At 39.2% G+C, this 72,089-nt stretch overlaps 1 protein-coding gene and 4 pseudogenes across 1 annotated transcript; 3 read left to right on the forward strand and 2 right to left on the reverse strand.

Moving 5' to 3' along the window:
* The first annotated feature begins 3,568 nt into the window (after nt 1-3,568).
* LOC136175035 (olfactory receptor 4C46-like) lies at nt 3,569-4,498 on the forward strand (annotated as a pseudogene).
* Nucleotides 4,499-8,921: 4,423 nt separating this feature from the next.
* Nucleotides 8,922-10,291, reverse strand: LOC136175516 (olfactory receptor 4C12-like; annotated as a pseudogene).
* Nucleotides 10,292-31,026: 20,735 nt separating this feature from the next.
* LOC136174081 (olfactory receptor 4C46-like) lies at nt 31,027-31,914 on the forward strand. Its single transcript, XM_065943897.1, has one exon. It carries the CDS (start codon nt 31,027-31,029, stop codon nt 31,912-31,914), a length of 888 nt encoding a protein of 295 aa, XP_065799969.1.
* Nucleotides 31,915-37,988: 6,074 nt separating this feature from the next.
* LOC136175517 (olfactory receptor 4C12-like) lies at nt 37,989-38,917 on the reverse strand (annotated as a pseudogene).
* A 31,274-nt stretch (nt 38,918-70,191) lies between these two features.
* On the forward strand, nt 70,192-71,077 carry LOC136174063 (olfactory receptor 4C3-like; annotated as a pseudogene).
* The last annotated feature ends 1,012 nt before the right edge of the window (nt 71,078-72,089 follow it).

The raw sequence follows: 72,089 nt of genomic DNA on the forward strand, positions 1-72,089 counted from the left end.
GTTTAGTCTTATAAGATCACTTCCTTTTTTAGCAATTTTATTGATGTATACCTGACATACAAAAAAAAAAAAAATTGAACACGTTCAATGTATACAGTTGTTCATTTAATAGTGAATTACCTGAATAAGATCTCCCTATATATGACATCTCAGATGTTACAGATATTTTATACTGAGAATTACTTATTACAAGAAGCAGTCAGTCTGGAAATAAGATTGTTTCTAAACACCCCAAAACGTCATTAAGACCATCTCAGAAACTAAGGTAAGTTTTTAAACAGTGCTGCTGCTTATTAAAGATTCTTACTTACCATGTATTGTACTCATTATTTCTCAGCACTTTTCAGATACAGTAATAAAGTATTTCATCCTTATCCCAATTATTGAAGAGATGGTTTATAGTTATCCTTTTTTTTTTTTTTTTTAAATTTTATTTTATTAGTTGGAGGCCAATTACTTCACAACATTTCAGTGGGTTTTGTCATACATTGACACGAATCAGCCATTGAGTTACACGTATTCCCCATCCCGATCCCCCCTCCCACCTCCCTCTCCACCCGACACCTCTGGGTCCTCCCAGTGCACCAGGCCCGAGCACTTGTCTCATGCATCCCACCTGGGCTAGTGATCTGATTCACCCTAGATAATATACATGCTGTTCTTTTGAAACATCCCACCCTCACCTTCTCCCACAGAGTTCAAAAGTCTGTTCTGTACTTCTGTGTTTCTTTTTCTGTTTTGCATATAGGGCCATCGTTACCATCTTTCTAAATTCCATATATATGTGTTAGTATGCTGTAATGTTCTTTATCTTTCTGGCTTACTTCACTCTGTATAATGGGCTCCAGTTTCGTCCATCTCATTAGAACTGATTCAAATGAATTCTTTTTAACGGCTGAGTAATATTCCATGGTGTATATGTATCACAGCTTCCTTATCCATTCATCTGCTGATGGGCATCTGGGTTGCTTCCATGTCCTGGCTATTATAAACAGTGCTGCGATGAACATTGGGGTGCACGTGTCTCTTTCAGATCTGGTTTCCTCGGTGTGTATGCCCAGAAGTGGTATTGCTGGGTCATATGGCAGTTCTATTTCCAGTTTTTTAAGAAATCTCCACACTGTTTTCCATAGTGGCTGTACTAGTTTGCATTCCCACCAACAGTGTAAGAGGGTTCCGTTTTCTCCACACCCTCTCCAGCATTTATTGCTTGTAGACTTTTGGATAGCAGCCATCCTGACTGGCGTGTAATGGTATCTCATTGTGGTTTTGATTTGCATTTCTCTGATAATGAGTGATGTTGAGCATCTTTTCATGTGTTTGTTAGCCATCTGTATGTCTTCTTTGGAGAAATGTCTGTTTAGTTCTTTGGCCCATTTTTTGATTGGGTCATTTATTTTTCTGGAATTGAGCTTCAGGAGTTGCTTGTATATTTTTGAGATTAATCCTTTGTCTGTTTCTTCATTTGCTATAGTTATCCTTAACCTAACTTGATGGTTGAAAAATTTGAGACTAATAGAAATCAAGCAAATTGTAGGACCCAGCTCCCTAATACTAGGCACCAAACTTTTTGCCTTAGATATCTCCTTTAATAAGGAAGACTGATCATAAATGAGAACAAATTAGACTACATTTTACACACATGGAAGACATTCATGAATATTAAATGACATAAATCATCAGCTGTTAGTTCTAACACAAGCATAGAGAACCTCTCCAGGGATCAACTATTATGAATAATATGAGTTTGGGGGGATTCCTTGAGGGTAAAATTGGTAATGATTCTTCCTGAGATCACTGCATAGTTAAGTCATATTATTACTCAAGCTGTCAATACTTTCTACCTCCTAGTTGTACACACAGCGATAAAATTAATAGAAGAGCTATGTGTATTCCAAACACCATAATGAGGATGCCATATATGTCACCTCAAATAATTCCTATAACAGCCTGTGAGCTGGATCTCATTCTCAGGTCACAGATGAAGAAACAGAATATAATGTGTTAAGGTAATGTACCCAGATTAGGGAAGGGAAGAGAGAAGAACCAGGAACTAATCTGGTTTTTCTAATTCTCAAACAAAATCACTTAACCACTGGGATAATCACTTTAGATATTTTTCAGAAGTGTCTGTGAGTTCATATTTTGTAAGGAGATAAAGGAGGAAATATTTGGGGCTAAGAGAGAGGCCAAGATAAAAGGGCTGTTCAATGAAAGAAGCACCACATTTTTCTTAACATTTGGGGGTCCCAGTATGTTATTATGGTGTGTATGTGTGTGTGTGTGTGTGTGTGTGTGTGTGTGAACTGATTAAACTGCTGCATATAAACCTGCCTCTGAAATATTAGTGTATTAGTAGTACTAATGTGATTATAATCATTACAGTCATCTCAGAAAAAAGATTACTAGTTCAACATTGTTTATTTTAACATAGTGAAACAGAGCATGGGTTAAGAATTTGGAGAGAGAAAAAAATTAACAAGTGTAATCTGATCTAACCTTGGTCCTCCCCTTTATTAACGCTTGATCCTAAGGAGAATCCTTAACTTTTTATGCTTTTATTTCCTAATGTATAAAAATAGGTATAGAATGATAGCAGTAACCACCTTTAAGTTTGCACTAAGGGTTAAAATAGCAAACGTTTGCAAAATCATTTAGCACGCACCAAGTGTTGGATAGGTTTTAGTTAATATTATCCTTGTTATTACAACTACTAACACTAGTTTCTGAGATTGCATCCTCAGCTGCAAAGTGGATGATATTTTACCAAGCACACAGGTTGTTATCACATGAAAAGGGATACGTACAAAACAATGGCTACTATCTTGGGCATACAGAAATCAATTATTTTAAAGTATGCATTATTAGCTGTTGTAAAGTTACTGGACTTAGGAAGCATGCATTACGACTACTTCTAAGTTCCTCTGGTATCCATTCCTTAGATTCCCATCACCAATGTTCTGTTGCTCCTTACGCAATCATTATCAGCAGTCTATTAATACAACTTGGGTTCTTGTGTCTGCCTTCCACCCCCTTACTTAATTACAGGCCATTTCATCCAAGACAAACAAAGATCTTTACTAGAATAACATCCAAGATTCCGCTTCATATTCCTATTCACCAATTCACCCATAGTCTCAGTTTTCATGATTCCCCATTTCCAAAAGACTAAAATGAAAATTTTATAGCTTTTCACTTATAGACTTTACACCAAACTTCTACCTCCTTTTCAGGATTTATTGCTATTATGTATGTGATGTCCTGTGTCAAACTCTTAGTAACCTGGAATGAGAAAGTGTACACAGCAGGTCTCCTGCCTGTATGTTTACAAAATTTATTCATTTCTACAATCTTAATAAGGACTTCACCTGGGAAGCAATGAGATTAATCATGAAGAACTCACAATCTTTTCAATACAAGCACACACACACGAATCAAAAGAATTCAATACTTGATAGAATTTTCTAAAATTATTATATATTAGAATGAGAAGTTTCATAAACCCAAGGGTGCATTAATAAAATATGTTTTCTCTTCAGGTAATGCAATTACCCATCACAGGAAACACATGGAGAACAGGAACAATGTGACAGAGTTTGTTCTACTGGGGCTCACACCGAATCCAAAGATGCAGAAAGTCATATTTGCTGCTTTTTTGGTCATCTATATCATCACTGTGGTAGGAAATATGCTCATCGTGGTCACCATTACTACCAGTTCGTTACTGGAATCCCCCATGTACTTTTTCCTAGCTTATCTCTCCTTTATTGATGCCTCTTATTCTTCCGTCAATACTCCCAAGTTGATCGTAGATTCACTCCATGAAAGTAAAACTATCCTATTCAATGGATGCATGACCCAAATTTTTGGGGAACATTTCTTTGGAGGAGCTGAGGGCATCCTTCTTACTGTGATGGCCTATGATCGTTTCGTGGCCATCTGCAAGCCCTTGCACTATACAGCCATCATGAATCGGTGAGTGTGTGGACTTCCAGTGGGAGTGGTGTGGGTGGGAGGCTTTCTTCACGCAACCATACAGATCCTCTTCATCTTCCGCTTGCCCTTCTGTGGCCCTAACGTCATAGACCACTTTATGTGTGACCTGAACCCTTTGCTCAGTCTTGCCTGCACTGATACCCACACTCTAGGGCTCTTTGTCGCTGCCAACAGTGGCTTCATCTGCCTATTAAACTTCCTCCTTTTGATGGTCTCCTATGTGGTCATCTTGCGTTCCCTAAGGACATATAGCTTACAGGCGAGGCGCAAGGCTCTGTCCACCTGTGTCTCCCACATCACAGTGGTCATCTTATTCTTTGTGCCTTGTGTATTTGTGTACATGAGACCTGCCGCTACTTTAGCCATTGATAAAGCAGTTGCTTTATTCTACACTATCATCACACCAATGTTAAATCCCTTAATCTATACTTTGAGAAATGCCCAGATGAAAAATGCCATTAGGAAATTGTGTAGTAGGAAAGAAATTTTACGTGATAAATAAATCTGCTTGGAACACAACATTGATTCAATAGAGGCAATGGTCAGAAGGACATCATGGATGATCTCAGCAAGGAATACTTATGGGATAAAGAAAAAAAAATAACTGCTACAAATCACAGATTCTGCGTTGAGTAGATCAGAAATGAGTGCAAGAAAAGAGAGAAAAATGACCCATAACTACTCTTTCCATATGCTTGAAATTCTACCAGATTCGGGTTTAGTTTTACTAGCTTCAACCAGTTACATAAATTCACAGGTTTTTCTTCTAATAACAAATTAAAGAAATAATGGAATTTATTGCCATCAAGTAATAATTTCTATAATTCATCACAACCTCAGATATACGGATGATACCACTCTAGTGACAGAAAGCAAAGAGAAGCTAAATAGCCTCTTGATGAGGAAGAGATAAATAGCCCCTTGATGAAGAAAGAGAGTGAAAGAGCCAGCTTAAAACTAAATATTAAAAAAAACTAAGATGATAGCACCCGGCCCCATTACTGCATGGCAAGTATAAGGGGAAAAGGTAGAAATAGTAACAGATTTCCTCTTAGTGGGCTCCAAAATCACTGCAGACGGTTACTGCAGACATGAAATCATGCTTCTTGGCAGGAAGGCAATGATTTGCCAACAAAGCTCCGGATAGTCAAGGCTATGGTCTTCCCAGTGGTCACGTACTGTTCTGACAGCTAGACCATAAAGAAGGCAGAACATCTTCAAATTGTGTGTCCCTTGGACAGCAGGGAGATCAAACTGGACAATCTTAAGGGAAATCAACCCTGAATATTCACTGGAAGGACTGATGCTGAAGCTGAAGTTCCAGACAACTCATTGGAAAAGTCCCTGGTGCTGGGAAAGATTGAGGGCAAAAGGAGAAGAGGGCATCAGAGGATGAGATGGCTGGATGGCATCACTGATGCAATAAACATGAACTTGGGCAAACTCTGGGAGATGACGAGGGACAGGAGGCATGGCGTGCTGCAGTCCATGGCATCACAAATAGTCGGACACAACTGGGTGACTGAACAATAACAAATAATTTCTAAAATAACCCAAGAAGGTATGCATAAAGATATGTTGCATACATGCATGCTCAATCCTGTCCAATTCTTTGTGACCCCATGGACTGTAGGCCCCTCTCTGTGCTTGTGATTCCCAGACAAGAAGAGTGGAGTGGCTTGCCATTCCTACTAAAGGGGAATCTTCCCAACTAGGGGATTGAAATTATGTCTCTTAACTCTCCTGCATTGGCAGGCAGATTCTTTATCACTAGCACCACCTGGGAAGCAGAAAAAGGAAAGTATCAAAAAGTGTCCTAAAGAGAAAAGCATCAAAGCAGATGTATTGGAAAGCCAGTAACCAAGATTGACTAATTTCCCAGGTCAGGCACTGAACTTCAATGAACTTCCAGGCAATGATGACACAATGTTTAGATAATTATGCTGCTAACCATTTACTGAGCCAGAACCTCTGCTTAACAGAGTATGTGTTGGATCATTATCACTAAAAATCTAATAATTTTTCATTAATAACTATGGTTGTTTTTATATATCACAATTTACAGTCACATGGTACATGTAATATTATAGTATGTAACTATTTAACACTATAAACGCACTGGCCCTGTCTCCCTCCAAGGGGTGGATAATGAATGTTACACCATTTCCAAATTCCCTTGCAGCCTTCGGCACCCTTTGGCATTGCTCATATAACCCAGGCTCTGCCGGTCACACATCAGAAAGAGTAAAGACTCAGATAAAAGGACATTCTGATGTCATAAAAGCATTTCTGTCTTTCCCATATACAGTCACACTCTGTAAAGTACTGTAAAGTACATGCCTGCTATATAGCAATAGTTTCTACAAGATACCACAATATCATATGCATGGTAAATATTGAATGTGTGGGTGAACATATAAAGGAGAACAATTAACTTCACTAAAATGAAAGAAGTAGTACTAGAGGCGAGGGAATTCCTTTCTCCTTTAAGTTGATTGAACTTCAAGGAAAAGTCTGGCTTGACCTCAGGGGGGACTACAATTTGCTTTTATTCCTGTTTAAACTGAGGATGAGAAAGAAATTTAAACTACATTTCTCAGCATATGAACTAATAGCTTATCTTAATATTCTCCCTGCTCTCAGCAAGATTTTCTATCTTATTAATATGAGCTCTTTAAGCTATATTCTACAGTTAATCTATTTACTTTTCAGTAACATTTCATTGTTAAAAGCTGTTTTTAAAAATGCATGGCTCTGTCTACATACAAAGCAATTTCAAGATAAATGCACTCCTTTTACTCTTTTTTGTCTTAATTCACTAAAAGCATTTTGAGCACACTATATCAGATGTTCATAATTGCTGGGGTTGCAATGGTAAAAAAAAGAGAGAGAGAGAGAGAGAGAGAGAGAGAGAGACCTGGATTCTGTCTTCAAAAAGCTTAAGATCCATTGAAAAATTCCCAAGAGGAAGTAAAAAATTACAACAAGGTGTTATAAATTATAAAATAGTGGAAGGATAAGGTACCATGAAATGTGTAGGGAATAGAAATTTGTACAGCCACTATGGAAAACTGTACGAGGTTCCTTAAAAAACTAATATGATTCAGTGATCCAACTCCTAGGAACATATCCAGAGCAAAGCACAATTTGAAGGGACGAACGCACCCCAATGTTCATTACAGCACTGTTTACAACAGCCAGGGCATAGAAGCAACCTAGATGCCCATCAACAGAGACTGGATAAAGAATATGTGGTACATATATACAATGGAATATAATCAGCCCTAAGAAATGAAACCGTGCCATTCACGGAGATGTGGACGGACCTAGAGACTCTCACACAGAGTGAAGTAAATCAGAAAGAGAAAAACAAACATTAAATAATATCACTTACATGTGTAATCTAAAAAAACGGTACAGATGAACTTATTTGCAAAGCAAAAATAGAGTCACATATAATAGAGAACAAACACGGTTACCAAGTGGAGAAGGGGGAGTGGAAAGAGCTGGGAGATTGGGACTGACATATACACTCTACTATGCATGAAACAAATAATAAGAACCCGCAGTATAGCACAGAGAACTCTATTCAGTGGTGACCTAAATGGACAGGAAATCCTAACAAGAGGGGACATGCGTATGTGCATGACTGACTCACTTTGCTGTACATCAAGAAACTAACGCAACATTGTAGAGCAACTATACTCTGATTAAAACTAATTTTAATAAAAAACTGTGAGGATCTGTAGAAATGTGTGTGCCCAGTTTAATGTTTAAATATGAATAAAATAAAGTGTTATATAGGTTTCCTCACATATGAAAAAGCTTTTATTTTAAAAATTAGAGGCCAAATTATATGATGTAATTATTATATAATATGCTGTTGGTAACTTAACATAAAGATACCAATGTTTTCAATTATTATTTTCACAAATCAAAACTGTTCATAAAAATTATAAATGTGAGTGTAGTTTGGCATAACCGCAACTGCTGACAGCAGTGATTAGCAACAGAAAAGCACAAAAACATATGGGAATGAGTTGGTGGTGGCAGCAGGCTGGTCTGGGAACACGGGTACATGGATGCAAAAGAAGAGAGAATTAGAACTGATAAAAGAACAGTATTTTAACTGTTTTAATGAGAATTAAAACTGTCTTGTGATATAAGAACCAGAACTTCAAGGGAAAAAAGTAAAAGTAGCATAAGCAATGAAGTGCAATGTGAGTAGAGATCACTGTTACAGCTGATGAACGAATGATCATCTCTGGGACCATCGGATCAGGCTCAATGGGAAACCATGTCAAGTTTTTTTTTAAATAAATATCACCAGTTTCATTACCTCATTTCTGTCCAAACTGCCTGGAAAGACACCCTAGAGTTGCGTTTAATGAGTAAAAAGTATGTGGACAAAGTAATAACTCAGTATGTATCTCAGTTCTACCACTAACTTGAAGTTTGGTCAAACATGCCATCCCTCATCCATGGGCAAAATCTACACTCTCTCCAAAAGATTGAAATCCCGGCCTGGGAAGGAAGTCCACATTCAAAATGAATTCCTTCTTTGGGTGCTCATTTCTCAGTCAAAGGGCTTTTTTTGGAGAGCTCATTACCCTTTTTAGTTAGAACCCTGACATAATTATTGATTGCATGTGAACTTTTTCAGTTAAAATCACTCTGTTCCGTTCCCTGACTGGACCCCACCTAATACAATATGGAAAATACGTAATACAATGCTAGTCTTATAAGCATGTCATAATTAGTATTTCTTTTACTGTACAACCAAGATTTAATAAACAAGAACATTCACACAAAAAATTCTATATTGAGGCCAGAGTCCAAAGTAAAGGAGTATCATTAGGCATGTGTTAATAATCAGTAGTAACCAACCCATCTCCATGCTATGTAATAAGACCAATTCAAAACTCTCAATTTGTACTTTTCACCTTCTGAAGATATTTCCAGATTTCCTGTGAATAGATAAGTATTTATTGATTAAGGTGCATTAAGTTGTGATAAGGAGAGTGAGATGGGAGACAGTAAGTCTGGATTCCAACCCAAGCTTTAGTTCTTGTGCTTAAGTGGCAATCAGCAAGTGTTATTCATTCCTTTGTTAAATTTGATATATCATCAAGAGGCTTGGACTAGAGTACTTCTATTACTTCTATCCGTAACGTTTAATGATTCTGTTTAACTATTACCTGAAGTCACTTTTTTCTTATTTCTTTCTATTTATTTTTATTAGTTGGAGGCTAATTACTTTACAATATTGTAGTGGGTTTTGCCATACATTGACATGAATCAGCCATGGATTTACTGGGAAGACCCAGAGGGGTCGTGTGGAGAGGGAGGTGGGAGAGGGGATAGGGATGGGGAATACATGAAGTCACTTTTTTCTTCCAGAGTTTCTTCATAGCACGTTTAACCTCAGCATTTCTGAGGGTATAGATTAAAGGATTTAACATAGGGGCCACCATAGTGTAAAAGACAGCAACAGCTTTATCAATGGGCAGAGTGGCGACTGGGCGTTGATACACAAACACGCAGGGCACGAAGAATAACACAACCACCGTGATGTGAGAGCCACATGTAGAAAGGGCTCTGCGTCTCCCCTGCAAACTGTGAGCCCTCAGGGAGCGCCAGATGACCACATAGGAGACCAACAGGAGAAGGAGGCTTAACAGGCAGATGAACCCACTGTTGGCAGCAACAAAGAGGCCAAGGATGTGGGTGTCCACGCAGACAAGCTGCAACAAAGGGTACAAGTCACACATGAAGTGGTCTATGACACTGGGGCCACAGAAGGGCAGCCGGGCTGTAAAGAGGGTCTGAACGCTTGCGTGGAGAAACCCTCCGGTCCAGGCCACCCCAGCAGGAGGAGGCACAGCCTGCGGCTCACGATGGCCGTGTAGCGCAGAGGTCTGCAGATGGCCACGTGGCGGTCATAGGCCATCTCCGTCAGCAGGATGATCTCAGCAGCACCAAAAACGTGTTCTGCATAGACCTGAGCCATACACCCATGAAAGGAGATTGTCTTGAGCTCATGAAGGGAGTCCACAATCAACTTAGGAGCCGAAGAAGAAGAGTAAATTGTGTCTATCAAGGAAAGGTGGGTCAGGAAGAAGTACATGGGGGAGTTCAGAGCCTGGCTGGTGGTGATGGTGACCACGACGAGCAGGTTGCCTGAGAGGGTTACCATGTACAAGACCAAAAACACCACAAACACTACCTTTTGCATTTGGGGGTCCTGTGTAAGACCTACTAGAATGAACACAGTCACATTCCTTTCATTCCGCATCTATGTGGTGCGGGTAATGTAAACACTGGCAAGGAACACTTTACTTTTAAGAAAGAAAAAAAGGAAAAGGGAATATAAAAGAATGAATTACTGCAAAATGCTACCTTTTAACAGTACTCGGACAATATCACAAATGATTCCTTCTTTTCCCCAAACTGTCTAGTAACTCATGCACCAAAATTTCTCTTAGTTGACTCTCTTAGATTTTTTTTTACATTTTTTAGTATTTTCCAAAATTATGGAGCTTACATTACTAATTTTAATCAGAAAATACATATAACTTACATGTTTTTTTCTTGGAGGCCTTAGGTTGAAACAATGAATTTTTTTTTTCCTGGAAAGCCTACCTTTTATTTTTTTTTTAATTTTTTTTATTAGTTGGAGGCTAATTACTTCACAACATTGCAGTGGGTTTTGTCATACATTGACATGAATCAGCCATAGAGTTACACGTATTCCCCATCCCGATCCCCCCTCTCACCTCCCTCTCCACCCGACTCCTCTGGGTCCTCCCAGTGCACCACGCCCGAGCCCTTGTCTCATGCATCCCACCTGGGCTGGTGATCTGTTTCACCCTAGATAATATACATGCTGTTCTTTCGAAACATCCCACCCTCACCTTCTCCCACAGAGTTCAAAAGTCTGTTCTGTACTTCTGTGTCTCTTTTTCTGTTTTGCATATAGGGTTATCGTTACCATCTTTCTAAATTCCATATATATGTGTTAGTATGCTGTAATGTTCTTTATCTTTCTGGCTTACTTCACTCTGTATAATGGGCTCCAGTTTCATCCATCTCATTAGAACTGATTCAAATGAATTCTTTGTAATGGCTGAGTAATATTCCATGGTGTATACGTACCACAGCTTCCTTATCCATTCATCTGTTGATGGGCATCTAGGCTGCTTCCATGTCCTGGCTATTATAAACAGTGCTGCGATGAACATTGGGGTGCATGTGTCTCTTTCAGATCTGGATTCCTCGGTGTGTATGCCCAGAAGTGGGATTGCTGGGTCATATGGCAGTTCTATTTCCAGTTTGTTTAAGAAATCTCCACACTGTTTTCCATAGCGGCTGTACTAGTTTGCATTCCCACCAACAGTGTAAGAGGGTTCCCTTTTCTCCACACCCTCTCCAGCATTTATTGCTTGTAGACTTTTGGATAGCAGCCATCCTGACTGGCATGTAATGGTACCGCATTGTGGTTTTGATTTGCATTTCTCTAATAATGAGTGATGTTGAGCATCTTTTCATGTCTTTGTTAGCTATATGAATTTTTTAATTGAATGGTATATGTATGGGAAAAGAAATATAGAAAGTTGTGTACTGGTATATTGTGGGACCCCAAAAATATATGATCTGAATATATTAATATTTGAGGAGATCACTTTAATGTGCTCATAAAGTTACTGCTATCAGTTCACGAAATGAACACAGAATGAGGGCCTCACTGACTCTAACACATTTAGAGGATCAGGGCAGGGGGTGAGTCTGCCCCAGCTGCCCCATGGACCACTTTTAGTCATCCTAGATGCTGTCTTTAGTCTACCATCTAAAAATTATTGATCACCAGTTTTAACATATGCCATTAATGCTAACAAGTAATAAGCCTAGTCTCAGTCATCAACCAGATCACTGTAATGCAAAGTCTATTTACTTTTCCTTGATGAGGAATCCATGTATTAGTCAAGTCAAGTTTAAGGTAATATATATAACTAAGTGGGCTTCCCAGATGGCACTAGTGGTAAAGAACCTGCGTGCCAATGCAGAAGACATAAGAGATGTGTGTTTGATCCCTGGGTTGGGAAGATCCCCTGGAGAAGGGCATAGCAACCCACTCCTGGATGCTTGTCTGGAGAATCCCATGGACATAAGAACCCGTAGGCTACAGTCCATAGGGTCGCAAAGGGTCAGACATAACTGAAATGACTTAGCACGCACACATACAACTAAGTATTGTAATTATTAATCTTTTCATTTTACAGTAACTAAGATTTCATTATTCTCTTTATATTTATGTATTTTTAAAGCAAATAGGCAGTGAAGGGTAAAATGAATGACCTATGTTACAAGTGGGCAAGGTAACTCTTCCAGTGAAGTTGCTCAGTCTTGTTCAACTCTTTGTGGTCCCATGGACTGTAGCCTACCAGGCTCCTCTGTCCATGGAATTTTCCAGGCAAGAGTCCTAGAGTGGGTTGCCATTCCCTTCTCCCTGGGATCTTCCAGACCCAGGGATTGAACCCAGGACTCCTGCATCACAGGCAGATGCCTTACCATCTGAGCCACCAGGGAAGCCCCAGATTCTCTGCACCAGGGAACTCTTCCAGATAATCTCACAAAGCCTTCATTGAGAAGCTATCTTTAGAGTTCCAAGCCCCCATAGTGGGCTCCCTTCTGGATAGCCCAGGGCATCAGAGAATCCTTCCAGGGACAAGAACACTTGAGAAGAAATTTTGTGTGCACTTCTAATTGCCAGCTCTTCTCTGGAGAAGATGGCACCTGGGAGAACCAAGAACCAACTGATATATTTTTATACTTTCCAAATGGTCTGTACCAAAGGTTGGATTTCATGATCAAAATCAGACAGAAAATCCCAAACTTAACCCATTCATCCTCATTATTTCACTTATTACTTCAGTTTCTTGCAAACTTTGAAGCAGTTACTTTTAAAACAGATCTCTTTTACAATTTATATCAGTTCCTTTTATCCCACACAACACAATAACCAACTCACAAATGAAACAGCTCAGGGGACATTTTTGATGTCCTCTCTTCATTGATAGACCCAAACACAGGATAATATTCAGGTTTTTGGTTTTTTTGTCTTAGTCCAAAGACCAATTCTGTTCCTATTTCCACTCATATTCTCTAATACTCATAATTTTGGAAAAATGAGAAATGGCCAAAAGTTATAATATAGCAAACTAATCTTGACCTTCCATAAAATGGCACCCAGACTGCAATTGAGAGGTAAGAACTACAGGAGACACACTACTTCTTAAGCAGGGAAATCTTTGTTACTTGATTACATTCAGTATACTCAAATATTGGGAAATGCACTTTTCCTATAAGTCTGTTTTTCTCAATCTTTATAGAATGCAGAGATTTATTTTTTACACCATGGCATTTCTATAATAACTGTCAATTTTGTTGAGTTTCACAATGTACTAGGCATTATACTAAATACTTTACATGTACGTGGTCTTTCAAATGATCCTTGTGAGGTTGGTGTACTGTTGTCTGTATTGTAAAGAAGAAGAAACTGTGGTTACAAGAAGATGAATGACTTGCCCAAAGTAATGATGATGGAAAACTTAATAGAGAAGACTATATTCAAATCCAGGACGCCTGTCTCTAGCTCTTTACCACTGAGTGCCTCTCCAGGAGGAATCCAGCTTACTTCTGGGAATCAGCAATGTCAAAGTTTAGACATGACCACCGGTGACCACATGAAATCCATGGCCATTCTTTTGCTAACCTATGAAATACAGTGAAAGATGTTAATGGGATCCAGAGTCGATTGGAAAAGACCTAGAATTGTGTACACAAAAAAACTCCCAGTACTTTGCACTTTATAATCTCATCAGTTCAGTTCAGTTCAGTTGCTCAGTCATATCCGACTCTTTGAGAACCACATGGACTACAGCACGCCAGGCCTCCCTGTCCATCACCAAATCTGGAGCTTGCTCAAATTCTTGTCCATCGAGTCAGTGATTCCATCCAACCATCTCATCCTCTGTCATCCCTTTCTCCTCCTGCCCTCAATCTTTCCCAGCATCAAGGTCTTTTCACATGAGTCAGTTCTTTGCATCAGTAGGCCAAAGTATTGGAATTTCAGCTTCAGCATCAATTCTGCCAATGAACATTCAGGACTGATTTCCTTGAGGATTGACTGGTTGGATTGTCTTGCTGTCCAAGGGACTCTCAAGCATCTTCTCTAACACCACAGTTCAAATGCATCAATTCTTCAGCACTCAACTTTCTTTATGTTCCAATTCTAACATCCATACATGATTACTGGAAAAACCATAACTTAGACTAGATGGACCTTTGTTGGCAAAGTAATGTCTCTGCTTTTTAATATGCTGTCTAGTGTCATAGCTTTTCTTCCAAAGAGCAAGCATCTTTTAATTTCATGGCTATAGTCACAATCTGCAGTGATTTTGGAGCTCAAGAAAATAAAATGTGTCACTATTTCCATTGCTTCCCCATCTATTTGCCATGAAGTGATGGGACCAAATGTCCTGATCCTCTTTAAAGATGAGGAAACTGAGATCCAGAAAGAAACACAGCTAACTGATCTGTAGAACACAAGAATCCAAATCTTCTAATGCCCAAAACAGTAATTTTTTTTTCGCAGCAACACATCTTACTCTGTTCAGACACCTTAAAGTGACGGTATACAAGGAAAAAAAATCACCATACAGTGACAAAGAGAATTAGCTTTCATCTCTCGTATTTAGCAATACCTGTTTTGACTCTCTAAGAAAAAGACGAAAGTCTAAGGTCGTGTGTGTGTGTGTGTGTGTGTGTGTGTGTGTGTGTGTGTGTGTTCAGTCATGTCCAAGTCTTTGCGACCCCATGGACTGCAGCCCGCCAGGCTGCTTTGTCCATGGAATTTTCCAGACAAGAACACTGGAGTGGGCTGCCATTTCCTACTCCAGAGGATCTTCCCAACCTAAGGATCAAATCTGCATCTCTTGCATCTCTTTCTTTAGCAAATGGACTCTTTACCACTGAGCCACCAGGGAAGTCCAGTTCAGGGGAACAGAAATTCAGTCATGCTACTGGGACCATGTACACTGAAGCAAAAATAAGATCTAACAAGATCCACCAACGTTTGAATAGGATTAGAATAAAATAGCCTTTGAGCTTGGAGTTTAATAAAGACTCACAATCACAGCAGGCCACCTGAAGCAAACAGCTGACTTATTTGAAAAGACCCTGATGCTGGGAAAGATTGAAGGCAGGAGGAGAAGGGGACGACAGAGGATGAGATGGTTGGATAGCATCACTAACTCAATGGACATGAGTTTAAGTAAACTCTGGGAGTTGGTGATGGACAGGGAGGCCTGAAGAGTCAGACATGCCTGAATGGCTGAACTGACTGATTCACAGCAGAGGGTACATTTTTAATGTCATATTTTAATTCATTTTCTCTTTGGTTTTTGAACTGAGTTTTTCTGCAAAAAAAAGCAAACTCCAAGTGCTGTCCTTCTCTCTCCCATTGATTCTCCATGGGAATCCATAAATCATAAACCTATTTCTTATTAATATAGTTAAACTCATAAACAGTGAGAAAAACAAATATTTCTGGAAAATATCCTAAAACATCTAAAACCATCAATATCAGGAAGGAAAACTTTAATTATTTTAATTCTAAACCCCTTAGAAGAAAATGGAAATGTAAAAACCAGATTAAAAATCAATAGTGCTAGTTAACTTACTATGGTGGCCTCTGTCCTTAAGAAGAATGATCAGTGTACTCAGGAATAAGAAATAATCATTATTTGTAGCTACTCAAGTATCATGTCATGTAATGGATGTTTTTCAAGTCTTCCCACTGACTGGACGATTCTACAGGAAGTAGAGAATGTCAAGACGGCACAGATTTATTCAAACGGATTCAGCAAACATTTTCAAAGCTCCACTGTCTTGGAAATTCACATCAAAGGAAAATAAAATGCTGTGATAAATTTGAAACCCAAACTTCTTAGGTACTAAGGAGAATCTTCTGATCTTCAGCACTTAGATTCATGATTCCACAATGAGAAATAGAAATATTTCAATTCTTAATAAGCTCCTCTTATTCTGCTCTTAGAATAAGAAAACAGCTTCTTCTTGAATCTTAGTGTTTAAAGAGGATACAGACAATGTTAAAAGACTGATTTTTCTATTAATATCTAAGGCTTTGCCCTCCTAGGAATTAATTATTTCTGTGGTTGTTTTTTTTTTTTTTTTTTTTTTTTTTAAGATTTTGCCTTAGAAACAAATATTTTGGAGAATTTGTCTACACATAGTACATCTTCACCTGGTTGGTTCTTCTCCATGAACTTTCAACTAATGCAATAACAGTTTCCATTCCTGGTTGGAAATTTGTGTGAGAAAGCAATCCTCGTGTAAGCCTTAGGGTATCATGAACTGAGACATAGAGGATAGTAAACACTATGTGAACAATTCCATGGGGTTTTATCGAGGTTGCATATCCCTGAGAGCATCTCCTCACTAGCTAAGGTCACCAGACGAGGGTGAGGTTCTGAGTCAAGCTCTCAGCTGTACTATAAACACATCGGGACATACGCTATCTACAGGAACCTTGGGACTTGCTATATTTTCAGTAAGTGTGATATCTAGAGTTGGGGAACAAATGAGTTTAATATTCTAGTACCAACACTTCCGGTGTAGAAATATAGAAACATATAATCATATGCCTTCTCACTGACTATTTTAGACTTTTGGGAATTCCACTGGTCATTCAATAAAAGAAGTCTGCCTAGGCAAAAAGATTTCTTTTCAAATTTTCCTCACATGCATTATCCTCAGGACAGTGCAACACATAGGAGTTAGTAAATACTCTGCAGCCTAGAGGAGAGGGTTTAAGTCACATGTTGTACCACTTGATGCAGCTATTACATTTAAATATTATGGCCAGGCAGAGGATGGAGAACAGGGGAAATAGTAATAATAGTATAACCCTATCAAGAAATTTACTTTTTGGCCATAACACGACAAAACTAGAAATCAACAATAGGGGGGAAAAAACTGAAAAAGCAAGTGGAGGCTAAACAATACAAAACTAAACAACCAATGAATCACTGAAAGAAAGAAGAAATTTTAAAATGGGTGAAGACAAATTAAAACAGAAACAAACAAAAAACCAAAATGACCTAGAATCTACGTGTGCTAGCTGCTTGCTTCAGTTGTGTCCCACTCTGGGTGACTCTGCGGGCTGTAGTCCACTAGGCTTCTCTGTTCAAGGGGATTCTCCAGGCAAGAAGACTGGAGCAGGGTGCCAGACCCTCCTCCAGGAGTCTATAGGATGCAGCAGAAGCAGTTCTAAGAGGGAAGCTTAGAGCAGTAGAAGCCTGCTTCAAGAAACAGGGGAAATCTCAACTAACAATCTAACTATTCACCTAAAAGAAATAGAAAATAAACAAGTCCCAAAGTTATTACAAGGAAAGAAATCATAATGATCAGAATAGAAATACATGGGAAAAGAGGCTAAAAATAATAAAAACAATAATAATAATAATGAAAACTAAGACCTGGTTCATTGAAAAGATAAGCAAAATTGACAAAACTTTAGCCAGACTCATCAAGGCCCAGATCAATAAAAACAAAAATTGAAAAAAGACAAGTTACAAATAATCCCACAGAAAGCAAAAAGGATCATAAGAGATTACTGCAAACAATTTTATGCCAATAAAATAAGCAACTTAGAAGAAATGGACAAATTCCTAGCAATGCACAATCCAGCAAGACTGAACTAGGAAAAAACAGGGAATATGAACATATCAATTACCAGTAATTAAATTAAATAATTTTATAAAAAATTAAAGTTATGGTGGCTCAGGTGGTAGAGTCCACCTGCAATGCAGGAGACCAGGGGTCAACTACTGGGTTGGGAAGATCCCCTGGAAGAGAAAATGGCAACCCACTCCAGTATTCTTGCCTGGAGAATTCCACGGACAGAGGAACCTGGAAAGTTACAGTTCATAGGGTCACAAAGTGTCAGACACGACTGAGCAACTAACACACACTTTCAATTAAAAATTAAAAAGTCCAGGACCAGATTACTTCACAGGTAAGTTCTACCAAACATTTAGTGAAGACTTAGCACCTGTCTTTCTGAAACTACTTCAAAAAATTTACAGGGAAAAGGATGGTTCTGAACCCACTCTATGAGGCCTGCATCACCCAAAACCAGACAAAAATATCACAAAAAGAGAGAAAATTATAGGCCAATATACTAATAAACCTAGATGCAAAATTCTTCAACAAAATATTAGCAACTAAATTCAATGTAAGTTGAAAGGATCATACACCATGATCAAATAGGATTTATCCCAGAGATATAAGGATAGTTCAGTATCAATAAAGCAATCAATGTGATATACCAGGCTAACAAATTGAGGGATAAAAATCACTTAATCACCTTAATATAGGCAAAGAAAGCTTTTGACAAAGCTCTTCACCCATTTGTGACAAAAACTCTTCAGAATGTGGGAATAGAGGAAACAAATCTCAATGTAATAAAGGCCATTCATGATAATCCAAGGGAAAGAGCAGAGGCTGCACTTTTCTGGAGCAGCCATGAAGAAATACACCACGTCCAAGGCAAGAGAAACCCAAGTAAGACAGTGGGTGCTGAGAGAGGGCCTCAGAGGGCAGACAGACTGTAACCACAATCACAGACAACTAACCAATCTGATCACATGAACCACAGTATGTCTAACTCAATGAAACTAAGCCATGCCGTGTCTGGCCACCCAGGACAGACGGGTCATGGTGGAGAGGTCTGACAGAGTGTGGTCCACTGGAGAAGGGAATGGCAAACCACTTCAGTATTCTTGCCTTGAGAATTCCATGAGCAGTATGAGAAGGCAAAATGATAGGATACTGAAAGATGAACTCCCCAGGTGGGTAGGTGCCCAATCTGGCACTGGAGATCAGTGGATATCAGTGGAGAAATAACTCCAGTGGAGATCAGTGGAGAAATAACTCCAGAAAGAATGAAGGGACGAAACCAAAGCAAAAACAACACCCAGTTGTGGATGTGACTGGTGATAGAAGCAAGATCCGATGCTGTAAAGAGCAATGTTGCATAGGAACCTGGAATGCTAGGTCCATGAATCAAGGCAAATTGGAAGTGGTCAAACAGGAGATGGCAAGAGTGAGCGTCGACATTCAAGGAATCTGCGAACTAAGATGGACTGGAGCAGGTGACTTTAACTCAGATGACCATTATAACTACTACTGTGGGCAGGAATCCCTTAGAAGAAATGGAGTAGCCATCATAGTCAACAAGAGTCCAAAATGCAGTACTTGGATGCAATCTCAAAAACGACAGAATGATCTCTGTTCGTTTCCAAAGCAAATCATTCAATATCATGGTAATCCAATGCCTCGACCACTAATATTGAAGAAGCTGAAGTTGAACGGTTCTATGAAGACCTACAAGACCTTTTAGAATTAACACCCAAAAAAGATGTCCTTTCATTATAGGGAACTGGAATGCAAAAGTAGGAAGTCAAGAAACACCTGGAGTAATAGACAAATTTGGCCTTGGAGTACAGAATGAAGCAGGGCAAAGGCTAACAGAGTTTTGCCAAGAGAATGCACTGGTCATAGCAAACACCCTCTTCCAACAACACAAGAGAAGACTCTACACATGGACATCACCAGATGGTCAACACCAAAATCAGATTGATTATATTCTTTGCAGCCAAAGATGGAGAAGATCTATAAAGTCAGCAAAAATAAGACCAGGAAATGACTGTAGCTCAGATAATGAACTCCTTATTGCCACATTCAGACTTAAATTGAAGAAAGTGGGGAAAACCACTAGACCATGAAGGTATGACCTAAATCAAATCCCTTATGACTATACAGTTGAAGTGAGAAATAGACTTAAGGCACTAGACCTGAAAGACAGAGTGCCTGATGAACTTTGGACAGATGTTCATGACATTGTACAGGAGACAGGGATCAGGATCATAATTATCATATGTGAAATGAGTCCCCAGTCCAGATTTGATGCATGATACAGGATGCTGGGGGCTGGTGCACTGGGGTGACCCAGAGGGATGGGATGGGGCGGGAGTTGGGAGGGGGGTTCAGGATGGGGAACACATGTACACCCATGGCAGATTCAAGTCAATGTATGGCAAAACCAATACAACGTTGTAAGGTAAAATAAATAAATTTTTTTTAAAAAAAAAGATCATCCCCAAGAAAAAGAAATGCAAAAAGGCAAAATGGTTGCCTGAGGAGGCCTTACGAAGAGCCGTGAAAAGAAGAGAAGTGAAAAGCAGAGAAAAGGAAAGATATACCCATCTGAATGCAGAGTTCCAAAGAATAGCAAGGAGAGATAAGAAAGCCTTCCTCATTACTCAGCCGTTAAAAAGAATTCATTTGAATCAGTTCTAATGAGATGGATGAAACTGGAGCCCATTATACAGAGTGAAGTAAGCCAGAAAGATAAAGAACATTACAGCATACTAACACATATAAATGGAATTTAGAGAGATGGTAATGATAACCCTATATGCAAAACAGAAAAAGAGACACAGAAGTACAGAACAGACTTTTGAACTCTGTGGGAGAAGGTGAGGGTGGGATGTTTCGAAAGAACAGCATGTATATTATCTAGGGTGAAACAGATCACCAGCCCAGGTGAGATGCATGAGACGAGTGCTCGGGCCTGGTGCACTGGGAGGACCCAGAGGAGTCGGGTGGAGAGGGAGGTGGGAGGGGTGATCGGGATGGGGAATACGTGTAACTCTATGGCTGATTCGTGTCAATGTATGACAAAACCCACTGAAATGTTGTGAAGTAATTGGCCTCCAACTAATAAAATAAAATTAAAAAAAAAAAAAAAAAAAAGAAAGAAAGCCTTCCTCAGCAACCGATGCAAAGAAGTAGAGGAAAACAATAGAATGGGAAAGACTAGAGATCTCTTCAAGAAAATTAGAAATACCAAGGGAACATTTCATGCAAAGATGGACTCAATAAAGGACAGAAATGGTGTGGACATAACAGCAGCAGAAGATATTAAGAAGAAGTGGCAAGAATACACAGAAGAACTATACAAAAAAGATCTTCATGACTCAGATAATCACAGTGGTGTGATCACTCACCTAGAGCCAGACATCCTGGACTGTGAAGTCAAGTGGGTCTTAGGAAGCATTATTATGAACAAAGCTGGAATTCCAGAATTCATTCCAGTCGAGCTATTTCTTTTTGTTGTTGTTGTTTGTTTGTGTGTTTGTTTGATTTTTCAGTCGAGCTATTTCAAATCCTGAAAGATGATGCTGTGAAAGTGTTGCACTCAATATTCCAGCAAATTTGGAAAACTCAGCAGTGGCCACAGGACTGGAAAAGGTCAGTTTTCATTCCAATCCCAAAGGAAGGCAATGCCAAAGAAAGCTCAAAATACTGCACAATTGCACTCATCTCACATGCTAGTAAAGTAATGCTCAAAATTCTCCAAACCAGGCTTCAGCAATATATGAAACATGAACTTGCAAATGTTCAAGCTGGTCTTAGAAAAGGCAGAGGAACCAGAGATCAAATTGCTAATATCTGCCAGATCACGGAAAAAGCAAGAGAGTTCTAGAAAAACATCTATTTCTGCTTTATTGACTATACCAAAGCCTTTGACTCTGTGGATCACAGTAAACTGTGGAAAATTCTGAAGGAGATGGGAATATCAGACCACCTGACCTGCCTCTTCAGAAATCTGTATGCAGGTCAGGAAGCAACAGTTAGAACTGGACATGGAACAACAGATTGGTTCCAAATAGGAAAAGGAATACATCAAGGCTATATATTGCCACCCTGCTTATTTAACTTATATGCAGAGTACATCATGAGAAACGCTGGGTTGGATGAAGCACAAGCTGGAATCAAGATTACTGGGAGAAATATCAATAACCTCAGATATGCAGATGACCCCATCCTTATGGCAGAAAGTGAAGAAGACCTAAAGAGCCTCTTGATGAAAGTGAAAGAGGAGAAAAAAGTGAAAAGGTTGGCTTGAAGCTCGACATTCAGAAAACTAAGATCATGGCGTCTGGTCCCATCACTTCATGGCAAATAGATGGGGAAACCGTGGAAACAGTGGCTGACTATATTTTGGGGGCTCCAAAACCACGGCAGATGGTTATTGCAGTTGTGAAATATAAAAGACGCTTACTCCTTGGAAGGAAAGTTATGACCAACCTACATAGCATATTAAAAAGCAGAGACATTACTTTGACAACAAATGTCTGTCAGTCAAGGCCATGGTTTTTTTAGTAGTCATGTACGGATGTGAGAGTCGGACTGTGAAGAAAGTTGAGTGCCGAAGAATTGATGCTTTTGAACTGTAGTGTTGGAGAAGATTCTTGAGAGTCCCTTGGACTGCAAGGAGATCCAACCAGTCCATCCTAAAGGAGATCAGTCCTGGGTGTTCATTGGACGGACTGATGTTGAAGCTGAAACTCCAATCCTTTGGTCACCTGATGCGAAGAGCTGACTCATTGGAAAAGACCCTGATGCTGGGAAACATTGGGGGCAGGAAAAGAAGGGGACGACAGATGATGAGATGGTTGGATGGCATCACCGACTTGATGGGCATGAGTTTGGGTGGACTCCGGGGGTTGGTGATGGACAGGGAGGCCTGGCGTGCTGCACTTATTGGGGTCGCAAAGAGTCGGACATGACTGAGCTACTGAACTGAACTGAACTCAACATGATAATCCCACAGTTAACATTATACTCAGTATATAATGTTATTCACAGAAAGTATTTCCTCTAAGATAAGGAAAAGAGACAAATATGTTTACTCTTGCCACATTTATTATTTGTTGGAAATTCTACCCATAGTGATCAGAGAAAAGAAATAAAGAAATTCAAATTAGAAAGGAAGAAGTAAAACTGTTACTGCAGCTGATATAACAATATACATAGAAAATCTTTGAAAAGCGACTAGAGCTCATCAAAGAATTTAGTAAAGTTTCAGAATACAAAACTTATATACAGAAATCTGTTGTATTTCTTCAACACACCAGCAAGAACCTGTCAGAAAAAGAAATGAAGAGAACAATTCAATTCACAATCACATGACAAAGAATAAAATACTGAGGAATAAATCTAATTAAGAAGGTAAACGATCTGGACTTGGTAAGCTGTAATAGACAGATGAAAGAAACTGAAGACTGCACAAATATATGTAAATATACATCATGTTCATGAACTGGAAGGATTAATATTAAAATCCCAGGCAAGCTACAGGTTCGATGAAATCTCTGCCAAAATACCAATGTTATTTTTCAAAAAATTAGAACAAATAGTTCTAAAATTTATATGAAAATATAAATACCCTGAGTAGTCAGAACAGTTTTGAGAAAGAGCAAAGTGGAAGTAGCACACTCACTGATTTCAGATTACACTGCACACCTGTAGTAATCAAACAGTGTGGCTTAAACAAAAACAGACACAGTGATCAATGAAGCAAAATAGAGAGCCCAAAAAGGATCTACAGTTATATGATCAGTTAATCCATGACAAAGGAGGCAAGGGGAAAGGACAGTCTCTTCAACAAACACTTGGAAAAATTGGAAAGCTACAAGATGGGTCAAATTAACCACTCTCTCACACCAGGCACAAAAATAAATTCAAAATGGACTAAATACTTGAATATAAGACCTGAAATGATAAAACTCCTAGAAGAAAATATAGACTGTACAGTTTCTGGCATCTATCTTAGCAATAATTTTTGGATATGTTTCCTTTGGCAAAAGAAACAAAAGGAAAGATAAACAGTTGAGGATACATTAAAGTGAAAACCTTTTGCACAGTGAACGAAACGATCAACAAACCAAAAGGTCTACTAAGTGAGAGAATATATTTGTAAACAATATATTTGATAAGAGGTTAATATCCACAATATACAAAAAAACCTCATACAACTCATACATCAAGAAAACAAACATTCCAGTTTTTACAAAATGAGGAGAGTACCTGAATAGACATTTTTCCAAAGAAGACATATTCATATTCAATTAAAAAAGATATAAGCACTCTATGTTCATGGCAGAATTATTCATAAGAGCCAAGATATAGAATGATTCCAAGTACCCATAAATAGATGAATGGATAAAGAAGATGTGTTATGTAGAATCAGTGGAATATTACTTGGCTATAAAAAAATAAAGAATTAAATCTTGTCATTTGTGACAACATGAATGGACCTAGAGGGTATTATGCTGAGTGAAATGTCAGAGACAAATACTGTATGATTTCATGTATATGCTGAATCTAAAAAACAAAACCAATAATCAAACAGAGCAAAACATAAACAGTAACAGAGAAATAGCAGTTATATACCAAAGGAGAAGGAATGGGGAGAGGAAAGAAATAGTTGAAGAAAATTAAGAGGAATAACTTCCAGCTGAAAGAATAAATGAATCATGGTGATAAAAAGTACAGTGTGGAAAATATAATCAATAACTAAGTAATAGCTTTATGATACATATCATAATTAGACTTTTAGTGATCATTTTGAAATGTATGGAAAAAGTCACTATGTTTTGTAACAGAAAATAACATAATGTTGTAAGTCAACTATACTTCAAAAACAAACTATAGACTTACAAACTCACTGAGGAAAAGAATACATTTGTGGTTACCAGAGACGGTAGAAGAAGGGGGAAAAAATGAAGAGAAGTCAAAAGTGAATACAAACTTCCAGTTATAAGATAAATAAGTACTAGGAATATGATATACAACATGATAAATATAATTAACACTGCTGTATGTGATATATAAAATTTTTAAGGGAATAAATCCTAAGAGTTCATCACACACACACAAAATTATTTCTTTAATTTTTATCTGCATCAGATGATGAATGTTCACTAAACTTATTGTGGTAATCATTTCATGGTGTGTGTAAATCAAATAATTATTATCTACATCTTAAACTTACACAGTTCTATACATCAATTACGTATCAATAAACTAGAAGTAAAGCAAATTTTAAACAAAATGGGCAAAGGACCTGAATAGACATTTCTAAAAAGAAGACATTCAAATGATCACCAGTTGTATAAAAACATGTTCAACATCACTAATAATCAAGAAAATGCAATTTCAAGCCACAATAAGTTATCACTTCACATTTTTAAGTATGATAATTATCAAAATGATAAAATATAAAAAGCAGTGGTAGGGATATGGAGAAAGGGAACACTTTTGTACTCTTGGTGGGAAATACTTTGGCATAACCATTATGGAAAACAGCAGGGAGATTCCTCTAAAAAATAAAAATAGAACTACTTTTAATCCATCAATCCTATTTCTGGGTGTATATTCAAAGGAATTCAAATCAATTACAATATCTCAAAGAGATATCTGCACTCATGTTCATTGCAGATTATTCCCATTAACCAGGATATGGAAGCAATTTATGCACCCATTGATGGCTGAATAGGTAGTGTGATATAAATTTAGAATATCATAAAATATCATGTAGCCTTTATGAAAAGGAAAAGCAATCTATGACATGAATAAACCTAGGGAATGTTATGCAAAGTAAAGGGAGCAAGAAGGAGAAGGGAAATAATGCAGGACCTTACATATATATGGAATCTAAAATGTCAAACTTATAGAACCAGAAAGTAGGATAGTGATTGCCAAAGATTGGGGAGCAAGAAAGGGAGGCACTGATTGGGGGAACAAAGTTTCAGTTATACAAGATGAAGATGAAGAATTTCTGGAAATCTCTTTTACAGCAATGTGATTATAGTTACAATACTGCATTGTACACTTGAAATTTCCTAGGTGAGTGGATCTTAGGTGTTATCCCCAAACACCAATGGAAGAAAAAAAAAAGAAAAGTTAGTAACAATGTAAGTCATGAATATGTAAAATAGCTGATTGTAGTAATTATATTGTTGTGACAATGTATATTGTTGTTGCTGTTCAGTTGCTAAGTCCTGTCCAACTCTGCAACCCCATGGACTGCAGCACCCCAAGCTTCTCTGCCCTTCACTATCTCCTGGAGTTTGCTCAAACTCATGTCCATTAAATTGATGATGCTATCCAACCATCTCATCCTCTCTCACCCCCGTCTCTCCCTGCCCACAATCTTTCCCAGCATCAGGGTCTTTTCCAATAAGTAGGCTCTTCATGTCAGTTGGCCAAAGTATTGGAGCTTCAGCTTCAACATCAGTCCTTCCAATGAATATTTAGGGTTGATTTCCTTTAGGACTGACAGGTTTGATCTCCTTGCTGACCGAGGGACTCTTAAGAGTCTTCTCCAGCACTACACTTTGAATAGTTATATCAAACTATCATTATATATCTTCACACACACAATTTTATTTCTCCATGATATACACAATAAACTGGAAAATTCTGAAAGAGATCGGAATACCTGACCACCTGACCTGCCTCTTGAGAAACCTGTATGCAGGTCAGGAAGCAACAGTTAGAACTGGACACGGAACAACAGACTGGTTCCAAATAGGAAAATGAGTGTGTCAAGGTTGTATATTATCACCCTGCTTATTTAACTTATATGCAGAGTACATCATGAGAAACACTGGGCTGGAGGAAGCACAAGCTGGAGTCAAGATTGCCGGGAGAAATATCAATAACCTCAGATATGCAGATGACACCACCATTATGGAAGAAAGTGAAGAAGAACTAAAAAGCCTTTTGATGAAGTTGAAAGAGGAGAGTGAAAAAGTTGGCTTAAAGCTCAACATTCAGGAAACTAAGATCATGGCATCTGGTTCCATCACTTCATGGCAAATAGATGGGGAAAGGGTGGAAACAGTGGCTGACTTTATTTTGGGGGTCTCCAAAATCATGGCAGATGGTGATTGCAGTCATGAAATTAAAAGACGCTTACTCCTTGGAAGGAAAGTTATGACCGACCTAAACAGCATATTACAAAGCAGAGACATTACTTTGCCAACAAAGGTCCGTGTAGTCAAGGCTATGGTTTTTCCAGTGGTCATGTATGGATGTGAGAGTTGGACTATAAAGAAAGCTGAGCACCAAAGAATTGATGCTCAACTGTGGTGTTGGGGAAGACTCTTGAGAGTCCCTTGGGCTGCAAGGAGATCCAACCAGTCCATCCTAGGGGAGATTAGTCTTGGGTGTTCATTGGAAGGACTGATGTTGAAGGTGAAACTCCAATACTTTGGCCACCTCATGCGAAGAGTTAACTTATTTGAAAAGACCTTGATGCTGGGAAAGATTGAGGGCAGGAGGAGAAGGGGACGACAGGATGAGATGGTTGAATGGCATCACCGACTCAATGGACGTGAGTTTGGACGGACTCCGGGATTTGGTGATGGACATGGAGGCCTGGTGTGCTGTGGTTCATGGGGTCGCAAAGAGTCGGACACGACTGAGCGACTGAACTGAACTGAACTGATGATATTTCAATAAATGAGGCAGAGAGAAAAACAGTTTCAGAGCCAAGAACTTCAAATGGTTCTCATTAATTTTGTGCCCTCACTGATCTGGCTCTCAAGTAATCAGCTGTGGTTTCCAATAAGGGTTTAACATTCGTAACAAAATAGGAACTCTTCCATGACTTGATTCAATGGGGAAATTACTTCACAGGTCCACACATTGGGATTGTGCCCCTTTGTTGTTACATGATGCTCATTTTTCTTAACAGTTCAGGTTCAGGCAAAAGGACTCCCATAAACTTAGTTTCAGTTGTAGAGAATTTAGTTGTTTGCTACAGAATGGGTGGATCTCTGATATGTCACTCCTGAATACCTGCTTCTAAGGCAAAGCCTTTTCATTAAAGGAGGCAATTCCTCGGAGAGAAAGCAACAACCACAGGACAAGGTCCCCGAACCTTATGGGAATCTCTGTAAACAGCAATAAAGGACAAGGTGAAAATGACCAGTATTTTAGCTCATTTCTCCAAAGCAAGATTCATCATGAGCACAGTGAACCGTTTGAATATGCTTCCTCCACACTCTCTGTCCCTTGCCCTGTGGGACCAGAGACATTTATTTAAGATCACTTCTCCATAGTGTTTCTAGTGAACCTGTTCTAAATTCAAACAAGAGAACAGATGTCAACAGGTCTTCTTGGAGAAATTTTGAGGCTTTAAGCTAGGTGGAAAGATTTTGATTTCTAAGAAGGCTTTCTTTTTTTTTTTTTAACAGATTTATTGAGGTATAATCAATATTCCCAAAAGAGTACACATATTGAAGGCATACAGTTTCTTAACAATTGCTCATTTCACAGTTAATTATGTGAATAAACTCTGCTCAAGTGAGACATTTTTCATACTGAAAGTAAGAATTGATCAATTTGAATATAGGATTTTTTTCTGGACACCTCAAATATCACTAAAATCATCTAAGAGAGCTGAGGTAAGTTTCTCAATAGTACCAATATTTATTATATGTTATTACTTCCCATGCATAGCACTTATTATTTGTCAGCACTTTCCAGATATAGTCATAGAACATTTCATCTTCATTCCAATTCTTCAAAAGGTAATTTGTGATTTTATTAACTTAATTTGAAATTTGGATATTTTGAGGCTCATAGAGGTTTAACAAATTGTAGACGCCCAGTTCTCTGACACCATGAACTAGGCTTTGTCATGAGACTTCTCTTTTAGTAAGCAAAACTATTGATGAGGATTAAAACAAAATGTAAATACATTTCACATATATAAAAGAGGAAATTACAAATATCAGTGACATAAATCATTAGTGGTTTCATCAAACACAAATATGGAAGCTCTCATGAAAAAAACTGCTAAGAGTAAGATGAATCTCCATTGCATCTTTGAGAGTAAAATCGGTGATGATTCTTCTGGAGCTCATTGCACAGTTAAACCGTTCTCTGCATTTCTGCTCCAACTGCTATCTCTTCTATCCCACAGGGATATACACAGTCACAGAAGTAACCAAAAGCTCTTTTTTGCATCCATGGTACCGTGGTGGATGTGTTCATACATATTCCTTCAATTATCACAATGATCTATGAGGTGGATATCATTATTATAAATTTCTAGCTGAGAAAACAAGGATATGAGGTGACAAAGAAATGTACCTTCGATGAAAGAGATTGCATTCAGAAGAACCAGGACTTGAATCAGGTCTTTCTGATACTCAAGCAGTATTTATTTTTTAACATTTTGCAGAGAAATCTGATGTCCCAGCAGTCTTTGGAGTGGTATAAGAGAATGGAGAGATAGGCCTGAGGGAAAAGTCAAGATGGAAGGACCATTCAATGAATGCAATACCACATTTTACTTACTACTTGAGATTTCAAAGACGTCATTGTGTGTGTGTGTGTGTGTGTGTGTGTGTGTGTGTGTGTGTGTGTGTCTGTGTGTGTGTCTGTGTGTCTGTGTGTGTGAGAGAGCAGATGAAATTGTTCTGTATAAACTAGCTTCTGAAGTAGTATTAAAGTAATTTGAATTATTATCAAAATGAGATTACTAGTTCAACATTGTCTATCCTAACTTAACAATGCTGGGTATAGGTTAAAATTTTGAAGGGAAAATTAATATATAAGATTAACCTGAGATTTAATGTTGGCCCTGCCCATTATTAACCGCTTGGTGGTGGACAAAATCCTAAATTTCTCTATGCTTCTCTTTCCTAATGTATAAGATCAGTATAAAAGTGGCAGCACTGAGGACCTTTTAGCTTTGGACTGAGGGTCACGTGTCTACGTGAGCACTTAAAGCCACAGAAAGCGTGCAGCTTTAGTGCAAGCGTTGCTACTACAGCTGCTACCATTAGTCTCCGACACTGCTTCCTCACCTGCAGAGGGGATGATACGCCGGCAACTGCACGGGCTGCATTGCTGAGAAAAGGAAGCGAGGGAATGAAACAGCATGCACACAGCAGTCATCCATTCCTGTGGCTGTTTAGTCACTAAATCCTGCCTGACGCTTTGCAGCCCCATGGACTGGAGCCTGCCAGTTTCCTCTGTCCAGGTGATTTTACAGGAAAGAATATGAGAGGGGGTTGCCATTCCCTTCCCCAGGAGATCTTCCCAAACCAGAGATTGAAGACAGCATTGTCTCCTGCATTAGCAGGGAGATTCTTTACCTCTAACCTACTAAGGTAGCCAATCATTCATGGGGTCTCCTGGTGGCTCAGCGGTAAAGAATCTGCCTGCAGTGTAGGAGACCTGGGTTCGATATTTCGTTTGGGATGATTCCCCTGGAGAAGGAAATTGCAACCCACTCCAGTATTCTTGCCTAGAGAATTTCAAGGACAGAGGAGCCTGGCAGGCTACAGTCCATGGGTTTGCAAAGAGTTGGACATGACTGAGTGACTAACTTATAAGGCTTACATTAATGCTAAGTGATTAGATTTAGTCCACATGCATTATAAATACTTTTAATTAGCTCTTATATTCATTTTTTATATTCCCATCACCACCTTCCTGTTACTCCTTTTCCAACTCATAAGAAGCTTCTGTGGTTTCTGTCTCCATCTTACATCCCTTTAGTGAACCTCAGCCAGCTTCATCTAAGACACTTAAAGATCTTTAGTAGAATAACATACAAGATTCCCTCTTGATCAAATTCCTTTCATCCCTCTACACATATTAACAACCTTCCAAAATTCCCCATTTCTTAGGGAGTAAAAAGAAACTTCCTAAACTTTATATTCATGGGTTTTATGTCCATTTTATAACTCCTTTCAAACATATATACCATTATTTGGGAAATCTACTACTTCAGTTTAGTTGTAACTTGAGATCTCAGAAGATAAAGGTCTCCTGCATATGTGGTTACTAAAGTTCCTTGTGTCTATACTCTTAACAGAAATTTCTCTAGGCGGCAACAGGAGTAATCTTAAAAACTTAGAATGTTTTATTTGTCAAATAAACTCAAAAGAATCCACACTCATTATATCCTGGGCACTTATCACTTATTGGAATGGAGTATAATATATTCAAAGTTGCATGATTGAAAATTACAGGTTTCTTTCAGGTAATGAAATGAAACATTATATGATACACATGGAGAACAGGAACGTGACAGAGTTTGTTCTACTAGGGCTCACAGAGAATCCAAAGATGCAGAAAATTGTATTTGTTGTGTTTCTGGTCATCTACCTCACCACTGTGGTAGGGAATGTGCTCATCATGGTCATCATCAATGCCAGTTCATCACTGAGGTCTCCCATGTACTTTTTCCTGGCCCATCTCTCCTTTGTTGATGTCTGCTATTCCTCTGTAAGTACCCCCAAACTGATTGCCGATTCACTCTATGAAAAGAAGACTATCCTATTTAATGGTTGCATGACCCAAATCTTTGGGGAACATCTCTTCGGAGCTGCTGAGATAATCCTGCTCACCGTGATGGCTTATGACCGCTATGTGGCCATCTGCAAGCCCTTGCACTATACAACCATCATGAACTGGCTGGTGTGTGGGCTGCTAGTGGGAGCGGCTTGGGTGGGAGGCTTTCTTCATGTATTCATTCAGGTCCTCTTTATTTTCCACCTACCCTTCTGTGGCCCTAATGTCATAGATCACTTTATGTGTGACCTGAACCCTTTGCTCAGTCTTGTCTGCACTGATACCCACACTCTAGGGCTCTTTGTTGCTGCCAACAGTGGTTTAATCTGTCTGTTAAACTTCCTTCTCCTGCTGGTCTCCTATGTGGCCATCCTTTACTCCCTAAAGACCTACAGTTTGGAGGCAAGACGCAAAGCCTTCTCCACCTGTGTTTCCCACATCACAGTGGTTGTCTTATTTTTTGTGCCCTGCACATTTGTGTACATGAGACCCGCAGCTACTTTACCTATTGATAAAGCAGTTGCTGTATTCTACACTATGATAACTCCCATGTTAAATCCCTTAATCTATACCTTGAGAAATGCCCAGATGAAAAAATGCCATTAGGCAATTGTGCAGTAGGAAAGTTATTTCAGCAGACAGATAAATGTACCTAGAACTCAACATTGATTAGTGTTAGTCACTCAGTTGTGTCTGACTCTGCAATGCCATGGACTGTATGTAGCCCACCAGGCAAATGTCAAAATGACATTTTGGATGAGCTCAGTAAGAACTACTCAAGGGATAAAGAAATTAAATACAGAAAATTATAGCATTTCTCATTGAATGGAACAGAAATAGCTACACAAAAGGAGAAAAACATAACCCAGTACTATTTCTTTCATACATAGAAGATTCTACCAAATTGATGTTAAATTTTACAACAGCAACCATGAATGTGAATTCGTAGACTTTCCTTCTGATAAGATTTTGAAAATGCTAAGTAGTTTGGTTTTGAGCAGTAATCTTTACAGGAATCCTAAGAAGCAGGCACTGCTATCATCCCAATTTTGTAAGTGAGGAAATATTCAGAATGGGGAGGATATTAAAACAGACATATTGAAAGAGTCAGTAATCAGAATATGATTGATTCTCCAGACCATAATCTTAAATGCTCTGGTACACTCTCCTGCAATTATGGTGGAAAAGTAATATAATTAATAGTTGCTCAGTTGGTAAAGAATCCACCTGCAATGTGGGAAATCAATCCCTGGGTTGGGAAGATCCCCTGGAGAAGGAAATGGCTATCCACTCCAGTATTCTGGCCTGGAGAATTCCACGGACTATATAGTCCATGAGGTCTCAAAGAGTGGGACACCACTGAGTGACTTTCACTTTCACTTCACCGTTTATTAAGCCAGGAGTTGGGCTTCCTGGTAGCTCAGTCAGTAAAGAATCTGCCTGCAGTACAGAAGACGTGAGTTCAACACCTAGGCCTGGAAGATCCCCTGGAGAAGGAAATGGCTACCCACTCCAGTCTCCTTGCTTGGAAAATCCCATGGACAAAGGAGTCTGGTGAGCTGCAGTCCATGGGGTCGCAAAGAGTTGGGCACAAATGAACAGCTAGGACTTTCACTTATTTTTCATGCTTGACAGATTGAATATACTGTTTCATTACTATAAATAAAAATTCCATTAACTTTCACTAGTAACTCTATATATTATTGTTGACAGTTGTATGTTGACTGTCACATTATAGTATATAGTTATTACATAGCTATAAAAGCAATGCGTCATTGAACTTCTGTAACCATTGAATGAAGATTGCACAATCTTTTCCAATTTTCTTGTAAGGTTTCAGAATATCTAGTACTGCTCATGACACCATCTTAGGTTGAAAAATAATCATAAAAAGTGATGATTCAAAAAATATCATTAGACAGGAATTTTATTTATTATATATGTAGTTATATTCCACAAAGTATTTGCGTGACATGTAATAATCATCAAGATGTGAATACCAGACAGACCACCTTACCTGATTTCTGAGAAATAGGTATGCAGGTTGAGAAGCAACAGTTAGAACTGGACATGGAACAATAGACTGGTTCCAAATTGGGAAAGGAGTAGGTCAAGGCTGTATATTGTCACCCTGCTTATTTAACTTATATGCAGAGTACCTCATGCAAAATGCTGGTCTGGAGGAAGCGTAAGCTAAACTCAAGATTGCCAGGAGAAATATCAATAACCTCAGATATGCAGAGGACACCACCCTTAAGGCAGAAAGTGAAGGTCCTCTTGATGAAAGTGAAAGAGGAGAGTGGAAAAGTTGGCTTAAAACTCAACATTCAGAAAACGAAGATCATGGCATCTGGTCCCATCACTTCATGGCAAATAGACGGGGAAACAGTGGACACAGTGACAGACTTTATTTTCTTGGGCTCCAAAATCACTGCAGTTGGTGACTCCAGCCATGAAATTAAAAGATACTTGCTTCTTGGAAGAAAAGCTATGACCAACCCAGACAGCATATTAAAAAGCAGAGACATTACTCTGCCAAGAAAAGTCCAAATAGTCAAGGCTATGGTCTTCCCAGTGGTCACGTACGATTGTGAGATCTGGACCATAAAGATGGCACAAACCGTGGTTCTGGAGAAGACTCCAGGTTCCTAAAACTCCCTTGGACAGCAAGGAGATCAAACCAGTCAATCTTAAGGGAGATCAACTCTGAATATTCACTGGAAGGACTGATGCTGAAGCTGAAACTCCAGACAACTCATTGGAAAAGTTCCTGATGATGGGAAAGATTGAGGGCAGAAGGAGAAGAGGGCATCAGAGGATGTGGTGGCTGGATGGCATCATTGATGCAATAAACATAAACTTGGGCAAACTCCAGGAGATGTTGAGGGACAGGGAGGCCTGGCATGCTGCAGTCCATGGCATCGCAAAGAGTCAGACACAAATAGGTGACTGAACAGTAACAAATAATCTCTATAATAAACCAAGAAGATATGCAGAAAGATATGTGTGCATACACCCATGCTCAATCCTGTCCAATTCTTTGTGACCCCATGGACTGTAGGTCCCTCTCTGTCCCTGTGATTCCCAAGCAAGAATAGTGGAGTGGGTTGCCATTCCTACTCCAGGGGAATCTTCCCGACCAGGGGATTGAAACTGTGTCTCTTGATTCTCCTGCATTGGCAGGCAGATTCTTTTTTTTTTTTTTTTTTTTTTTTTTTTTGTTTTGGCAGGCAGATTCTTTATCACTGGCACCACCTGGGAAGCAGAAAAAGGAAAGGATCAAAAAGTGTCCTAAAGAGAAAAGCATCAAAGCAAATGTATTGGAAGGCCAGTAACCAAGATTGACTAATTTCCCAGGTCAGGCACTGAACTTCAATGAAGTTCCAGGCAGTGATGTCAGAATGTTTACAGATAATTGTACTACTAACCATTTACTGAGCCAGAACCTGTGATTAACAGTGTATATATTGGATCATTATCACTAAAAATCTAATAATTTTTCATTAATAACTGTGCTTGTTTTTATATATCACCATTGATAGTCACATGGTACCTGCAATATTATAGTATGTAACTATTTGATGCTATAAACGCACTGGCCCTGTCTCCCTCCGAGGGGGGGATAATGAATGTTACACCATTTCCAAATTCCCTTGCAGCCTTCGGCACCCTTTGGCATTGCTCATATAACCCAGGCTCTGCCGGTCACACATCAGAAAGAGTAAAGACTCAGATAAAAGGACATTCTGATGTCAGAAAAGCATTTCTGTTTTTCCCATAGACAGTCACCCTCTGTAAAGTACTGTAAAGTGCATGCCTGCTATATAGCAATAGTTTCTACAAGATGGCACAATATCATATGCATGGTAAATATTGAATGTGTGGGTGAACATATAAAGGAGAACAATTAACTTCACTAAAATGAAAGAAGTAGTACTAGAGGCTAGGGAATTCCTTTCTCCTTTAAGGTGATTAAACTTCAAGGAAAAGTCTGGCTTGACCTCAGAGGGAACTACAATTTGCTTTTATTGCTGTTTAAACTGAGGATGAGAAAGAAATTTAAACTACACCTCTCGGCATATGAGCGAATGTTTTACCTTAATATCCTCCCTGCTCTCAGCAAGAATTTTTTTATCTTATTAATATGAGCTCTTTAAGCGATATTCTTCAATTAACCTATTTACTTTTCAGTAACATTTCATTATTAAAAGCTGTTTTTAAAAATACATGGTTCTGTCTACATACAAAGCAATTTTAAGATAAACGCACTCCTTTTATACTTTTTTGTCTTAATTCATTAGCTAACAAATATTTGGAGCACACAGAATGTATTAGTCATGTTGATAGTTGCTGGGGGTGCAGTGGTTAAAAAAAGAGAGCTAGACAGACAGAAACCTGGATTCTGCCTTCAAAAAGCTTAAGATCCATTGAAAAACTCCCAAGAGGAAGTAAAAAATTACAACAAGGTGTTATAAATTATAAAATATTGGAAGGACAAGATACCATGAAATGTGTAGGGAATAGAAATTTGTACAGCCACTATGAAAAACAGTATGGAGGTTCCTTAAAAAACTAAAAATAGAACTACCATATGATTCAGTGATTCAACTCCTAGGAATATATCCAGAGAAATCCACAATTTGAAGGGACGAACATACCCCAATGTTCATTACAGCACTGTTTACAATAGCCAGGGCATAGAAGCAACCTAAATGCCCATCAACAGATGATGGATAAAGAATATGCGGTACATATACACAATGGAATATAATCAGCCCTAAGAAATGAAACCGTGCCATTCACGGATGTGTGGACGGACCTAGAGACTATCATACAGAGTGAAGTAAGTCAGAAAGAGAAAAACAAACATTGAATATTATCACTTACATGTGGAATCTAAAAAATGATACAGATGAACTTATTTGCAAAGCAAAAATAGTCACACATAATAGAGAACAAACACAGTTACCAAGTGGGGAAGGGGGAGTGGAAAGAGCTGGGAGATTGGGACTGACATACACACTCTACTACGCATGAAACAAATAAACAATAAGAACCCGCAGTATAGCACAGAGAACTCTATTCAGTGGTGACCTAAATGGACAGGAAATCCTAACAAGAGGGGACATGCGTATGTGCATGACTGATTCACCTTGCTGTACATCAAGAAACTAATGCAACGTTGTAGAGCAACTATACTCTGATTAAAACTAATTTTAAAAAAGAACTATGAGGATCTGTAGAAATGTGTGTGCCCAGTTTAATTTTTAAATATTAATACGATAAAGTGTTATATAGGTTTCCTCACATATGAAAAAGCTTTTATTTTAAAAATTAAAGGCCAAATTATATGATGTAATTATTATAATATGTTGTTTGTACCTTAACATAAAGACACCAATGTTTTCAATTATTATTTTCACAAATCAAAACTGTTCATAAAAATTATAAATGTGAGTGTAGTTTGGCATAACCGCAACTGCTGACAGCAGTGATTAGCAACAGAAAAGCACAAAAACATATGGGAATGAGTTTGTGGTGGCAGCAAGTTGGTCTGAGCAACATGGGTACATGGATGCAAAGGAAGAGAGAATTAGAACTGATAAAAGAACAGTATTTTAACTGTTTTAATGAGAATTAAAACTGTCTTGTGATATAAGAACCAGAACTTCAAGGGAAAAAAGTAAAAGTGGCATAAGCAATGAAGTGCAATGTGAGTAGAGATCACTGCCACAGCTGATGAACGAATGATCATATCTGGGTCCATCGGATCAGGTTCAGTGGGAAACCATGTGAAGTTTTTTTTAATAAATATCACCAGTTTCATTACCTCATTTCTGTCCAAACTGCCTGGAAAGACACACTAGAGTTGCGTTTAATGAGTAAAAAGTATGTGGATAAAGAGTATGTATCAGAATGTATCTCAGTTCTACCACTAACTTGAAGTTTGGTCAAACATGCCATCACTTCATCCATGGGCAAAATCTACACTCCCTCCAAAAGACTGAAATCCTGGCCTGGGAAGGAAGTCCACATTCTAAATTAATTCCTTCTTTGGATGCTCATTTCTCAGTCAAAGGGCTTTTTTTGGAGAGCTCATTACCCTTTTCATAGTTAGAAAAGGGTAATGACATACTTATTGACTGCATGTGAACTTTTTCAGTTCACATTACTCTGTTCTGTTCTCTGACTGGATCCCACCTAATACAATATGGAAAATACGTAATACAATGCTAGTCTTATAAGCATATCATAAATAGTATTTCTTTTACTGTACAGTCAAGATTTAATGAACAAGAAAATTCACACAAAAAAATTCTATATTGAGGCCAGAGTCCAAAGTAAAGGAGTATCATTAGGCATGTTTTAATAATCAGTAGTAACCAACACATCTCCATGCTACGTAATAAGACCAATTCAAACTCTTACTTATTAGCTTCTGAAGGTATTTCCAGATTTCCTGTTAATAGATAAGTATTTATTGATTAAGGCACATTAAGTTGTGATAAGGAGAGTGAGATGGGACACAGTAAGTCTGGATTCCAACCCAAGCTTTAGTTCTTGTGCTTAAGTGGCAATCAGCAAGTGTTATTCATTCCCTTGTTAGATTCAATATATCATCAAGAGGCTTGGACTAGAGTACCTCTATTACTTCTATCCATAACGTTTAATGATTCTGTTTAACTATTACCTGAAGTCACTTTTTTCTTCCAGAGTTTCTTCATAGCACGTTTAACCTCAGCATTTCTGAGGGTATAGATTAAAGGATTTAACATAGGGGCCACCATAGTGTAAAAGACAGCAACAGCTTTATCAATGGGCAGAGTGGCGACTGGGCGAAGATACACAAACACGCAGGGCACGAAGAATAACACAACCACCGTGATGTGAGAGCCACATGTAGAAAGGGCTCTGCGTCTCCCCTCCAGGCTAGAGTTCTTCAGGGAGTGCAAGATGACCACATAGGAGACCAACAGGAGAAGGAGGCTTAACAGGCAGATGGACCCACTGTTGACAGCAACAAAGAGGCCAAGGATGTGGGTGTCCATGCAGACAAGCTGCAACAAAGGGTACAAGTCACACATGAAGTGGTCTATGACACTGGGGCCACAGAAGGGCAGCCGGGCTGTAAAGAGGATCTGAACGCTTGCGTGGAGAAACCCTCCAGTCCAGGCCACCCCAGCAGGAGCAGGCACAGCCTGCGGCTCACGATGGCCGTGTAGTGCAGAGGCCTGCAGATGGCCATGTGGCGGTCATAGGCCATCTCTGTCAGCAGGATGATCTCAGCAGCACCAAAAACGTGTTCTGCATAGACCTGAGCCATACAGCCATGAAAGGAGATTGTCTTGAGCTCATGAAGGGAGTCCACAATCAACTTAGGAGCCGAAGAAGAAGAGTAAATTGTGTCTATCAAGGAAAGGTGGGTCAGGAAGAAGTACATGGGGGCGTTCAGAGCCTGGCTGGTGGTGATGGTGACCATGATGAGCAGGTTGCCTGAGAGGGTTACCATGTACAAGACCAAAAACACCACAAACACTACCTTTTGCATTTGGGGGTCCTGTGTAAGACCTACTAGAATGAACACAGTCACATTCCTTTCATGCTCCATCTATGTGGTGCGGGTAATAAAAATTTCGGGAAAGAATGCTTTGCCTTAAAAAGAAAAGAAAAAAGAACCATGAAAAAAGTGAAATATACCAAAACTCTGCCTTTTAACAGTACTCTGATGATGTCACAGATGAGTCTTGCTTTTCCCAAAATGCTATAGGAATAGTGTCTTAAAAGTTATTTTAGTTGACCTAGTCTTTTTTTATTCTAATCTCAAATTATTTCTATAAGACATAGAGTAACCAAAAGAAAGAAATTCAATTTCCTTGGCCATAGTGTCTGAAATACTTTAATGGAACATCAATTTATTGGAATAATTTGGACATTAGTAGAAACAATTTTGGAGGATAATCTAAAAGTTTATGCACAAAATAACATGAATTGAAAAATCACAAAATAGTCTATTTTTACAAATTATGTAAAAATAGGGGGAAATTTGGTGAATATATTTATTGAATTAGCATTTAAAGATTACAGATTTTATATGCACCTTTTAAAAATAAAGTTCAAATTCAACAATTTCACTTAGAAAATGTTATAAACTTTTCTAATCTATGTTTAAACATATGCATAGAAGATTGGTAAGAAAAATAATTTAATACATTGAGGACATTTGCTCCTGAATGTGAGATTATGGTTTATATTTTATTTCCCATGTTTTTCAATATTTTCTAAATTTCTACAGCTTACATAACTAATTCTATGATTAGAAATTAAATATAACCTTCATGTTTTGTCTTAGAGTTCTAAAGCTGAAACTATGTGGTTTTAAATTGACTGGAATATGCATGAGAAAACAGACATAGGGAATTGTATTTTGACACATCATGGGACCCCAAGAAATATCTGAATATAATTAAAGTAACTGCTCTAATATACTCAAAATTGTTATCAATTCACCAACTAGACATAGAGTAGGGGCAGGATTGGGTGCTCACTGCTTTGAGAAAATTACTGTGAGGCGTGAGGCTGCCCTGACTGCCCCATGGGTCTCATAACTACCCTAAATCCCATCTTTACTCTACCATGCAAAGATTATTGTCCTCTGCATTTAACTTATACGATTTATACTTGTAGCCAATAAGTCCTCTGAATAACCAAACCGATCAGTTTACTACAAAGTCTATTTCAACTTACTTGATGAGGAATACACATATTATTCAATTAAACTTTAAGGTAGTATATAAAACTAAGTTTTATAGGACATCAATAATGACATTATTAATGTTCACTTTTTCCTGTATCTCAGACTCCATTATTCTCTTTATATATTATTAAAGCAAAAAAAGCAGTGAAGAGTAAAATGAGTTCTCCCAGTTACACATGGTCAAGTTGAATATTGAGGTATGTGGAAAGGAAACCTCTTACAAATGATCCCATCAACTCTTCATTGAGAAGCTAGCTTTAGAGTTCCAAGCCCCAGGATAGTGGTCTCCCTTCTGGATAGTTCAGGGCATCAGAGAATCCTTCCATGAAAAAGAACACCTGAGGAACAAGTTGCTTCTAATTGCCATTTCTTCCCTGGAGAAGACGGCCCTTGGGAGAACCAAGAACTAATAATACATTTTTATAATTTCCTGAAGGCCTGTAGCAAAGATTGGATTTCATGATCAAAATCACATAGAAAATCTCAAATGTGATTCATTCATTTTTATTATTTCACTTATTGTTTCAGCTTCTTGCAAACCGTCAAGTAATCAGGACATAAGTTAAAAATAGTTCTCTTATCAATGTCTTCAATATCCTCTGTTAACAGACAGACTCAAACACATGATCATTTTCTTCCTTTGTACCTTCGCTGTGTACCTGTAGTTCTGTACCTTAGCTATGCCTATTAACATTCAAATCCTCTATAATACATATTTTTGGAGAAATGAGAAATAAAGTGTTCATCTCACAGAATAATTATTTTCTCTCATAAGGGCATTCATACTGCAATTGATAGGCAAGAACTTAGACAAACTTCCTTCCAAGAGGAGAAACCTTTATTACTTGTTTAAATTCCATATGCCCACACATTATGAAATACAAACTTTTACTATAAATCTGCTGTTTTCTCATTCTTAATAGAATGCAGAAATTAATTTTCACCATATGATTCTTATAATAATCATTAAATGTTGTTGGGTTTTTGCTGTGTTCACACTATACTAAGTTTTACATTCACTATTCCATTTACAACACCTTCACAACAATCCTGTGAGGTTGGTAAACTATTACCTACTTTAAAGATAAGGAAATGTGGTTAGAAGGTAAACAACTTGCCCGAGTCATGATAGAAAAATAAAATAGAGCAGTCTGTATTAAAAAATCAGGATGTCTGCCTCTAGCTCTTTGGAATTTAGGTCTCCAGTATAGGTCTAGTTTGCTTCTTGGAATCAGCAATGTCAGAGTTCGGACAAAGCCACCACCTATGACCATGTGTAATCTATGGCAGTTATTTTGGCAAGCTGTGTGATGTATAGTCAGATGTTAATGAGTTCAGGATCTATTTAACAAGTTCAGAAATTTTGTGCCCTAAAATTCTTCCAGCACCAAAGGATAGTTAGAGCATTTGGGGTGGACGTGTACACACTGCTGGATTTAAAATGGATCAATGCTTGGAAGTGTATAGCACATGGAACTCTGCTCAGTGTTATGTGGCACCCGGGAGGGGAGGGGAGTTGGGGGAGAATGGACACGTGTATATGTACGGCTGAGTCACCTGAAGCTATCACAGAATTGTTAATTGGCTATACTCCAATACAAATAAAAAGTTTAAAAGAAAATTCTTCCAGGTCCTTGCATTTTATCAACTCGTATGCTCTTTTCAAATAAGGAAGCTGAGGCCCAGAGAGGGAACATGGCTGATTAGTGGTCAGTAAGAATCCAAGTCTTTTAATGCCCAACACAGTGATTTTATTACCCCGCCACACCTTACCTCCCATAAGATGACTTAAGTCTAGTGTATACAAAGGGGGAAGAAAAATCACCTTAAGCTGACCAAGAAAATTAACTTTCATCTCTTATCTTCAGCAATATGTGCCTTGACTCTCTAAGAGAAAGGTCTAAGTCTTAGGTCAGGGATGCAAAATCTCAGTTATATTGCAGGGACCACATCCACTTCAGCAGAAATAAGATCTTGCTAGTTAGAAGATCCAAGAAAGTTTGAAAATAATCAGAATAAAAAGTGCCTCAGAACTTGGGGTTTAATGTGTATTCCCAACCACAGCAAAGGGTACGTTTTCCCTTGTAAATGCTATAAATTTATACATTCTCAATTTGGAATTCAATATGAGCTGACAAATTCCTTCAAAAAACATGATGTAAATGCTGACCTTCCCCTCAGTCCCATGCAGACTTAAAAACTGTCTTCAGAATCCACAGATTGCAACCCTATTCTGGATAAATCATAGATAAATCCATATACAGGAAGAACAAATATTTCTGCTAAAGATCCCAGGGTATCTAAAAGTAACCCCCCATAAAATATCAGAGAATAAATCTTTAATGATTTTCACTGTAAAAATCCCTTGGAAAAAAACAGGAGTATTAAAAACTCTATAAAAAAACAGCAATTCTAGTTCACTTACTGTGGCTTCCCTGTGGTTAAGAAGAATGCCCAAGGTATTTAGAAATACGAAATAACCATTACTTGTAATATCAAATCATGTGTGTTTCTCAAGTCCCCACTGCCTGGACAATTCTACAGGAAGCATTTCTGTCAAGATGACACAAATTTATTTAAATGGATTCAGCATGCTCCAATGCCTTGGAAAATCGAGTCAAAAGAAAAAAAAATGCTATGTTGAATCTGAAACCCAAAGTCTTAGGTACTAAGAGGAACCTTCTGACCCTCAGAACCTAGTCTATGGACAAAGAAGAAGAGACGCAAATCCTTCTGTTACCAATGCGCCCTTCTTAGTCTTCTCTTAAGATGAGGAAACATCTTCTCCATGAATCTTAGTGTTTAGAGAGGACACTGAGAACATCAAAGAACCAGCCTTTCTATCTAAGGCGTTATCCTCCCAGGAATTAATTATGTTTTTTTTAAGGTTTTGCCTAGAAGCAGGTATCTGGGGGAATTCATCCATGAACAACACATTTTCACCTGATTGGTTCTTCCCCTGAACTTTGACAGCCTGCATTCTTGGTCTGGAAAACTATGTGATAAAGTACTCTTCATGCAAGCCCTTGGGTATCAAGAGCTGAGGCACGAAGGACTCTAAATGAGGGTACCATGGGGTTTCATCCAGGTGGAATATCCCTAAGAAAATTTACTCACTGACTGAGGTCACCAGAGGAGGTTGAGATACATATAGGTTCATGATTATTATATCTTGAGTAACTGACTATTTAACCGTTATAAAATGTCTTTCTTGGTCTATAGCAACAATTTATGGCCTAAAGTTTATTTTGTCCTCTATTTGCATTGTCTGTTCTTTCACCTCTCTTTTTGCTACTATTTCCATAATATATATTTCTTGCCATTTTCACTTTCTACTTATCTGTGTCTTGGAATTATGAACCTTGTAGATAGAATATATATGAGTCATGATTTTGTCCATTCTGCCAATCTCTGCCTATTAACTGGAGTGCTAAACCATTTCTATTTTATAAAATTACTGGTAATTCAGGGCTCCCTCAACAATGAGATGACTCCCATATCTGTGCTAATCCACCTAACTCTTGACTACTGAGAGGGTAACAGGCAGGAAGGCCAGGGGTCTCCAAACGGAGGAAGTAGGCTGCAAGTGTCAGACATTTTTATCTCTCTTAAGCGGCAGGAGGAAACAAACTACCGATATTTTTTTCCTTCTCTATACAAATTTAGAAGGAGGTTTCTCTTAAAATACTGTGTTGCCATGACACCTGGTTTCACCTGAGGCTAACTATTCTGAAGCCTTGAGTTAACCAATACATTTTTTCTTATGGAAATGTTTGTCTTAAGCTATGTTAATGTACCCCAGACTGTCTTCAAGTTGGTTCCACCAAACGGCTCAAACCACTTGACAAACCGGCATGTTATACTCAGATATTGTTCCCCTAATCTATGTAAACAAAACTATTTGTATGGTAATCTGCCCTTCTACAAGATTCAAGTCAATCATTTTATGGCCTGGGATGAATTACCTGGTGCCATTCTGAGTTTTAAGACATCCTTTCTTTGCACTAACAGACTGCGAGTGACTATATAACATATAGCTAGAGACTAGGAGGGGGTACTCTTTCTGTCCCCTTCTGATGTCTATGTCAGAAGCTTCCTCTATCTTCTTTATGCTTTAATAAAACTTTATTACACAAAAGCTCTGAGCGATCCAGCCTCGTCTCTGGCCCCAGATTGAATTCGTCTCCTCCGGAGGCCAAGAATCCCAGCGTCTTATCGTTCAGCAGCAACCATGCACTGCACAGTGTTTCTTGAGGGATAAAGGAAGAGGGAAGTTGATACTAACTCACTCTAGTTTCAACCTGTCACTTATACTATGTCAGCAAATGATAAGGCCGCTGCTTTCATTTGTGGATTATTAGTTTATTCACTCCTCTATCATCTGACAACTCAATTCTCTCTTCTGCTCAGCTGAGCCCTTGAGTCTATATATAAAATTATGATATCTGTGAATAATGATGGTCTTATATTTTATTTTCCCATCTTTATGCCTTTCATTTTATTTTCCTGTTGTATTATATTGGATGGGCTTCCCAGATGGTGCTAGTGGTAAAGAACCCACCTTCCAATGCAGGAGATCTAAGAGACGCAGGTTTGATCCCTGGGTCAAGAAGATCTCCTAGAGGAGGGCATGGCAAGTCACTTCAGTATTCCTGCCTGGAGAATCCCATGGAAAGAGGAGCCTGGTGGTCTACAGTCCATAGGGCTGCAAGGAGTAGGACATGACTGAAACAACTTAGAACATTATTTTGGATAAGACCTCCAATACTATATTAGATATAATATTTAATATATCCAATGCTATATTAAATTTCTGAGACTTTTCAGAAAATCATGCCCCAGAAATCCACAGATGCTGTCCTCTGACTCCTGGTCAAGCCATTAAATTAAAATCACTCATAATTATTCATCTCCTGCATATATCATTTATAGAACAGAAAAAAAACAGAAGGACCCCTGCCAAACTGCTAATACATGGTATCATCAAATGAGGTGCAGGCATTTTTAAAAGAAGCATTTCAGTTAACCAAATATTTCACCACACTCTTGTTCATAAGGATGCACGAGTTTCATAACTGCTTTATCTCCTGCCACCACTATAATTTAAACTTTATTAACGGTATCAATATATTGATTATATAACAATTCATTGATTGTTAACTAACTCTAGTTCCTCCTCTAACAAATGAGTTTTCATTGGATGAATCTCATGGGGAGATTTTAAATTCAATTTCCTAGCATGTTTGACCATCAATATCAGTATTGTCACAGATTTCATTGAAATCAAATTAATCCTACCAGTTATACCTGTATTAACCTAAAAAACAGGTACATTATGATTTATTTATTGGCTCCCTTTTTAGCAACAATTATGTTTCTATTATTTGAATTAATTTTCACTCAGATCCCCCCATTTGATATAATGCAGGGTTCCCCCTATCTTCCAGTTATCTAAGGTCCATTTTGCAGACTCTATTATGAATCCACTGGATGCTTAGTAAGAATCAGTACAGTCCATCTGATGTCACTACCGTTAGAATCCGCTTCTCATTCCACAAGTGTCAGGGGAAGCACACTGACTGAAACCGCCCACCCTGGCCAGGCACCGTAGTGACCATCTGCATGAGTTGTTTTATGACAGGAGATCCTGACAAGGGATACGGAACAAATAAGCCACCACAAACCGGAAGAGTTTGGGAAAGCTCGAAAGGAGAAACCACTTGTCGGTCCACTTCCCAGAATCCCTCTCGCTAGCATCCTTCTTGGCTGAGCGATGCCTGCACCACCAGGAAAGACTCTGAGTTAGAATGATTGGCCAAAGACCACCCGGAAACTAATCCCATCACCATAAAACCCAAGACTGCGAGCCATGCGGCAGAGCAGTTCTCCTGGGTTCCCTCACCCTCCTGCTCTCCACTCGGGTGCCCTTTCCCAATAAAATCTCTTGCTTTGTCAGCACATGTGTCTACTTGGACAATTCATTTCCGAGTGTTAGACAAGAGTCCAATTTCGGGCCCTGGAAGGGGTCCCCCTTCCTGCAACACAAGGAGCACCACTCTTAATTCTATTCATTGAGTAGATTTACATTTTCCTCTTCAGTGAATTGGTTTCTATGCTGCTGCTTTCCAGATTGAGAGATGGCTTTTCACTCTTGAGCCACCATTTGTAAATAATACTGATTTTAGGCATCCTCCAATAACTGATCATAGGGAGGTACTCCTTCAGCCATGAGGCTTACATATTCTTCAGGAGGATCTAATATAGGGCTTGAAGGCAAAGCAGCCATTGTTCAGACATGCAATGATTGCCGCATTCACAAATTCTTAAATCTGATTTCCTGTTTGATAAAATAACTCTTCTGTTCATTTCCCGATGTACTAGAATGATCATCTGACATAATTCAGGGTATTTTAGATTTCAATAATGCACGTCCTTCAGTAATACAAAGCAGTTTCAGGTAAAGTTCAATTCAGTTCAGTTCAGTTCAGTCGCTCAGTCGTGTCCGACTCTTTGCAAACCCATGAATCGCAGCACACCATGCCTCCCTGTCCATCACCAAACCCATGCCCATCGAGTTGGTGATGCCATCCAGCCATCTCATCCTCTGTCATCCCCTTCTCCTCCTGCCCCCAATCTCTCCCAGCATCAGGGTCTTTTCCAATGAGTCAACTCTTCGCATCAGGTGGTCAAAGTACTGGAGTTTCAGCTTCAACATCAGTCCTTCCAATGAACACCCAGGACTGATCTCCTTTAGAATGGATTGGTTGGACCTCCTTGCAGTTCAAGGGACTCTCAAGAGTCTTCTCCAACACCACAGTTCAAAAGCATCAATTTTTTGGTGCTCAGCTTTCTTCACAGTCCAACTCTCACATCCATGCATGACCACTGGAAAAACCATAGCCTTGACCAGATGGACCTTTGTTGACAAAGTGATGTCTCTGCTTTTTAATATGCTATCTAGGTTGGTCATAACTTTCAATTACAAGCTAGCAAATCATCTATCAGTGGGTTCTTTTTAGTGTTTCAGGTAACTGCTCAGTCCAAAATCCCACTGATTACTGACAAGTGGCAATTCTGGCATTCCCTTGTGAAAAAGCATTTCTCAGAAAAGAAAAGAAAATGCTTCCATGACTCTTATCAGGAACAGAAACGCATCACTCTAAAGTGCACCCACATGCGGAGAAAAGGGAACCCTCCTACAAATTTGGTGGGAATGCATACTGGTGCAGCCTCTCTGGAAAAGAGGATGGAGGTTCCTCCAAGAAACAAAACTAGCGTTGCCACGTGACACAGCAATTGCATGTCTGAGCATTTACTCAGAAAACTAATGCAAAACGATACAGGCACCCCTGCATTCACAGCAACACTTTACAATAGCCAATGCAAGGAAACAGCCTAATGTCCATGACAGAGGAATGGATAAAGAAAGATGTGGTACATATATGTGGCAGAATATTATTCAACCCTCAAAAAGAATGAAACAATGCCAACTGTAGCAACGTGGGTGGACTGAGAGATTATAATACTAAGAAAAGGAAGTCAGGAAGAGAAATATAAATAGCATATGACATCACTTATATGGGGAATCTAAAATATGACACCAAAAAATGAGTGGGTATATGTATATGTATAATTGCTTCACTTTCCTATATACCTGAAACTAACACAACATTGCAAATCAACCATACTCCAATAAAAATTTTAATAAATAAATAAAATATGACATAAATGAACATACCTACAAAACAGAAACAGATTCACAGACAGAGAGAAAAGAGTTGTGGTTGCCAAGGGGGAAGGTGGATGGGGGTGGAAGGAATGGAATGGGAGTTTAGGGTTAGCAGAAGCAAGCTGTTACATACAGGATGTATAAACAAGGTCTCACTATTTAGCACCAGGAGCCATATTCAGTATCTTGCGACAAATCGTAATGGGAAAGAATACAGACATAAATATACATACATACATATATATACACAGACATATATATATACACACACATACATATATATACATACATACATACATACATATATATACATACATACATAGATAGATGCACACATACATACGTACATATACATACACATACATACAAATATATATACACATATGCATACATATATATATACACTTACATACACACACATATACACACATACATACATACATATATATATACACACATACATACATATATATACATATATATGTATATATACACACATACATACATATATATGTGTATACATATATATATTCTGAGTCACTTTGCTGTACAGAAGAAACTAACACAATATTGTGACTCACCTATATTTCAATAAAATGTTTTTGAAAAGAACACCCATAGTTTTTTCCTTAGCAAGAATTGTGTCACATGCCTATCCCTAAGTTTATCACTAGAAAGGAGAAAAACATAGTCATAGCTACTTAAACTAATTCAGATTCACACTATGAACTGGAGTTGGACCAGTTTCTCCCAAACACATGGCACCTGGTACCAGAACAAATGGAGACTTGGTTGAGAGGAAGCAGCTGAGAACTAGCCCCTCTGTGGACAGCTAACACTATCTGCTATACATAATAAGCCTCTACTGACTGCTCCCTCCTCACTCCTATAGCTTTATCTCTCCTTCCCTGTCCCCTCCTATCTCCCTTCCCCTACCTCTTCATCTTCTCTTCCTCTCTCCCAATTTCTCACCCTCCCTCATCTCCTCTGTTAGCTCTTTCCGTTGGTATTTGGACATGATCAACATTCTCCCATTTTGAAAAACAATCATCTTCAATCCCATATCCCAAGACAATACCTAAGTACCTTATTAGATTCTATGAGGTACTATTATTATCTTTCTTTATAAGATAAAGGAAACTGAGGCACAGAGAAGTTGAATAACTTACCCAAGATTGCACAGCTTAGCCAGGATTCAATAAATGATGATCAATAGTATTATAGTAGTGAAGAAATGCAAAATTTTCTCTCAACTTATTTCAGGAAAGATTTTTTTATGCATAAAGCACTAATGGATAATTTTATGTGCTATTTTTTGGTGTTACTCCTAATAACCCCTATTTATTTAAGCTGTACTTAAGCTGTATTACAGGTTCTGGTAAGTTCAGTAACAAGCTTAAAATCTTACAGTAAATAGAATTGATCATCAATACCCAGGTTTGTGTCTTTGGTATATTATTTCTCTAGGACTCCACCATGTCCCATTCATATAGAAGATACTCCTGGTCCTAGGTGTGAACATCTGGTCAGTCTTCCTTTCTACTCTGAAAGCATCAGGAAATTTCCAGAATGAAAACTCCCAACAGAGTGCCTAGGAAGATATCCCAGATGAGGGCCAAATGTGGAAATGAAGATGAGAAATGTTCTCTTTCCTCGAAGGTCCTTTCTGGTCAAAGCTACACAGGGGGTCTGTCTGCGGGATATGTCCTCCCTGCCACTGGTGGTAAGAGCAAGGCCTCTATACAATGCACAGCTGGTCTGAATCAGCACCTCCTCCCCCACCTAGCCCAGTGCACGAATCACATCATGGAATCAATGTTCAGTGCCCTAAAATAACATAATTGTTAGAGCTCAAGCTTAGAAATTAGACCAGCTTATATTTCAATCCAAGGTCTACTTGTTATTACCTTTTAGATCTTGGTTAAAAGATGCTCCCAGTAAGCATCAATTTTCATTTATATAAAGTAGGATTAATATATCCCACATGGAGGCTATGTGAGAATTAGATGAAATATCACATGTAGCACAGTGATGTAAATTCAGAGTGCTCATTATCTGTTAGTTCTCACTGCATCCACATTTCCTGTATCTCCTACAACCTTTCTAGGACTCAACTACACTCTCAGATTTTTTAGTGAGAGATGGCTGAACATCCATAGATTTCTGAACTATAATGACTTATGAATCAGCATTTGATACTTTAAAACTTAACCTGCCTTCTCTCTTAGTTTCTGCATTTGCCCAGATTCTACCAACCTTAAGAATAAAGAAGCCATGTATGTGAGTTGAGACAATTCTTTCCAGAAACTTGAATCAGTCGAGCCATGTGCTCTGGCTTCCTCTACAGAAAGTGACAGCAGACACCGGTGAGCTTTCTCTTTACGCCAAGCGCCTCTGTAAGCACTTTACACGTGCTAACTCGTAGAAGCCCCACAACATCCCGTGACAGGTGCTCCTATCGCCCTCGCCTCACAAGTGAGAGAACTCAGGTACAAAGAAAGAGGCTGAGGAGCTGGCCCAAGATCACATAGTTAGCCAACAGAAGAGGCGGCAAAACTCTTACAGTTAATCACGATTCACTGTTCTGTTACTAAAAGCAGTTTCTTTAGCTGGCAGTTGCTCAGTCGTGTCTGACTCGTTGCAATCCCAATGACTGTAGCCTCCTAGGCTCCTCTGTCCCTGGAATTCTCCAGGCAAGAACACTGGAATGGGTTGCCATTCCCTTCTCCAGGGCACCTTCTTGACCCAAGGACTAAACCCAGATCTCCTGCATTGCAGGCAAATTCTTTACAGTCTGAGCCAATCTAGGCTACACATCTTTATCTACAGGGCATTAGCAGGGACTTAGTTTTGCAGGGACTTAGATATTTCCACATGTTATCTTCCTCAATCCCCCCTGTAACTCTGTGAGACAGGTATGAACAAGGCTGTTTTATGAACACTAGGGGGCTCATGCATCCATTATCCCATGACTAGGACCTTCTGTGCCTTGGGTCCCAGAGACCAAGATCATTTTCTAAACACAGTCATAGAGCGGCTGCAAACCCAGCCCAGATGCCCCTCCCTCGTCTCCTTGATCAAGATGCCATGGCCACAAGAGAGAATGGATAAACTGGTTTGGCTGCCATCTTGGTTGAAGCTGCTAGTTCTAATCCTCTGGGAGCTGAGAGATCAGAGACTCCCTAACTCCTTGCACTTGAGTAATACTTATTTAAATATTTCCCTTAACCACACTTGAAAGTGTTGGTAAAGATGAACCCAGGAAGATCATATAAGCATAATCATCCCCAAATCACAGAAGCTGTGTGGTTTTGAGTCTTCAACACATTTGGATCCAGACTCCTAGGAACCAAATAAGATATTTATAGGCTGAGCACAGGCTTAGTAAGAAAAAGATTTGAAAGAGATAACTTCAGGGAATTGTTACCTCAAATCAACTTTTATTTGTTGCTGATTTTATGGTGCTTACAATCCTTAATTTTTCTACTTTAAGAGTTTGCTATTTCCAGGGCTTTAAGTCAGGATAGATCTCAAGTGGCTCTTTTTAATACACTTCATCTGAGCACAAGATAGACTGACAAATGTATAGTAAGATGGCATAAATGGAAATTTCCTCCAATGGTTAGGTTTTTTCCCATCACTTTCTTTCAAAGCCTAACACTTCGGAAGGTGTCAGACTAAAGAAATTTGTTATCTGAGCTGAGATGTGTGTACCTTACTCACATAATGGCATGAGCCAATAAAGTAAACCTAAAACACAGTCCATGAACTCAGCATTATTTAGGAATTCTCTTTCAGCAATCATTTTCAAACCATTAAGTAAGGAAAAGGGAATTTACAATTAAGATAAAAAGTGAATAAACCTTTAAAGCAGCAGCGTTGATAGGTCAATGATCGCTACCCCCAAGCAAATTATGCTCTCCAAGTAACACCTTGTTATGAAATGAGACGTCACTTATTTCCCAAATGCACCCGGAGAGGTAAGCACAGTCTGTGGCTTCCTTATCACGCTTTCCCAAGGGGATACTTTGCAGTTGTTGTTAATCGCCATGTCCAACTCTTTGCGACCCCATGGACTGCAGCACGCCAGTCTTCTCTGTCCTTCCTCATCTCCCAGAGCCTGCCCAAATTCATGTCCACTGAATCAGTGATGCCAACCATCTCATACTAGCGTATTCAAATTAAAGGTGAGTTAGGTTTAGACATCTATTCCTGCTGTCACAGATTTTTATTAATAATAAGAAAAGGAGTCACACAGAATATTATCTCTTTTATTAAATTATTTTTCTTATTATAAAGGTAACATATTCTCTTTGTAGGAAATTCAGATCAGAAAATTGTAAAAAGAATAAAAAATTTATCTTAAATCCATAATCCAAATAAGCATTACTAGACTTTAGAGTATTTCTTTCAGGTGCTTTTCTATGTTTATATGTCATTTTAGACCATTTAGATCATAATAAAGAAGCTGTTTATTTTTTTTGTTTGTTTGTTTTCCCATTTAATTTATTATTATTTGGAGGCTAATTGCTTTACAATATTGTAGTGATTTTTGCCATGCATTGACATGAATCAGCCATAGATTTACATGTGTTCCCATCCTGATCCCCGCTCCCGCCTCCCTCCCCATCCCATCCCTCTGGGTCTTCCCAGGGCACCAATCCTGAGTACTTGTCTCATGCATCCAGCCTGGGCTGGTGATCTGCTTCACCCTTGATAATATACATGCTTCGATGCTGTTCTCTCAAAACATCCCACCCTCGCCTTCTCCCACAGAGTCCAAAAGTCTGTTCTGTACATCTGTGTATCTTTTTCTGTTTTGTATATAGGGTTATCGTTACCATCTTTCTAAATTCCATGTATATCCATTAGTATACTGTATTGGTCTTTATCTTTCTGGCTTACTTCACTCTGTATATTGGGCTCCAGTTTCATCCATCTCATTAGAACCGATTCAAATGAATTCTTTTTGATGGCTGAGTAATATTCCATGGTGTATATGTAGCACAGAAGCTGTTTAATATATTGTGTTTTCCACTCAATATTATGTTGGAAAAATTTTTTCACACCACATTAATTTTTCTTGTAAATAGCCTCAATGGTTACCTGATATTTTATAACTATAATTTGCTTAATTGTTCCTCTTTATGTAGACATCTGAAATGTTTTCACTTTTTTATTATCATACAAAATATAAAATATAGCCTGTGTGCAGTCTTTGTCCATAATCTTTATACAGAATAGATTCTGAAGAATAAGGAGTACTGGATCAAGGGACATGACCAATTATAAAGCCCTTACTATACAAAGTCAAACTTCTTTCCAGAATATTTTATATCAACACAGTACTAATAAAATTATCATAATTTTTTGCTCATTTTCTAATTTATTTCACTGTTTTTAAATTGTATTTCCTTGATGGCTTATGAAATAGGGATTTTTTTTAAGGCATCCAATGCTTTTTCTAAGAATTTTCTTTTTATTAAAAAGTTTTGTTAATTTTTATAATTGTGTAGGTATAACTTTTTTTGTAAAAACTATGTCTATGATAATAGTTGTCTATCAGACTTGTTGCAAATTGTTTTCCAATGTGTTCTATACCTTTATGTAGTTAAATCTGTTAGCTTTGTCTTAGTTTTTATACCATTGAATTTTGCTTAAAATGCTCTTTCCGACCTAGAGATTAGATATATATTTGTTCATTTGATTTTCTGTTTTTGAAGAAATCTGTTTTATTGAAAGTCTTTAATGCATGCTACCCTTTTTTCTCTCTTTTTCTTTTATTTGGTGATGGCATAAAAGATAGGCTTTATTTGAAAAATGTCTATTCAGTTGTTAAAAAATCTTTTATGAACTACACATAATATTTCTTCAAATTTTCTTTAAAAATAATGGCCTTTTACTGTTTGACCATCAGTTAGTTCAGTTCAGTTCAGTCGCTCAGTCGTGTCCGACTCTGCGACCCCATGAATTGCAGCACGTCAGGCCTCCCCGTCCATCACCAACTCCCAGAGCTGACTCAAACTCATGCCCATCGAGTCAGTGATGCCATCCAGCCATCTCATCCTCTGTCGTCCCTTCCTCCTCCTATCGCCAATCCCTCCCAGCATCAGGGTCTTTTCCAGTGAGTCAACTCTTCACATCAGGTGGCCAAAGTACTGGAGTTTCAGCTTCAGCATCAGTCCTTCCAATGAACACCCAGGACTGATCTCCTTTAGGATGGACTGGTTGGATCTCCTTGCAGTCCAAAGGACTCTCAAGAGTCTTCTCTAACACCACAGTTCAAAAGCATCAATTTTTCAGTGCTCAGCTTTCTTCACAGTCCAACTCTCACATCCATACATGACCACTGGAAAAACAATAGCCTTGACCAGACAGACCTTTGTTGGCAAAGTAATGTCTCTGCTTTGTAATATGCTGTCTAAGTTGGTCATAACTTTCCTTCCAAGGAGTAAGCGTCTTTTAATTTCATGGCTGCAATCACCATCTGCAGTGATTTTGGAGCCCCAAAAAATAAAGTCTGACACTGTTTCCACTGTCTCCCCATCTATTCCTCTTATTGAGCTTGTCTGCTCATTTATTTCATTCATATTTTTAAAACTCTAAAAAACCTTTTGAATTCATTTATAGTCTACTAGTTTTGTATTATTTAATATGTTAATTTCTGCATTCAGCTTTTTCTGAATATATTTAGTTGCTTTTCTAACCTCTTGAGCTGATTAATTAATTCAGTTATTTTCTCTCTTTGTGTTCTTTCTAGATACTAACTATAATAATCAAGTATTTCAAGGATAAGAATAATGATAGGTCTGTTTTTTCACTTTTATACTCATCAAAAATTTGGAGTATGTGGCAAGTTATGCATTTTACTTTTAGTACAGCATTTTGATCTATATAATAATAATATTCTTCAATTCCTCCATACCATCTGTTATTTTTCTTTATTTGTATATGAGAAAGTTTAGGTGCAATAAGACTAAGGTCATCACATAGCTTCTAATCAGTGAAAACAGAAGTTAGAAATACCTGACTGCACAGAACACATGCTGCTAAACAAACTATAATGCTTTAGTTTCCTTACCTTAAAAGTACCTGTTTTCTAAAGAGATGTAGAGTATTTTTCATAGTCTTCCCTAAACCAAGCCTGATTAACAAAATTCCTCTGAAACCTAAACATGATAAAAATTCTTAAAGTAGTGAATCATAATGTTTCAAATAAACCTGGGGGATATTGCATTCAGTTCAGTTCAGTTCAGTCGCTCAGTCATGTCTGACTCTTTGCGACCCCATGAATTGCAGCACGCCAGGCCTCCCTGTCCATCACCAACTCCTGGAGTTTACTCAAACTCACGTCCATCGAGTCAGTTACACCATCCAGCCATCTCATCCTCTGTCGTCCCCTTTTCCTCCTGCCCCCAATCCTTCCCAGCATCAGGGTCTTTTCAATGAGTCAACTCTTCTCATGAGGTGGCCAAAATATTGGAGTTTCAGCTTCAGCATCAGTCCTTCCAATGAACACCCAGGACTGATCTCCCCTAGAATGGACTGGTTGGATCTCTTTGCAGTCCAAGGGACTCTCAAGAGTTTTCTCCAACACCACAGTTCAAAAGCATCAATTCTTTGGCGCTCAGCTTTCTTCACAGTCCAACTCTTACATCCACACATGACCACTGGAAAAACCGTAGCCTTGACTAAATGGACCTTTGTTGGCAAAGTAATGTCTCTGCTTTTTAATATGCTATGTAGGGTGGTCATAACTTTCCTTCCAAGGAGTAAGCGTCTTTTAATTTCATGGCTGCAATCACCATCTGCAGTGATTTTGGAGATATTGCATTACATTATGCTATTTTATCCTCTTCAAAATATTCTTTTTTCTTCTTATGTGGTGGTATTCTTAGAAAATTTTATTTGAATGTAATATAAATTCACAAATATAACTGCCAGTTATAACTCAAAAGTGAAAGTGCAAAAAGTGAAGCTGCTCAGTCATGTCCGACTCTTTGTGACCCCCATGGACTGTAGCCCACCAGGTTCCTCTATCCATGGGATTCTCAGGGCAGGAATACTGGAGTGTGTTGCCATTTCTTTCTCCAGGGGATCTTCCCTAGCAAGGGATTAAGCCAGGGTCTCCAGCATTGCAGGTGAATTCTTTACCACCTGAGCCACCAGGGACGCCCTCAGTGATACTTTGTTAAGAAGTATACCTTAAGTAAAGAAGTTATACCTTACTGGGGCCTTAAGCATTCATTCCGTTCAGTTTTTCCTGAGGTGTAACTACATCATCCCTAATTTTGAGTTGAGTTTACCTGATGTTGTATATTCAACCTGAAACAAGTTAAAAGTAAGAATAATAAATTCTGCAGCACTCCATCAGCACAAGTGACTAGAGAAGCGACACAGAGAGAAAATTCTCAGGAACTCAAGCCTCTGCTCCTTCGTATGAGTCCTCTTCTTATTCCTCTTTTCCTACAGAGAAAATACATGAGCATTTTAGGGGGAATACCCATCAATGTGCACTTGTAGGAAGATGACTGGGATGTCAACAGTGATAAAACTGCATTTGTGTGCACGAATGTGTATGTGCATGTGTGGGTGAGTGGGGGTGTGTGTGAGAGAGAGAAGACAGTTACGTGTTCATTTTGTGGTCAATAATAACATGGCCCAACTTTAGTCTTGGGTTTATCTACTTGATGTTTTTCTTACAAAAAAATAATTCTGAGAAAACTTACTGCGATTGGTCTAAATTGATCCTCACAATTGCGATCCCTGTGCTATTCTCAGGGAAATCAGTTATCTGAACGCCAGACTGGATTCCGGGAGCAAATGAACAATGTGACAGAATTCCTCCTGCTTGGCCTGACACAGAGCCCGGAGGTACAGAAGCCCCTGTTTGCTCTGTTTACCCTCCTCTGCTTTCTCACTGTGACAGTCGCCACTAGCAGAGCCTCAGGTTCCCCCATGTATTTTTTCCTGTCTTTCTTGTCCTTCATAGACTGCTGCTGCTCTTCTACCATGACCCCCAAAATGATACTTGACTTACTTGCTCAAAAGAAAGCCATCTCCTTCAGCTGGTGTATGACTCGGCTCTTTGCAGAGCACTTCTTTGGAGGAGTTGAGATCCTCTTGCTCGTGGTGAGGGCCTGTGGCCACGTGGCCATCTGCAAGCCCGTGCAGCACACCATCTCAGTGAACAGGCAAGTGCGTGGCGTCCTGGTGACCACGGCCTGGGCCGGAGGATTTCTTCACGCTCTGCTTCAGATTATTTTCAGAGTCTGGTTGTCCTTCTGTGGCCCCAGCGTCACTGACCATTTCATCTGCGACCTTTTCCCTCTGCTGAACTCTCCTGCACCGCCACTCACGCCTTTGGTCTTTTTGCTGCTGCCAACAGGGTGCTGATGTGCATGCTCATCTTTTCTATTCTTATCACCTCCTACGTTCTCATTCTTTGCTCCTAAGAGCACGCAGCACTGCAGAACAGCAGAAAGCTCCCTCCACTTGCGCTTCCCATGTTGCCGTAGGGCTCCTGTTCTTTGTAGCCTGTAGTTTGTGTACCTTCGGCCCACGATCACCTTCCCTATTGATAAAGCGCCGGCTGTGCTTTATACCATGGTAACACCCATGTTAAACCTTTAATCTACACCCTCAGAAACTCAGAGGTGAAAATGCCATGAAGACGCTCTGGAGCCAAAGAGTAACCTTGGGTAACAATTTTTGTGAGTAGAGAAGATAAAATCTATTCATATCTTAAGGACAAGAGTGACTAATAGAAAGGAAAATGATTTTGAAGTTAAAATATGTGACTTTAAGTATATTATTCACCCCCTTGCTTTCTGAATCTTTAATGGTTCATCTTTCATAAAATATCAAGATTTGATTAAATGATGACTAAAGCTCTTCAATTAGAAACTTCTTTGCTTCTATAAATTACTACTAATCAAGGGATGTTGTTTTTTAAAAAATTACTTTTTAATTTGATTTTTTCAGGGTTTTTGTTTTTTTTCTCTTTTGCTACACTGAGTCTTCGTTGCAGCATGCGGGCTTTCTCTGGTAGCAGTGAGCGAGGGCATCTCTCTAGTTGAGGTGCTCGGGCTTCTCACTGCAGCTGCTTCTCTAATTTCAGAGCACGGGCTCTAGGTGTCAGGGCTTTAGTAGTCGTGGTGCATGGGCTTCTGCAGTTGTGGCTTCTCAGCATGTGGGATCTTCCCGGATCAGAGACTGAACCATATCCCCTGCAATGACAGGTGGATTCTTCACTGGACCACCAGGGAAGCCCTCAAAGGGGCATTGTTAATCACCTTAGAGAATCACAGAGGCTGGAAAAACTTTGAGTTACTGCTTTCAGTAGAATGATTCTCTGTAAAGCTTCAGATATACATTACATAACCAATAGGCCAAATAATTAAAATAAGTCCTAACAACCACAATATTTAAGTAAACAATAAGTCCTAACAACCACATTTTTTTTTTCAAATGAATAGTTTTAGTACTGTAGGTAAGGTAGAGTTATTACTGTGAGAGATGATGACCAATGAGAAATGAATGAATTTTGAGAAATGAGAGTGACATAAAGGCAGGACTCATTCCAAAATTAGTAACAAGTGCTGCACAATTCCAGGGGCACCCTTTATAGTGTAATCTGGGCTGTTATCAAAGTAAATTAGTTTCTATGTCTAAAGCCAAGAAGGGATATAAAATTCTTCCAGGCACAGCTGTACAGCTATCTTGCACACAATTTCCCAGGCAGAGTTTTGTGGAGCACTGTTTTTGTAAAAGATATCCAAACAATTTTAGGGAGACTGATTTGTGCTTTAGCTAATGGATAGAAAAGTATCCTGTACAAACAAAAATTAAGTTGGTGATAGGTAAGTAATCAAGACAGAAAGCGTGCACATTCAAATTTGAATGGAAAATTTTAGACCAATTGTAAAGCAATGAGACGGAAAATAATATGAGATATAGACACAGTGCAAGTTTAAAGGAAATAACCCCAATAAAAGAAAGGGATCCAAATTGGGGCTAAGACTCAAGTTTTGCAAATCCATCAAAGTTACGTCTACCTTCAGAAGGACTTGAATTAACCCAAGTGACTCCATAGGCATACCTAAGGTATTCATTGCATATACATTAATCTTCAATGGTTTAGTAAGTAATTTATTCTAAATGGGAGACACTCAGTCATGTCTGACTCTGACTCCATGGACTGCAGTCCGTCAGACTCCTCTGTCCATGGGATTTTCCAGTCTAGAATACTGGAGTAGGTTGCCATTCCCTTCCACAGGGGATATTCCTGACCTAGTGATTGAACCCACGTCTCTCTGTCTCCTGCGTTGGCAGGTGGACTCTTTACCACGGCACCATCTGGGAAACCCCTGAAATGGGAGGTTGGTTTTTTTTTCAAGTGTTACCTTGCTGATCACTAAGAATCCATATGTTACTACCATATTTTCCAGCCCCTTTGCTTTTAAACAGGAAGTAATACATGTCACAGTTAGGCTTAAACATTGAGAAGTCAGTATGTTCCTCGCCAGGACTATTTCCATTTCTTTTTCCCTGCTACAGCAAGCCTGGAAGACACACACTGAGATGGCAGAGCCACCCAGTGAAGCAAGCTGTGTCGACCCGTAGCTATCTGGAAGAGGGCTGTCCTAGAGGAGCAACTATCTCTCAGTGAATTAGGCCTGAACACAACATGAGAGTTGAAGTGATAAGCCACTGAGAATTCAGGATTCATTTGTTGCCACAGCAAAACGATCCTTCCTGACTAGTTATCTTGACTCATTTCATCTTTTAAAAGACTTATAAATATCAAGGAGAGAAAAGGTTTCCATCACTTTTGCAGTTATCTTCGTTCTCAAAACACAGAATGAATAAATGGCAATCTTTACAAAAACAAATCCAAATAGAACATTTTTGCTTCAGTGGTCATGTATGGATGTAAGAGTTGGACTATCAAGAAAGCTGAGCACAGAAGAATTGATGCTTTTGAACTGTGGGGTTGGAGAAGACTCTTGAGAGTCCCTTGGACTGCAAGGAGATCCAACCAGTCCATCCTAAAGGAGATCAGTCCTGGGTGTTTATTGGAAGGACTGATGTTGAAGCTTAAACTCCAATATTTTGGCCAGCTGATGCGCAGAGCTGACTCATTTGAAAAGACCCTGATGTTGGGAAAGATTGGGGGCAGGAGAAGAAGGGGACGACTGAGAGGAGATGAGATAGTTGGATGGCATCACCGACTCAATGGACATGAGTTTGGTTGGACTCTGGGAGCTGGTGATGGACAGGGAGGCCTGGCATGCTGCAATTCATGGGATCGCAAAGAGTTGGACACGACTGAGCGACTGAACTGAACTGAACTAAATGCACTACAGTAACTGAAGTATCTAAACCACAAGTTCATACACAATCATGTCTTTCCCTCCACCTGAGATATAAGGCAATCTTGAAGAAAATTATTAACTAGGTATTGCTGCTCAGTCGGTCAGTCATGTCTGACTATATGTGACTCCATGGGCTGACTGTAGCCCTCCAGGCTCCTCTGTCAGTGGGATTTTCTGGGCAAAAATACTCAAGTGGATGGCCATTTCTTCCTCCAGGGGATCTTCCCTACCCAGGGATCTAACCTGAGTCTCCTGCAGCTCCTGCGTTGGCAGGCAGATTCTCTACCACCGAGCCACCTGGGGAGCCCATTATTAACTAGGAATGACAACAAAAATTTCAACTTCTTGAAATTACATCTTCAAAACTTCTTGAGCAAATGTTCTGGCTGTTCCAAACAGTTCCTTATTCCCACACATTCTTTTTAGTATATGTTCTAAATTTTCACTGATCTCCTATAAACTTTATCCCCACAAAATTTCCATGTATCTCAGGAGGACGTTATGCTCCCTACTTCTCAGGAAAAACGGGGACCCAAACAGAATCTTTCTGTTAATCTCAAGCCTCCTCATCAATAATTGTATCCATATCACCTTTTTGCCCTCTATTGCAAGGTATTAATAGATATGCAAGGGTTCCTATTTAGTTTTAATGTAGCTATGTGTGTTCTGCATGCAACTGCCTTCTCTCCTCTTAGAAATCTTACTTTGCTAACTATCAAAATTTTAACCTTTGGTCATTAATCTTTATGCTCTAACTGAACCCCCATTCACACGCAATCTGGGGTTAAACAAGGCAACAGTACCTTTGGCTCCAATCTATGCAATCACTTAAGTCCCTCCTCAGTTATTCCTAACCTCATCCCCAGTCTTCCCTCTCCCACCAAATTCTCCTTGTTAGCTTATTTCCCTTTCCAATACATCCTTCCTTCTGTAAATTAGGAGACCAGCTCTTCCTACTGAATTCGCAATCTCTTTGCATGATTTCACCGTTCTATCAACTCTCAGATCACACTCAAGTGTCCTTGCTGTTGTTCAATCATGAAGTCACACCCCCTCTTTGAGACCCCATGGACTGACTTGAAGTACGCCTGGCCTCCCTGTCCCTCACTATCTCTCAGAGTGTCTCTGGGTCTTGATAAATCTAAGGGATTGTGTTCCAGAAGAAAAAAAATAGGGATGATTACAGAAGCAGTTTCCTTCTTGTCTTCTCGAAATCAATGATCAATCAGAATTGTAATTATTCTGGGTCATTGCTAGGAAGGTCCCACTATGGGTCAGTCATCCTGTGTCTGCTGGCATCCTCCTCCCAGGACAAAGCCCCAACCAACCAGTCAAGCTGATGGAATCCATGTTCTACTTATGTGAATAAGCGTTTCTCTAAATTCCCAAGGACTCTGACATTTTCCTCAAAGACAGCCTCTCAATAGGGCATTGTTCTGTGGGTAGGGAGCATAACCATCCCTACTCCTGATCCACTCCTTAGGTAGAGAAACATCCTGAACTCAAAGTGCCCAGTGAATTACATCACTCCAGATGATTGGTGGTAAGGTTGCAATCAACTCCATATCAGAGTCTGAAAAAGAGGAAACAGAAGCAAAGCTCTCCTACTTACAGGGTTGTTCTCCATTTTTGTACAGGGGTATTCTACAAAGAAGTTTGGCTGAGTGTGATTTTCTCAGTCACTTCTGCACATAAGCATACTCCTTTATGTCCTCAAGATTTCCCATCATAGAAGCAAACCTCTATTCTCCCAAACAGATTATGATATATTGACACCTAGACCCTCATGGGATAAGGCAATGGCACCCAACTCCAGTACTCTTGCCTGGAAAATCCCATGGATGGAGGAGCCTGGTAGGCTGCAGTCCATGGGGTTGCTAAGAGCCGTTCACGACTAAGCGACTTCACTTTCACTTTTCACTTTCATGCGTTGGAGATGGTAATGGCAACCCACTCCAGTGTTCTTGCCTGGAGAATCCCAGGGATGGGGGAGCCTGGTGGGCTGCCATCTATGGGCTCCCACAGAGTCGGACACGACTGAAGTGACTTAGCAGCAGTAGCAGACCCTCATGAAAAAAAAGTTATATAGTGATGCCTAGGACGTGAGGGGAGGGAGGAATGATAAATAACCATTTAATGAACATGGAGTTTCAGTCTGAGAAAGTGAAACATTATGAAGATGGTTGGTGAGGTGTTTGCACAACAACGTGGAGGTATTTAATGCCACTCAAGTGTGTATTTAAAATGGTAAATTTCATCTTATATGTGTTTTATGACAATTAAAAAAAATCAGGGGAGTAGGACAGACTGAGTGAGGGTGGCCGCTAACAGAAGCAGCATCGTTAACTGTTGAGAAGAGAACTGAAAGCATTGCTTCTCTCTCTGTTCTGAACTCCAGGAGTGCATCAGTTTGGTTTAAAGTTAAAGGTAGTGAGACATGTAAATCCATGGCTGATTCATGTCAATGTATGGCAAAAACCACTACAATATTGTAAAGTAATTAGCCTCCAACTAATAAAAATAAATGGAAAAAAATAGAAATTAAAAAAATTAAAAATAAAACAGCATCCTTTCTGTAGTGTTTGTATTCTTTCCCTCTGGGTGTCTTTATACACACGTGCTTGGCTGAGCGTGACTTTTTTCCAAGGCTCCTCCAAGAAAGCATAGAGTGCAGTAAAATCACTATACATTCCTGTGGTTCTTCTCTCTGTGTGTGGCAGAGCTACAAGCTCTACAACACACCATGAGACTCTGTCACCTAGGTACTCATCCCAGAGATAGTTTAAATGTTCATGACTTTTAAATTACTCGAAAGGATGCTCCATACAGTCTTCTCTCCCTCAGCTTCGAAGTGATGAAGAGCTGGCTGGAACTCTGTACAGAATCATGTTTCTTTCTCACCTGCCTTTAACTTTAAACCAAACTGATGCATTCCTGGAGTTCAGAACAGAGAGAGAAGCAATGCTTTCAGTTCTGTTCTCAGCGGTTAACAATGCTGCTCCTGTTAGCGGCCACCCTCACTCTCAGTCTGTCCCACTGCCCTGATTTCTTTTAACTGGGAGCTGGGAACCTGCTATTTAAGTCTCCTCGGTCGGTCACTAATAAACATGTCACAATGTCCGAGGGTAATCTGGCCCAGACTGGCATTTCTACCCTGAGGTTAACCATATTGTACCAAACACTCATGTTTTCAGAGAGAAATCCATCCTCTGAACTCTGACCTATGCCTAAAATCACCCCATATATACTTTGGCAAGGTCACCAACATCAAAATGAGCAACAAAATTCTAATACCAAGCTTTGCACTTACCTTACCTAAGTTTCATCCTAAACTACAGCCAGAAGTGTGTGTGAGTCAGTCATGTCTGACTCTGTAACCTCCTAGACTGTTGCCCACACGTCTCCTCTGTCCATGGGATTCTCCAGGCAAGAACACTGGAGTGGATAGCCATTCCCTTCTCCGGGGGACCTTCCCAACCCAGGGATCAGCAACGTCTCCTGCATTGAGGGCAGATTCTTCACCACCTGAGCGACCAGGGAAGCCCATAGCCAGAAGTATATTTTTTACCAAAGCTCAACAGCATTTCTAAAGCTGGTCTCTAATGTTGTTTGTGGGAGTCAAACAGGAGCAAAAAAAAAGTCCTTGGCTGATGCTTTAGCAAATATTCCAACAGAGCCAATTACTAATCCTCTGAGGACTTGGGAGGTCAATGTATTACCAAACTCTGAGCTGTTTTGAAAGTCTATTTAAACATTTCTCTAGAGTCAGTGAAGAAAGAGTTACAAACAAGAACCTTGAAGTAAATAACAGCCACAGAGCCGTGCATCAACAAGGTGGAGGTCTGTTTGGGAGACCCTGCTCCCAAGGTCAGTATGAGCTAGAAGAAGGGCTTGAATCAGGAATAAAGGAGCTCGATCCACTGGTCAGGAAGACCCCCTGGAGGAGGAAATGGCAACCTACTCCAGTATCCTTGTCTGGAGAACTCCACGGATAGAGAAGCCTGGCGGGCTACAGTCCATGGGGTCACAGCTAAGCGACTAATACTTTCCCTTTCACACACATTCTACAATTTCATATACAAGTTTTTTCTTACTTTGAAGAATCATGTGAATAATTTGATGTATACATTTGAATAATATATGTTTTGAAGATGCATTTATAATCTCATAATAAGCCCAGAAAGTGAGTTAAAATTAAATCTGAAAGCTATCAAAGTTTCCCAACTAAAGCAGCTTGTTTTCTGAGTAAATCCAGAAAACGGAAGAGTTGTCTAGAGACAGAAGAATTCCACTGTCCTCCTCCTTAGTTTACAGTCTATCTGCAGCTGTGGGGCAAATGCCTGGTGGGAAGAAAGCAATGTCTGTGTCTAATCTAGAAACTGAGGAATCCACAACCAAATGATCCAAGTTAGTGGTAACTAATTCTTTTCCCCAAAATTTAAGGTTAACTTAGCCAATTTCATTTCACTGAAATAATATTTGTAGTTAGATTCTGTAAATTGACACTTAGCCTTTCTCTCTAAAAATGAATTTGGACACAATGATGTGAAAATGTTAATAGGAAATACTGTCTGGAGTGTTCCCAGGCAAGATGATGCTGAGAACCACTAAAGCCACTTTTACAAGCTTGGGATTAACGTTTAAGTCTCACTAAGTAGATTGATCCTGAAGATCTCTGCAATTATTAAAAATTCTCCCCTCTTTTCATGACTTCTGTGCCACCACATTGAAGTCGGGATTTGTGAGCTAAATCTTGGAGAATGATTGGCCATAGTCACCATGGTTGGAGTCATGGAGAGAGAAAAACAGCTCAGGCATAAGCTTTCCTGAAAACTCTAAACTGTCTTACCTCATCCTTAGTGAAACCTGAGAGATCATGATGCTGACTTCTGTGCCCAGAAATTTTTGAGGAAAAAATATGTGATTATGTTTTTGGCAAGGATTAGGGAAAGAAGAGAAAAAGAAAGATAATGAATAAAATAACTTATGATCTTGGTTTCAACAATGTGTAGTCTATCTTAAAAACCTATATACAGGCTCACTCCCCAAGAGAAAGAATGCATTCTTATATATATTCAATGTTTTTACATTAGTAATGAAAATTTCAAGTTCATCTTAATTGATAAAACTTATTCCAAAAGGGGAAATTGTATTACTTCAGGTGGTCCTAACATTTTTGTCTGGTCAATAGGAAACTCAAGAAAACTTCTTGACTTATATCACTTCATAGCAAAATGTGAGTAGGGTAATATAGCTAACCTAGAGCATCATTCTAGTGCGATGAAAGAACAATTGCACAGAAAGTTCATTTCAGAAATATTGAGAACTTTTCAGGGAACTTTGCACCACTTACATGTTCGCATCCAAAGATGTGGAAAGAGTGAGCGTAACTATCTTATTGAGCCAGACACAACATCCGGGGCTGTTGAGTGAATGCTGCTCAAAGAGCTGTTATAAAGATAGTTTCTTTGCATTTTAAGGGACAAAAACTCCATCTGCAGCTCTGCCTCTGTGTGTGCATGCGCATTACTTTGAAAAAAGAGTATAACGGGTCACAGAACACAGCTGGTATAGAGTAAGGTTTGACTGGCACTTTTCATGTCAGATACAAAGTTAAATTTAAAATATTGTGTCCATATACCTATGAATATTCATTCTAATAGACAAGCATTAATATAACTTTACAAAGAATTGTCAATGAAATTTGTCCCCCAGAGTAAAAGAAAGCTATCTGTGAGACATTCAGAGCTAAAAAGAAAATTTAGAAGTTAACTGCATGTCAATATTCATTAAAAAAATCTTGTACTTAAATAAAAGTACATTTATACACTTTTTCTGATATTTCCAGATTTGAGAGGTTTATAAATAAAATAAACACAGCAATAAAAAGAAATTTTTACTTATCACAATCCCACAAAGATAACATTTGCACAAAAAAGTACTTTTTGAAAATTACATTTCTTCATTCCCTGTAGTATACAAGAGTTTACTGTGTCCCACATTTCAGGTGGCTTCTTTATACCACCAGGGAAGCCCAAGAATACCAGAGTGGAGAGCCTATCCCTTCTCCAGTGGGTCTTTCCAACCCAGGAATCAAACCAGGGTCTCCTGCATTGCAGGCAGATTCTTTACCAGCTGAGCTACCAGGGAAGCTTCAGCAGCACTTATTTCAGAAGCTCTCACTGGTAATGAATCCTTTTATCCTGTTTCCATCCTCTGGAAGAAAGAGAAAAAGGGAGAGCTCAGTTGGAGAGACCAAGAGATCAATCTCTGCACAGAGTTTGTGATTTATGGAGAAGACTTCAGAAACTTGTTTTCAGGAGAGTTCCCAACCAGGAATTTGAACATAAGGTGATGCCAGCATTGCATTTCTAATGTTCTTAAGCTTTTATTACCAGGTTAGCTCTCGCTGCAGTTATAAAGGCTTTAAACAATAGATATTTTGCCATAATGAGTGATTATTTTGAAAACAATATATATATAAGCAACTGTGTATTTAAAAACTCAAAGTTATCTTTTAAACATCTAGTTGTAGTTCCCAAGAAACATGGAATGTCACAGGATGATGTAGAGAAAAACGTGATGAGGGTGACGATGAAACTGGTAACGCTGATGACAGCTATTTACTGAGCCCTTTCTGTGAATAAAGTCTTGACCTGAGCACTCATTCTATGTGTTTGGGAGGCAACAGATTTCTGACCTTAATTTATGACTTTCTTTAAGCCTCAAGCTGAGAAAACCTCTGTCTAAAATATTTCTTTATTTGAACATAATGGTGACCCTACCCTTAGGATGGGGTAAACATCAAAAAATCAATGCTAGTGTAAAAAAATTAATTATGGCGGTTTTTCTTATTTGTGTGTTTACTCTGTGCAAAGAGCTTTTCTTTTGCTCTTTAATTCTTATTAAAGCCCAATAAGTGAGGTAATATTGACATTTACTTAACATTGTTGTGTGTAATATATGGCCTCCCCAGCGGCTCAGCGGTAAGGAGTCACATGCAATGCAGGAGACCTGGGTTCGATCCCTGGGTTGGGAAAATCCCCTGGAGAAGGAAATGGCAAACCACTCCAGTATTCCTGCCTGGAGAATTCCATGGACAGAGGAGCCTGTGGATTACAGTCCATGGGGTCGCAAATAGTCAGACACAACTTAGGGAGTAAACGACAAAGGATACTGGAGATGAAAGCGCCTAGGACCTGCACTTAGAACTTGAAGATGATCAGTAAATGCTATTAACTTTTGTCCTTGCTGTCCAGTCAGCAATTTTCCTAAAGACACTAACCCTCCAATATCTGTTCCTGAAATATCCTAACTCCCTTTTCCTCCTGACAACTTGTGGACTCTCTCTAGACACTAGAAGGTCACTGGGCACTTTTAGGAAGGTGAAAGTCTCTTCCTTGTGAGACCAAAACTGTATTCAAAGGGTCTAATTAACAACGGCACCACATTGCGTTCTAACCTGTGAATGAGGCAAAACCAAGGCCCAGAACTGCTTCAGCAAGTGATGCTGCGGGGAGAGCATCAGTCTTCAGAGAAACTAGCAGTGATAATCACCGTGTCATCACGCCCACCGTATAAGTCACCCTTCTCAGCGGCAAGAGAAAGAGTTTCTGAGACCATGTTGACGAGCATTGTTAGTACAAAGCAGGGACGACAAGCCAGCTATTTCGTTTCGAGGCTTTTCTCCCTAACGTGAGCCACAGCATGGCTTGTCAATGATAGAGAAAGTAGACATTGGAAGTGGGTGGTGATGTTGGAAAGCACAGAGCCTGGAGGGTCGAGTGACCTGGGTTCCAGCTGCACCTCCACCAGGAACCATCAGTTCAACTTTGGGCAGTCTGCACCGCATCTTTCTGAGCCTTAAATCCACTACCTTTAAAACAGAGACAACTGGAAAGGGTGGTTTTAAATGCCATAGAGTTTTTCAGGAAATAAGGGAAATGGATAATGGAACAAATTCTCAGCTGCTTATGAATGAATGATGCCCTTTGGGGTTTTCTCCTAATGCTAGTCTAAGAAACTTTCAGCTCAGATGCATTCCTGCAATCAACAGTACTTCCCCAGTCTGAGATCTGCCTAAATGAGAAAAGCAGTTTTAATCTCATACAGGAGTTTAAGCACATGAAACAGAGATGTTTGCGTTGATATGCTTGGAGCTGGTCTAGGTGACCCTTTAATAACTCGCCCAGGTCCACCATTTCATGATGTTAGGATGTAAAAGAACAAAAACGAAGACAAAACACCTGATGACATACTTGTGCTCTCAGATCCAGTAAATGTAAGTTGTTGTCCATGGCATTGATGACGGTGACCTCAGCGATACCACTGCTGGCGTGGTTATCATATCCAGGCTCTGTACAAACACTTACATGCACTGTTTTCATTGACCCCTCTTTACAGACTCAGGGCGTAGCAGTACTCTTATTTTCACTTTATAGATAAGAACATTGAGGCTTTGAGAAATTGTCCATGATTACATGGAAAATAAATGGTACTGGAAATATTCAAGCTTAAGTGAGTTTACGTGTCAGGATACTATGGTGAAGCCCACAGTTCTGTAGCAGAACTGCCTGGGTGCAAGTCTTAACTCTGCAACTTATTAGCTGAGTGTGCTTCTGTAAGTTTCTAAATGTGCCTCTCACTTTCTTCCTCTGAAGAAATGAGGAGAAAAATCATAATCTGTCTTATGGAGATGTTATGAGGATTAAATGAGCTTATATATTTAAAGCACTTAGGACAGTGCCTGCAAAGACTGTTACACAGGTGGCCATACACTCTTGGCCACAATGTCCTCCTCTGAAAAGGTCGCAGTCAGATGTGTTTCCCGCAGAAACTGTATTTGCCTTTGTAACCAGGCTTAGAAAGAGAGTGTGCAGGTTCCTGATCAACACAAGAACCTTCTCTCCAGCATTCTTAGATTTGCGCGTCTCTTCCTCTGACAATCAATGATTCTCCTTTCATTCATATCATGCTGAGCATCAAATCCTCAGCAAGTTGGGAGATTTAGTTACTTTAAGAAGATTTATGTTTCCAGGAAAATAATAGATGGTTGGTGGGTGGGATGAGTGACAGTTGTTGTTTAATCAAAACTTAGACTAGCACAGACGTTTCCTTAATATAATTAGGAGAATAAAGCACGAGTAGGAATATTTCGTCAGATGAGATTATAATTTACAAGGACATTGGTTAAGACAGAGTATCTCTTCTCCCTCCTCCTGTAGCTTCCTTTATGTAGTGAATAGGTGGATAATCATAGAATCTTTCACTGCTGGTCACTTTTTTTTAACTTTGACTCATCCCTGTAGACTCTAGAAGGACTGGAAGCCTTTAACTAGAAGGATTTCACCAGGTCCAGAGAAAGTAAAGCCCAGACATACATATAATGTGTGAATCAAGAGGGAAGAGTAATTTAACTTATACATGATACTGCCTGCAGCAGAGGCAGAAGTGGGAGTAAATGAACAAGCAGAGAAACAGAGAACTTGGGCTTCTCCCTACCCTACTTCAGTTTGCTTTGCATAATTTCTTTTACTATTGGAAGCACAACAGAAAATGTAGCAAACCTCACTGCAGAGAAGAAAGAGTTACTTCAAAGGGTATGAACTATGCATGCAGAGATTTCAGAAGATCCTAAGTATTCACGGGTTTCTTGAGAGCCCTTGTATCTATGTGGAACCCCACTGAAAACTGTCAAGAGATGTTCTCTGGTCAAGTTAGAAAATCGATGTCCACCAAATGTTCCACTTAACAAAATGAATTCTAGATAATTAAATAATTATTTTCATACAATAACTTAGGTATCTATTACCCAGTGATGCTAAAGTTAACAGACATGCTTACATTTTGTAGTTAACAGGATGAACTGGTACACAAATTTTGAAACAGAAAGGGTTAAGAGGGATAAAAAGAAGTGGGTTTGGTCAAAGGAAATCTTGTAACATTTTGTTTCTCTCTTGACTTTATAGCCAATACTGGACTTGCATCCTCAGTGTCCTTGGACTCTATGGAAATACCATACAATGTCAGAATTTTTCATGCTGGGACTCACAGAACCCAGAAGTACAAGAGTTCTCTTTGTGGCCTTTTTGACCATATATGGGATCACAGCTTGAGGCAATATTCTCATCGTGATCACCATCACCTTTAGGCCCACCCTGGGTTTCCCCTGTGTATTTTTTCCTGGCCAACCTGTCCTTTACTGATACCTGTTATTCTTCTTCTTCGGCCCCTAGACCCATAGCTGACTCCTTGTATGAGGGGAGAGCCATCTCCTATGAGGGCTGCATGGCTCAGCTCTTTGGAGCTCATGTTTTTGGAGGGACTGAGATCATCGTGCTCACGGTGATGGCCTACGACCTACGTGGCCATCTGCAAGCCCCTGCACTACACGGCCGTCATGACCCGGCGTCTCTGTGCCCTGCTGGTGGGGCTGGCTTGGCTGGGGGGCTTCCTGCATTCCCTGGCGCAGCTCCTGCTGGTCCTGCAGTTGCCCTTCTGTGGGCCTCACGTCATCAGTCACTTTGTCTGTGACTTGTACCCCCTGCTGGAACTTGCCTGCACCGACACCTCTGTCATCGGCCTGCTGGTGGTGGCCAACAGCGGCGTGATCTGCCTGCTGAACTTCCTCCTGCTGGCCGCCTCCTACCTCGTCATCCTGCGCTCCTTGAGGTCCCACAGTGCAGAGGGGAGGCGCAGAGCCCTCTCCACCTGCCGGGCCCACTTCATGGTTGTTGCCTTGTTCTTCGTGCCCTGTATGTTTACCTACATGCGTCCATCATCTACTTTGTCTGTAGACAAAACCATGGCAGTGTTTTATGGTATCCTGACTCCAATGTTGAATCCACTCATTACACTCTGAGAAATGAAGAGGTAAAGAATGCCTTGACAAAGTTCTTCACACAGTAAGATCTTAAATGTAGCTAATAAGTTGGAAAGTAGGAAATAAAATAACTTTATTTTGGAAAGAGGAACAAACCAAAACCTCTTCCTTATTGCCATATACATCTTAATCCATCTTATCCATTCTTTCATCTTCACAGACTTTATGATTTACTTAGACTTTCATATGAATTGCCTAATTTGATAATAAAACAACTATATGAAATGCATATGGCATGAATGATTATTATTCCTGTTTTAGAAATGAAGAAACCATATCTATTGATGTGGTTAACTGATTCATTAAAATTATCTAGCTTTGAACTGCGTGAAACAAAACTCAGAATCAGTTATTTCTGATCCGTCTTACCGATCTTTAAATGGCGATCTATGCTGACATCATTGGAGTTTGTGATAATCAATTGAGTTATAGAAATGAGAGGCAAAACCTTAAAGCAAATAACCACTCACAACGATATGTAGTAGTCTGTGTGCATACAAGTCTGGCTTCTCTTCCTTCTCATCACCATTTATAGCATCAGCAGTACAGTTACTACAATACAGCAGAGGGTGAGATCTCAGTTCTGGAGACAGATCAACCTGAGTTTGAGTCTCATTTCCCATACTTCTTCACGGCACAAACTAGAGCAAGTGACAAAACCTTTGTAAGCTTCTGGTGCTTGTCTTGAAAATAGACATAAAATAAACATGTCCAAAGAATTATCATAAGAATTAAATTAGACAATCTATGTAAAGCTTTTAATCCAATTTATGGCACATATGGCCCCATAAATTTAGCTGCTATTTCTACTTCAACCTTCTGTAACCTTCCATAAAGAGGCTGTTTCTTTCACTTTTCTGTATCTATTTAAAGTTCGCAATACATACTTCATTTAGAACAGAATGGTTTATTTTTCGACCAGTGATGGAAAGTGACATTTCCTTATATATTTACTGACTCTTTCTGTTTCAAACTCTAAGGGATCCTCGTGTTCTGAAGTTTAAAACATGCACCCATGTTCATTTCATTCCTTTCCTG

This window comes from Muntiacus reevesi, chromosome 9 (assembly GCF_963930625.1).
Source record: "Muntiacus reevesi chromosome 9, mMunRee1.1, whole genome shotgun sequence".
In the NCBI taxonomy this organism is placed as follows: domain Eukaryota; kingdom Metazoa; phylum Chordata; class Mammalia; order Artiodactyla; family Cervidae; genus Muntiacus; species Muntiacus reevesi.

Coding starts and splice junctions, on each gene's coding strand:
- LOC136174081 (XM_065943897.1), top strand. CDS start 31,027: ATGGAGAACAGGAACGTGACAGAGTTTGTTCTACTAGGGCTCACAGAG.